The sequence below is a fragment of the Homalodisca vitripennis genome, chromosome 3, assembly GCF_021130785.1.
Source record: "Homalodisca vitripennis isolate AUS2020 chromosome 3, UT_GWSS_2.1, whole genome shotgun sequence".
Lineage (NCBI taxonomy): Eukaryota > Metazoa > Arthropoda > Insecta > Hemiptera > Cicadellidae > Homalodisca > Homalodisca vitripennis.
Window position 1 is genome coordinate 87124870 of NC_060209.1, and position 72089 is coordinate 87196958.

Here is a 72089-nt window from a genome sequence, read left to right on the forward strand (position 1 = left end):
CAGTGGTACTGCTTATTATATGTCAATCATTAATGCAGAGGATCGAACTAATTCAGTTCAGTAAGATGAAGAAACTCTGACCTCGTCACTCTCCAGCTAAATTCCAATTCCAGCCAGAGAGGGGAAACAAATGGCTACGCGAGGAAAAGAAAACGCCAAATGAAAGAACGGAAAGTACGGCCACTATGTGATGGAATTTTGAATATTCGCTCGCTTTATTCGACGCGGACAAATGGTTCTTCAATTTGGGGCAGGGAGATTGCCGGAGGGCTCGGATGTGTCTCTCAGAGTCACCAGTATGGGGGAATTTGTGTCGTCTGCATGAATTGTAGCCCTTTTATTGGAAACGAAGAACGGCCCCTTATATTGCCAGTATTGGCTGAGGCATTCCAATTTAGTTTCAAACAATTACTGACCTAATCGATTTACGTTTCATATGAGATGTACGCACTAAAGGTGTAGTATTTACATTTTTAGGTATATATCACTAGAAATTAGAACCGTTTTACGCTATGTGACTTATGGTGTATTCATCAATAAGATTTAGTCATGAGGAAGCCTGGAAGTTTATGGATGTTTAAAACCGTAGTTCGGTGTTTGTCTAGACTTGAAATATGGTCTATTATTCAAGTGAAAATTGAGATGTAATAACAAAAGTAAAGCGTAATGCTCCACGACGTGATAAATGTTCAAGTGATTTTGTGAAAGATCAGAGTTTCCGTTTCACAAAGTAAATACTATTTAAATATTTTGGCTGTGCCTATACAATATCCTTGTCTTGAAGAAAACTTCATGTATTTAAAGTTTAAAATTTTATATTACAATAAAATATGTATAAAGGGTGTGTAATTTGTAACCGTCCACGTATATAATAATTATTTTAAATTAGTTTTTGCTTGTAATTGTGGGTATTCGGCTCTGCAGAATTTATAAAAATGGAATCTAAATTAAAAACCCATCCAATAGACCTCTAACATCACGTAACCTTTGACGTGTTTTCACATATTAAAGCTACAACCGTATGACATTGACCCCATTTGCATGATGCCACCATTAACAAATTAAAAAAAAACAGTTTATGATCCATTATAAGTACGTTTCTGGTTTGTTCATATGCATATTATGTACAACTGCCCGAAATAATACAGAATTTAAAACGTAATCAAAAGTCTTTCGGTTCTAGTACCTCTTTATGTATAACTATGCTACAAATTGTGACACATAAATAAATAAAAAAAAACGCCTAGAAGGAGCAGAAATGTCGTTTATAATAAATGAAAATTTGAGGAACCATTAGGAAATTGTCGTAGAGGAAGATATTTTGTATTCTGTAACTTCTGAAGAATGTAGCTTATGATCCATTATAATGTCACGAGTCATTTTTCAAGTGTTTAATTTTCTGTGTTTAATTATTACGAGATATGTACTTATACATACAGTATCAGCTCACGCATCAAGGAGTTTTCACTGTCTAAATGAAAAAGCTCTTTCATATTTTAGATGAAAACCTACAATTTTTGAAAACCTCACTCTAATTTTCGCCAGGAGAGAAGATTACAAAGGGTTTACAGAGTCACATAGTATTAAGTATTGCAAGGTTTGTTGACCAATTCACTTGGCAACAGTTTATTTCCTCATATGATAAAAGAAAAAGTGGAGATGTCAGAGAGACGGATGGTGGCGTGGGCGCCGTGACCGGCTAGCGTGGATTTGTAGTACTAGGTCAGCCAGTGATACGGGTGTAAGCCACGCCGGACTGCGCAGCACATAGGTCACTAACCTCGGCTATTATAGCCATTTAATTGCTCTATGTGACTCTCACAATAAACTATAAACACACCTGCGTCATGTCAACAACTCCCAACTACAAAGCGCTATCGGTGGTTCGATAACAGCCGCGCCGTGGCTGAAGACATTCGGGAGGAGACCACTACCAACACATTTGCCTTAACTCGTGAGTATAGTAGTCATTAGGGTGTTTGTCTTTTGTATCGTCTGCTATATTTCTAGTTTTTTTTTTATAAATTTGACCCACGAGTGTATTTAAACAATGTTTCAGTGATAGACTACTTTTTCACTTGTGTTTCTTATCTAATACAAGTGGGAACGCAAATCTGAGGCTCCACTTATGACACAGAGCTAAAGTTTAAAACCAGGTCATTTTAGGAAATCAACTGCTTCACTAAAGACGCTTTGTTTTTAGTATCTTAATTCTAATGAATAGTATTAAAAATACAATTATCTGTTAGTACTAATGGCTTATAATTTATATTCATTGTTGTTCTCTTAAAGAGAAAATCTATACTGAATATCAATTATAAACCATTATTAGTAAAATGTAATCGTAATTTCTATTAGGATTAAGACACTTAAATCTTAGCTTATATAGTAAGTAATTTGTAGTTTGAGACAATTTCCTTTCATAACGCAGTTTTAAACTTTAGCGCTATATTAAACGTGGAGGAGCTTCAGATATGCGGCTAGCAGCTCGCTCGCGTTTCTCAAGTAATAGATAGTGCTCATCTATTCCTGTAACATATCCTCGCAAAGTCAAGGAGGAGAAGGTCTTAATGACTGAAGGTGAGCATTAAGGAGAGAACATGTTTGTATCTGATTCATAATTAAAATTCACTTTAAACATGTTCACCTCGGGTTGTAGGTCAGTGACATAGATAAGATAGAATATTTGAAAGAAGCCGCAGTCGCCCGTGTTATCATCTGTGCCCTGAGAGCGCTCAGCAGGTGTAGCGGCAGTGGCAAGGAAAGGGAACAGGTTTGTTGCCCAACTCGGCCAAATGTCACAGCTGATGTCACGCTCCGACTCCTCGGGAGCAAAGGTGATAAGACAATTTATAGGCCAATAACTTTACTGCAAACGTTTTGAAAAGCAATAAAAATATTATTTAAAGCCAACTGAGATGCACATAATGCGTTCTGAGTTTGAGCCAACGTTGTCACCTAACCATAAATCGATTGAACATGTTTTCACCAAACCAAGTTAGTATTTGATGTGTATGTTAATACTAGTTAAGTGTGCGATTCCGTTTTCTGTAAATCCTTAACGCCTCGGGTCAGAACCAAATCAAATCAAATCAAATCAAATTCTCAAATCAAATTCTTTATTGTTCATTGACATGAGACATGCATGGAACATGGTCAGAGATTATAAAACCGATTAATACTAAACAGAAGAATACAACATCACACATTTACATAAAACAGTTAAAAACAGTTTAAAACATAAAATATTACAACTTAAACTACAAACTATCTTATCTATATCGTCCACTAGGCTGGAGCACCGCTCAACCAGTTCGTTAATGGAGTAGAATGCTTGTCTTATTAGGTATTTTTTTAAGTTGTTTTTAAAAGACGTCTCAGTCTCGCACGCTGTGATACTAGAAGGCAAAGCATTAAAGATTTTAGGGCCCATATATGACATTTGATTTTTTAAATGTGTTATTATGGTGTTGCGGAATGATTAGAGCATCTCTGTTTCTTGTAGAATACACGTGGTTAAATGATGGGAAGGATTGAAGGTTCTTAAATGTAAATGTGGCAACCGAATATATATAAAGTGATGGCAATGTCATTATGCTTTCCCTAGGGAAAAACCTCCCGACAGCTCTCACGATGACCCAGACCACACATCAGTCGAACAGCCCTCTTCTGCAGTTTAAAAACCCTAACCGATCAACCCCCACCTGAAGCCGGTCCCCCAGAAAATCAATCCATATGTTAAAATGGGCACAAAGTAACCAAAGTACACTAGCCTAACGGTATCTCTAGACAGAAAACTTGTTAGGTACCTTAAAGAGTAAATGCTGGCACCAAGTCTTTGACAGACATGACTGATGTGATTTGACCAATCAAATCTGGAATCAATGTGGAGTCCCAGGAAGCAGACCGTTGAAGAATGCTCGATAGGTTATACTGTCAAGGAGAGTAACTAACGCACTCTCATTCTTGTGGGGTCTAAAGTGAACTATTGAGGTTTTTTTCAGGATTGAGAAATAAATAGTTAGCAGAAAAACCAAGAACTAAGACTCTTGAGTGAAAAAGCCAGCTCGGTGGAAAGAGATTGAGCTGTGTCAGCTTGAATAAGTACACTGGTGTCGTCCGCATATTGCACCAAAGTGGCCCCTCACAGATGAGTTAAGGTCATTCACGTATATATTAAATAAAAGAGGGCCAAGAATTGAGCCTTGCGGCACCCCAACCTTGACCGGTAAGAGAGCAGACCTACCCCTACCCCCTTTGTTGGTGATCTCAACAAACTGAGAGCGACCAGAAAGATAGGAACGAAACCACTCTAGAGGGATGCCTCTGACACCGTACCTTTCCATCTTGTCCAGGAGAGACGTTGATGGTTGACGGTGTCAAAGGCACGGGAAAGATCACAAAAAAATGCCCGCAGTATCACTGCCAGAGTCAACAGAAGAGAAGGCGGTATTAAGGAAATCATTTATCGCGTGAGTGGTTGATTTATCTTTAAGAAACCCGAATTGTGAAGGAGATAGTAAGGAATTTTCGTTAAGAAAATTAATCAGTCTATTGTGAATTAATCGTTCAAATATTTTGCTCAACGTGGGGAAGTATTGAGATGGGCGATATTGGTTAACTGAGGTTCTATCTCCCTTCTTAAAGACAGGAATGACCTTGGCGGATTTTAACGCAGAAGGAAAGAGTCCCTGGTCAATAGAATTATTAAACAGGACAGTTAAGGGATACGAGAGTGAATCTTGCAACCCTCCTGACAATGGATGGAGACATATCAAATACATCAGAAGAGGAGCTGGCCTTGAGACCCTTAGTCACACTCAACACTTCACTGTACGAGGCAGGAGCAAAAAAAAATGCTCGATGAATTTGGAGAGCTGGGCAACCCCGAATCAGTTGATGTTATTTTGCTCTGAAGGTCCAACTGATTTACAAGGCGTTAACGAAATGAGAAATTAAACCTTGCAGCTATCAAATTAGGTTCTGAGACCAACAAGCCATTATCAATCAAAACCATTTATGCGTTTGTTACTTTTGCACTTCCCTGAATATTCAGCCCACAATCTGCCAAACCGCTTTTCCTGTATTGTCACTATTCTCAATATGAGACCTAGCCACAAAGCTCTTCTCTGATTGGATAAGCTTTCGATACTCTGATTTTCTTTCATTATACAACTTGCGATGGAAAGCCGATGGAAAATCGCGCTGGAGCAAAATATAGATCCTTCAACGCCTCCCTCGCCCTGACGACCCCAACAGTGAGCCATTTAGGGACGTACTCTACGTTCGGCCTTGCGAGTGACAAGAGGAAATGCTAAATTAAAGATATGTACAAGAACATCCATAAAAGAAGAAAATTGGACCTCAATATCCTCCCCATCATCAGGGAAGACATGTTTGTTCCAGTTAACCTGTTGCAAAAGACTAGAAAATCTATCAACGTTTAATTGAGGAGAACCTTCTCGCTTTTACCATCTTCGGACTGGCTACCAGTCGAACTAGAGGTGTCTGAGACGGAGAACAACTGGGCTTCGTGGTCTGATAAGGCTGTAGGAAGTATTTCGGCTGAAACCTGAATCGACCTCAATGTTAGTCAAGACGTTATCAATGCACGAGCCACCAGAAGAGCAAGGTCGTGTCACTCCTCGAATAAGAATTTTCAGTGAAAAACTATTGAGAACATCTAATAGTTGAACAAATCTCCTATAAGCTTCTTCCCAAAAATGAATATTAAAATCTCCGCATATGATAATATTCCTGTTGCTTCTCATAAGTATTCCGAGAGCCTCCTCCAGTCTCTCAATGAAAACGTCACAGTCGCCATCTGGAGATCTGTAAAGTGACAGTAATGTCAAGTTCAGAACATGGACAACAACAACAGAGGACTCAAAGTGCTTCTCGTAGTTGAGGTGAGAGATAACCTGGCGGTCTGAGGCGAGATGAGGGAATCTGTTACTGACAAGTGTACACACACCACCTCTAGCGAGGTTAGGTCTACAGTAAATATCAGCAACCCAGTACCCCTGTATATTCAAACTACTCCGCTTGTCGGGGGTTAGCCAATGCTCTGTTAAACAAGCTATATCTACATCTTTACTGTGGAGAATGGCTTCAATGGGCCCAATTTTTGAGGCAACAGATTGTACATTTTGATGCAACAAGGTTATAGACTTCTTACTACAATTATTAGAAAAGGTGTCTGATTCTATAAAAAAGAGGCTGGTGAGTGATGCTCGTCAGTTCGAGAGAACTTTGTATAATGAGACAAACAGAGCATACAAATGCGTACACAACAATCTCTTACCAGATAAATTCAGGTGCTGACCGCTCCTTACGTAATGATTTTTTCTCTAGAAGATGGTTGAAAATCAAAAACGGTACTCTGGATTGAGTTGCAAGAGAAAAAATCGTGCCATTACAAGCTTTGATTTGACTTAACTTAGTTTTAGTGTGGCACCAAACAGCAACGGTATCTCAGTCAAAACAATTTTACACTTGAAGTTGTTAATTATATAAACTAGTTTTTTCATTTTACACGTGAGCAGTGGTCAGAGCTAGTGTTATTGGTTCCACCCATTACAATCACAGTGTCCTGCGCTCCCAACTCCTCACGCATCAAGACCAAGAGACTCCAAAACATACACCAATGGAGCTCCAGGGTGACATTGAACCATGACATTATACTGGAGGTAACAATGGTTGTAACAACCAAGCCAGGTCTCTTACATGGCTGTCGCCAACTACCACTACTTTGCGTCTTGAATTTTTACTTTTAGGAGTATTTGTACAATTACTATAAGACATTTTGGTCAAGTTGTGAGTTTGCTGTGTTGGTACTTTGGTTTCGACCTTTTGATTTTGACATAATTTCTTTTCTTGCTTCGTGTTTTAGTATGGCAAATTAAGTGATGTGTTTCCTGTTGAAAATGTGTGAAATTAGTGGCAACCTTACTTTTATAACAAATAATATTGTGCCTGAGACCTGGCATTTTTATCGCCAATCAAATTAACACATGGAACAGAAGGAGACATAGATATCAAGCGGAAGTCGAGGGGAGGTGGCAAAGCGTAAATCACAAATCCCCGAGTCAGTCGGGGGTTGGTGTTTATTATTTTATTGGATGTGATAGCTGACCACCCCTCGGCAGACGGACATACGGACACGAGGAATGAAGACACTCTCACACACAAGGGATGACAAATGCCATCTCTTTCATACGTTTCCCTCCTCGCACTGTCAGTCCATTTAAATCCCTCCTGAGCATCAAAAGTTCTCTCATAATTTACGTAGTTTTTTTCCATTTTTAAATTGCTTAATACACATTTGCTGCTCGTAGAACTTTAATTGTGGCAATATCAATTTACTTTTGGCATTATATACTATTCACAACATTACGTCTCTGAGTGCGTAAAAATCAATCATTATCCTTACTAATAGCCATAATATATCTACTTCGGTTTATTAGCAAAGTAAAACTTTAGGGTGTTGGCTGTATTGAGTGCTGAATTAAGTTACCAAGAATAATTTATTTTAGATCAAATTATCTTGAAGACTAAATATATGCGGAGTGAAAAAAGTAGACGACCACTTTCTTTCAAAATAATCACTAAGAGTTCAGTAGATGAACAAAATTAAGACAGCTTAGTAATATTTAGAATATGAGATGAAGGTCGTTATCGAATAATACATTTTCTTATAATTTGTTTAAAATATGTTATTGGAAATGGAATGTTTGAAAGGATAATAGGAGTTAGGATATTTGATATCGTTATATGTTACAAAAAAGTCTAACACTACGTTTCGAGGATTGAAATTTACCAACTTTTTTCAAACATTCAACATTAAAAAACTGAAAATGTTGCAATAGACTCCTACTTTAAGTAAACATAATTATTAACTGATACCTACGAACTGCATGGAGTCCAGAATAAAGAAAATGAACCCACGCTTCAGTTCCTGTGCAGTGACATGGTTTGGGTTAATTCTCTCCATTCTGGACTTCATGCAGTTCATCAGGTATACTTAATAAATATTTGAATTTTGAGTGGCCTTATTACTTTTTTACATTTTTTTAATGTCCTACGATCTTTTGAATACGTGAAGAAGAGTGTAGATTTCAATCCTCGAAACGTAGTATTACACTTTTCTGTAACATAAAGCGATGAAAAATCTCCGAAATCATATTATCCTTTTCATATTACTCGTTCAATATTTATTATGCATCTGACGAGACAGTTATGAGTTATAATAGTATATCAGATATAGCATGGAAGATGAGTTGGATATTATACGAGTTTGAATAATATAGTGAGCTTGAATGCGTGAGAAGTTAAATATGAGGCAGTGATTTAGGGATGAAGATGAATGAGATATTGCTGGAGGTATTATGAGATAGTAAGATCGAATGCTTGGTGAGTGAGATATTATAGAGCATTAAATATCATGAAGCAGTGAGTTGGGATAAAGTATGAGTGATATATTACAAGATGTTGAATGCGATATTATGAAGTCGTATGTGTGATGAAAGAGACATGGCAGAAGGTTATATTTGATGAGGCAGTGCGTTAAGTTTGAAGATAAGTGACATATTACACCAAGTTAAATGATAGTGAAGTCGAGTGTTTCATGAGTAAGATATAACAGAAGGTTATACTTGATGAAGCAGTAATGTAGGGTGCAGAATGAATGAGATATTACACGAGGTTGAATATATTGTTGTTATGAGGCTGAATGCACCGTGACTGACATATTGTAGAAGATAATTTCATGAGGTAGTGAGGTGGGTGTAAAAGAAGAGTGATATATTACAAAAAGGATGAATATAATGACGTTGTGAAGTTAAATGCGTGGCGAGTGACATACTATAGTAGGTGTCAACTCATGAGTCAGTAAGGTAGGATTGAAAATGAGTGAGGTATTACACAATTTTTAATATAATGGTGAATGAGAAGTGGTGAATGAGACATTAAAATAGGTTACATTTGCAGAATTTATGGGATATTACAAGATTTTGAAAATGTTATGAGGCTGAATGTTTGATGAAAGAGAAGGTTATATCTAATGAGTCAGTAACATAGTTGATAGGTAAGAGAGATATTACATGAGATAGCTAATTAGAATGTGTGGTGAGTGAGATATTACTGAAGGTTAGGCAGTGAGGTAGGAAGTGAGGTAGAATGCGAGGTGAGGTGAGGTCCGGTGAGAGATGGGGAGGAGGGCCATGCCAGTAGCTAGCAGGAGTAAGGCGGCCTTATTTGTATGCGGGACACAACAATTTCACGTTAGGGCCGACGGAGTGGGGCGCGGAGGGTAAAAAACTTAAGATCAATACCGGGTGTTGTAGAGACGTCTTATGGCCCACAGCAGCACTCTCGTTTAGTTTTAGTTGAATATAATATTGTAAGGTTATTATTTTATATGTTACTTCTAAAATATGAATACGAAAAATGTAAACAATTATTACAAATCAGTACACTTCAAAATATGTAATGCATTGGTTTTGGCACCCAAATATAAATGTACTGCATTAACAGTTTTTATTAATAAAAAGTATGTAAGAAACAGAACACGTTTTATCACAACTTCTTTGAAATTGGGAATAGATCGATCACTGCCTCAAACCTTAATTTTACAAATGTATATTTTTTTATGATGCAATAAGGAAAATATCTTATAAAAACATATAAGTGCATTTAATAAATGTATAGAATTTAAAAGTTTGTTGTAATTGGTTGAGGTTAGTAGTTGTTATTTCGACGAAAATATTTAAACCATATTCAATACTTTCCTAATAAATAAAAGAATGATATTAATGTAGTACAAATAAATCATATAGTTGCATAACTAATTGTATTGTTATTATCTAATAACCGCTCAAAACTTATTTTACTTTAGCTATTTGACATTCGTTAAATAAAACAAAAGCTATCTTTGTAATTCATTTTACAATTGTTTGTTTTCTCGCTGGAAGTCAATATTCTCACCATCAATGTACCAATGATAGTTGATCCTTCCAGAATATTAAACACTACCTAAGAGACATATTAAAGTAATGATGGGATTATACATGGTGCTACGAATAAATTTCTAAAAGTATAATAGACGAAATATAAACAAACACGGGCAAGTGACCTTGGAAGGGAGGGGAGCTCATCCTCGAGAGTGCGAGGAATGTTAAAACATCGAAGTGAAGAGAGAGGGGTGGTCGACTACAAGCACCGTGAACCTGAACTGCTTGCTAACATCAAAATTTGGTGATAATAAACCCGGATTGTTTTCTATTAGCAACCAATGTTGATAGCAAAGTTGTCTTGCTTCTACTTCAGAAAATTGATTATAAAATGTATACATTTTGATATTATATAAACCATTTCTGATAACAAATGTGTACCAGTTTACTTCCAATATTCTATTGATAACAAACATGTCATTCTTGCTACTACTGGATATAACACATCTGTATTACCACTTATCTCGGCAATACCAAATATGTATTGTTTCTATAAAGATTACTAATATCTATCTATAAGTCTTTATTTTTCTATCACCAATATTATTTTGATAACAACAAACACTTAATCTTCAATTATTTTAGATATTTATAATAATATGATTTAGATCCTAATATGGTCACGTTGAATGAGGAACGCCATTTCGACTTTGAAGATAAAAAACTTTATTGAAAGTAAAAACGTGACTCACTTTCAAATCGGAATTAACAGACAGAATGAGTTTTTGCATACTTCTTCCATGGAAGAAGGAGCAGGTACGCAGAGAAGTATTACTTCTTCATTCCTCTCGCCTTCCACAACCCACCACCTAGACTTAACAGCTCCGACGAAGTAACGGACTTTCTAGTGACCGATTAGTTATTGTAATTTTTTCAGTGATGCCGCTAAAAGAAAATAGTGTGATCAACTATGCAACTATCCCGGCTACCTTCCACCCCATTCCGCCACATACCAAAACGGTAATCTGACTATTCAGTTAGCTCAATCTAGCCCTACAAAAGAGATATACACTTTTTTCTTAGCTTTCCTGTGTACATATGGATACACTTTTAAATTAAACTTAATTAATTAAGCTCTATAAACAAATAAAAGGGCGATGTTTGAATTTTTATTGCAGCTTGAAACCCAAATAATGCTTTAAATTTTACGTTCATAGTGGAAGCCACTCAGTTGGAAAAAGTAGTATCAAAAAGTCGGAAACAACGCGGTAAGGGACGATAAGAAGGGTTTGTTAAACCTCATTCTATCCTCTTGTTATACACTAGATTTCAACAGTGGCGTAGGTAGGACTACCTGAAGTTGTTTAGACCCTGCAGGTCACTAATGGCCATCGTGTTCCATCCACTGAAAATCATAGTCATGATTACGCTCAAGAAATACTACCCAATGTGATCCTGCGCGACGAGAAGACGGTAGTCTAATCTTCAAATACTATTTTTCAGACAGGGACAAACGGGTTATTCACGTTAATGTTTATTTGTCTTGATAACTGGCTACTTTTGCATCACAGAAACCATTATTAAAGAATTCTCGTGCCAAATACCTGAACGATTCACAGGTAAATGATACATGATGATGAGGTAAATGGTGATGGTAAATGATATACATGTCATTCATGATCGTCATGAATACAGAAGCAATCTCTGTTCTGCACAACCGTTGCTGTTCTCCTATAACTTAATCTTAATGTTGCCTATTCCATAGTATCCATTACTTTCAATTTCGCTTCTTTCATGTTTCCCTTTTCCTGACACCATCAATACCTTTTCTCGTGTATCCTATATTAATTAAATTTTCCTCATCTTTATTTGTATCGAAATGTGTATCTTAGTCTAAACGTAAGTCCCAAAAAATAAATCGTTGTAAATGAAACCTCAGAAAACCTGCCTCAGATTAGGCAGATTAATAGAATAGTCTAAGACAGGAATAAACTAGGCGGGAACACGTTTTATTAATTTAAAAATACACACAAATAAATGTTTTAAATAATAAAAAAAAACTCAATTCAGAGGCAGCAATTAGTTAACACTTCTCTCGGGCCAAGATGTTTCGCAGGGCCGAGTGCAATATCTCTTTTGCCCATGGAATTTTGCTGATACAGTTGATAAATTCATGAAAAATAGTAATTAATGATGAAATTGTTACTATTCTAAAAGACAGTTTGACGTAATAATTATTAGAAGGGTCGTAACCCTCTAGTTAACAAATTCGCACAGAAGACCCGTAATACAAACAATTATTCGAATACTTGCAACAAAAAACAGTAATGGCCCAATGTAAATGCCTGAAAGGCGTGTTTAAAAACCGTTACCGACATTGCGACTGCATAAAGTAAGCCAAGTGAGCGGAAACAACTGGCGAACCTAATAAACCGAACGGAACAAGAGCGCAACCCTTCTAATAAACAGCGAACACAATAAAAGTCAAAACAAAACATGTTAATCCGACTGTCCCGACCCCTTGAAGAAAATTAAAAGGATTAATTTCTCACTTGTTTTAAATACTCGACAAAAAGACTTGCAAGGAGGGTGGCTTTGCACGTTCCAGACCATTAGACGTTCGCCCGGAAGGGTTGAATCGGTCCAATTAATGAATTTCCTCCCTAAGGACGAAAGAGTTGTGGATCGTTGTTAATTCCAGTGAAGATTAAGACATGTGATACAATTTCAACTCAAGCGTACAATCTTGTTGGTATGGGAAGGGTTACTATTTACTTTTATAAAAAGGTAGAAGTACACAACGTGTCGCGTCACAGATTTTACTGAGGTCGTATGTAAAATTTAATTTATTGTAGATAATATGCCCTGTGGACAGACGGTTAGATGGCCAATCAAAATGAAAATTTCTTTTCATTCAAAATGAAAAGAAAAGTTTACATTTTTAGGCAAAAGGTACATCGTGCCATTATGTTAAACGCCAATCTTCGGTCATCAAAATGCCATGAAGTGACATACATCAAACTCGGTATTGCTTATAAAGATATGAAGGTTCAAGACAAATTTTAAAGCTATGGGCGATATTGTTCTTGAGATATCGTGTTTACAGACAGACAGAGAAAAAATGCAATTTTTTCAGCCACTTGAGTGATAGGCCTTGCTAAAGCCCACACAAGTCTATAATTATGAGCGGGACAAGAAATTATGCAATTATAATAATTTCCACATCCTCATCTTTCAGTTAGACTGAATGGTGATCGGGCGTAATCTTTATAACAAGTATGAAAATCATGAAATGAGATAGAAAAGAGAAATTTCTTGAACTATACAAAGTGGATTAGTCATTAAAATAAATTAGTAAGTTTTTAATTATATAGAGGTATAATTAAAGGATTCCAATCAAATTCAATCTATCCAATAACGATCAAACTAAAAAAAATATAACCGACCAAACATAATCAATTACCTAAAATAACCAGAGTTGTCAATATTGGTTACTAACTCTGGTATAAAGGTGAATTTATACACAAAAGTAGGTGATACACAGCAGATAACAACACCTTGATACTCAGCATAAAGGAATACTAGTTCTACTTTTTTATAATAATAACAAAATGTCAAAATGTTAATTTTTACAATCGACAGTAAGTAAATTGCAAACTTTAAATATATGCAAATGTCAAACATATTTCCTACAGTTTTTTTTAGGAAAAAATATAACGATTTGATTGGTTAATCTCATAAAGAGAAGTGAATTATTTACATCACACACAAGTCTAACGCTTTAAAATGGAAGTTTCGTAGGCGAGTTTACATTTTTTATTTTATTGACTTGTGTTGTTTTTTTAAAGAGTATATGGAGTAGCTTGACACGCACTTGTGATTGTAAGTTTTCAAACTCAAGTAGCACCTCGCAGTTTGTTATGAGCACCCCCCCCCTAAATCTTACATATTTATGGTTAGAACAGATAGAAGTAAGCAATAATATTAAACAAGGATGAGTTACTCTGGAGATTTCTTTCATAAAAACCTTTACTCTAAAACAAATATTAATTTTTCAGGTTAAGCATAATGATTCATAGACACCTTTAGAATTATTGTAGGAATACTCAAACAAGCAAGAGTAACTACTCAATCTAAACAGGCAAAAGAGTGTATCTCTAGTCTCCAAATATAGCAGTATTAGTAGTATTCGCAATTTTATCACTTTTGTTTCACATAAACCCTCAAAGTGGGGACAATCAAGGAAAATCTTTAGTAATATATCAATCACTATGTGCATCAGGGGTGTCCTCACCCACACACATCCAGGAATCCCACTGGATTTTAAACATACAAAGGTCTGTCCTTGCGTCTTTCTGTTGTTTGTTACATCATTGATTGTGAAATGTTATGATTTTATTGTTATACTTTACTTCTTATATCAAGTGAAAGAGACACAAATTAGTATTATCACATCATCCTTACAACTCTTTAACACATTTTCCTCTTTGATACAATATGTTTACAAGTGCTCAGACTTGAGCATATAAAGAAAGTCAATGGCAAGATTATTAATTTAAATTTAATAATTTATATTACAGTGATTAGAAAATTATTAATTCTCTAAGGAGGATTTTAAACAGTTTCATTTAATAGGCGGCCTTCTTAAATTGCTGTCTTTCTTTGGAAATAATTCTCTCTTTGGTCCAAAATATCTGTCCAAAGTCCAACCTTCATAATTTTACAAAATATATATGGCATACTTTACGTTTTTCAAACTTTTTATTAATCCCTATTAACTTGTTATATAATTAATTGGAGTATTTTGAGGATTTTAAATATTGTAAAAATCCAAGAATTTGTAAAACTAATGATATTATTTAAAATGAAGATATAGGGATTTGAATGTATACGTTGATTTGTTTTATTACGTCACCAAACTAAAGTCAATGGTATGATCCTGAATATCAATACATCAATTTATATAAAATGTAATAGTTAAGTCTACTTTATACTAGTATAAATTAACTGTATAGGATCGTTTAAGTGGTTAGCGATTATAGCAATAAAACAAAACATATATGGAACTTTGTTAAAGTACGATTTGTTTGGTGAATTACTTAATAAACATTTTATTTAAAGAAACTTTTGAAAGTCTAAACCTAATGTAATACATTTTTTTATAACATGTATATTCTGTAGTAAATATAAAACAGTGACAAAGCAATTAAAATAAATTTGTAACAGTTTAAACACAAAACATACATTGACATATAACATGAATAACCTGTAAATAGAAGATACATATGTTTTTGTTTTCTCTTTCATTCCTTCCATTAATAAAGATCAATTTAAATGAAATATATTTGAATATGTTGCTCTTGTTTAGTTGTTATGTAATAATTATTTCTTTTGTTTACATAAACGTTTAGGACTTAAATTAATGCAATGAGCTTTAATTTCCTTCCATGGACCACAATGACATTTTTTAATAACAATTTTACTAGCCATAGCTTTGAAAGTCATACAGTACCTTTTCATTGCTAAAGGTGGTAAAACAGGCTAGCACAGTGAGGATAGGTTTATCCTAGTAATGAACGTCCAAGTAATGAAAATATCGATTAAAAATGTTGATATAAATTTAATGGTATGTAATTATTTACATTTAGAAGGTAAACTAGTGGATAAAGTTGGCCTGTAAATGATTTTGAATGAATGAATACTTTTATGAAACATAAATGACGAAATGAAGCCTATTTTAATTAACAAAACATTTTGATAAGAATTAATTATAAATGATTTCTATAAAAATTACAAAAGGCACTTTTTGGGGCTATAAAAATAAAAAATTGCGTTCCATTTACTTGAAACAGACTGTACATCCCACAAACTGACTGTACGGGACGCTTATTAGCCCTCGGAGAGGGTTGAGTGGTCCAGCGCACTTAGAGCGGATAGCTTCAAAAATATTGCATCATTTTTTAAATTAAATGAAATTGTATTCTTTTAATTTGCGAAGATATTTCACCAGCCTTCAGCGCCACTCGGCACGGATTTATGCTCGTGTAATGCTTTTCTTTCTCGGAGCCGAGGTTTAATGAATTTATCGCCTTAATAAAAGTGCTAGTTTCTTTGGGTTATGTACCTTATTGCGAGGATATTGGCGACATTTTATACCTCTTTGTCGTCTTTGTTACCCTTTCTTTACAAACAATCTTTATTCTCTCTTTGTTCAACGGCTTAATGTGGTTTAATAAAGTGCTCAATCTCTTTTCTTCCAAGCATTCAAGGTTTTGTTGTTTAAAACTTAAATGGATTAATTAAAATTCAGATAGTAAAATCCTTGATTTAAAAATGTTATAAAGTATTAAACCTCTTCAAATGTTAATCAGACTTTCGTGTATCTAATACACGTCTTAAATATTTATTAAACAATATAGTTTTACGAGACTATAGTTGACGTGTGTGCTCTGTAAGATTTGCTATATTATATAAAATTAGTTTTTCTGTAAGGAATATATTGTCAATAGTTGTCACGACGGGCGTATTACCCATTTATATCATTGTAACAAAAACTGAAAGTTTCCACATAAAACTGCATTAAAGCAAGACAAATCGAATCTTCAGTCACCCTTTCAAGTCTGTTTATGGAAATGGGTGGGAAAATCTGCAGATCCGTTCAGCTTCCATTATCTAAAAGTCCAGATACCAGCTAAACCTATTATTGATGTTCCTTAAACCCATAATTATTTAACCCCTATTTAGGGGACGATTTATAAATTTAATAGTCTATCATTAATAATTTGTAAAAAAACACGCTAAACTAAGTTTCTAGGTAGCACGCATTACCAATTATGCATTACCATCCTATATCACTAATATATTTTTCATATTTTAAAATTGTTTTAACCAAAAGTTTCTTTTTGAGAAAATAACAAAAGCATATTTAATTGCGAGTAATGGGTGGTAATATCCTTTCGATTAATAAGCCTTTATTCATCCTAAACTTTATATATAGAATTTTGAATTCAGGTTGAAAAAATGGAAATTTATATTAAAATAACATATGGGTTTTCTTTTGATGAAATTTAGCATGTACGGCCGTACATATATTTTATGTATATGAACCATAAAACGTCAAATCACATTTTTTCCATGGCCCCATAATATACAGTTTAAGAAATGGCATACAGTTCATTTTTATACACATTGTTCATTAAAACATATTAATTTAAAAATTTAAAAATATGTGTTAATTCAAACCTTACCTTCATTAAGTATTAATAATATCACTATGGTTTAGCTAGTCTCATTAACTCCCAATTTGATTTATTGTGGGTAAGGTAATGAGTACTGTATAGTAGAGAAGTTATAGCATGACCGGTGACTTCGAGATGCGCAGTAGGCAAAGACGGAACTAAAGTGGTGGGGGGTGGAGCGGGTCAGTCTGTTGCCGTATTTAGCCTTGTGAACTTCGGTTACCAGTCTTCTATACGTGCCGCCCAAAAAACATTCGCTTGTGCCAATTCACAAGTTGTAATACAATTTGTGAATTGATTGCGTTGTGCTCATTACGTTTTAAGTAAGGAGTTTGTGATGAATCGTAATGTAAAAAGTAAAATTGGAGGTAGAAAGGTTATACACGGCCAAGCAAGAGAAGTGATTGCAAATGTTTACCATTTTATGAAACGGGAAGCAGAAACCAACACACTTATAAATTTGAAGAAAGTTCAGCAGCGTGTCGTAGAGGCAACTGGAATTTCTGAAAGTACGCTGGGACGAATTTTGAAGGAGGAAGAAAAAGTCCAATTGGCAATTCTTTTAGTACGCCCAACAAAGTAAGAAAACGCAAACATATTAAAAGTTATCTGGACAATTTTGATTTGGGTGTAGTTCGAAGAACAATAAATAATTTTCATCGACAACGGGGTTTTGTTATGTTAGATTGCTGTAGATTGCGTGTAGATCGTTGGCGTTATTGTTATTTTAAGTATACATCATTAAATTAACTTGATACAACTTGAGTTTTTTTTCTTATTCTACTGTGTATATTGACAAATTAGTTTAACCAGTTTTATATTAATTTTTAATTTAGCAGCTAGGCTATGTCAGTTGAAAATTTTGTAGTGTATAATTGTATCTACTATCGTAAATCCTGAAGCTTACACGGTTAGTATATGATAAATTGAATTTTAATGGCTAACAAAGCGTAATAATTACAATTCTGAACTGTTGTCGTCGTTGGAGATGAAGAATAATATAAATTCCTACCCCTTCCCAATTTATGAGAACCCTTTCTTACCACCAGGTCTACTGCGAACTCATTAAGAAGGGTGAGCTATGAACACAATTTCGGCAGAACATAGTCATTGTTACGATCACGTACATCCGGTCCCCAATATTTCCAAGATTTCCTGTATTGAATTCCCCATCATAAAAGTCCGTCGCCGTAACTACAAAAGAGTCTATAAATGTTCAAATATTCTCAAGGTCTCCTATACTAAATTGCTCATCATAAAAGACCACCGTGGTAAGAACATAAGGGTAGAAATGTTGGCAAACACTACAATATTCGGCTCCCGCCACCACTATGAGCCGGGAGCCGAAAACTCTCAGTAGGGGTAGTAGCACCGTATTCACTTCCCTACTCTAGATTGTGCCCCCACGCGCTCACCTCCTCCACTCCTCACGCGCATCCCACCGGTCATGCTATAACTTCCCTACAATACTAAGAGCCGCAGGCAACTGCTAGTATTTAAATAAATCTTTTGGGAGCATGATACAAGGAATGAAGTAAATCCAATCACAAATAGATGCTGGAGGCCTATACTAGTTTAGGACGAGCAATATTTGTGTGGTCCTAAAAGCTAGGGGAAAGTGAAAGGTCTTCATAACTGGAGGTTAAGGTTCGCCAAGGTGCGGTGTGGTGAACATTGAAATTTCAGAGGCCAGGTGGTTCGGTGTCCGGATGATTCAATGCCGCATCTCTCATGAACTATGATGGAAATAGGTCTCAATCTTGGGGCCGGTGAGTCAAACGGACTCGTTTATTAGTGATAGTTGCTATAAAGTACTTAAATTTTACTAAAATGATAGAAAACACCATTAGATTTTATTTATAGTGGTGGGCTGCTACCCCTGTGAACTCGACTTAGGCATATCATGGCTTGTTGAGAAGTATCCCATAGAGGGACATGCAACATCATTGAATTTGATCTTGCCTGTATAGAAATGAAGTTTCTTGCAAACTGTCTAATCTTTAGCTCAATTTGCTATCGAAAATCCTAGAAACAGACAGAGAGAACTTTTCCCACCCTTCTAAATAATACGCTTTGATAGGCTCAGCCAAAATGGAGTGAACTGCTTATGGCATGAAGATAATTCTGAAAACCTGTTACTTCTACCGAAAGGGATAAACGAATGTACACGAGTGGAGTTAACTTTCCATTCAAAAAATTAAAGTTTTAAAGAGACTTAATTTACTAGCATGCATGTGACTACTGTTCGTCGATGTCATGAAGGGGGAGGTCAATGTCATCACTTCACGATAGCAAACGATTAAACAGCTGATGTTTGTGAATTTATTCCTGTTCGCTAAAGTAGACCGTGATGAAGACATTTGGGCAGAAGTTGCGGGTTTGCGGTGTCCCACGCAGCGTCAACCTCCGACCACAAATCGGCCGTCTGAGCACGAAATCCCCTGCACGCGAACCTACCCCCGGCGCGATTGAGCGATACCCACCCCTAGCCGTGGCGTCATGACATCAGCTCTCTAATCATACCACCTACAACTGTCTTGATTATATTCATTTCCTTCTCCAACTGTTGCATGTTTAATCTTCACAGTAATAAATCTTAAGTTATTGATTCTAAGAGATTAGTCTATTTTGCTGGTTTAACATGGATAAAGTTTACTATATATAATCCTTGTGCAAGAGGACATGCTAATTATAATTTTATTAAACTAATTGTATAATATTATTCTGGAATGCTTCAAATGAATTTAATTGACGTATAATAAATACAAACTATTATTCTCGAATTTACGATATGAAAGAATGATAATAGAAGTAATCTGCCTACGCCTAATAATCAAGGTGCCGAAAATTTGTATGGTGGTAGTTGAATAGGCGTCCTGGGCGTGTTAAACCATAATTTACATTTGTTTAAATGTTTGATTTTATATTACTTGCCCATTTAGTGTACCGATTATTTTGTTTCAACAATTGCTCGAGAGCTAAATTTCACACAATATTTTTAAAGCCTATGTAATAAATTGTGTAGAGATGGAAAATGTTCGGTGTTAAATCGATCGTTTAAACCTCCTCGTTGGACACCTGGTATATAAAGGTCATTTCAAGATTTAAACCTATTCGTGGGGCACCCTGTATGTCAAATTAAAATTGTGAACGTGAATATCTAGAAAATGTACAACTATTCTCCGAATATCACCAAGAATTTTAGAATATTCTTCCATTTCTAATGATGTGCATTCGGTGTACGATGTAACATGTAAAACATTTTAGAAGTGTTTTGAGGGTTATCTCAAAGTTCCTATTCCAATGATGTGGATCGTTTCTTCTTCGTCGCCTTCGTTCACATGTTTGTTTAGCTGGTATGGGAGTGTACTTTTGATTTCCTTGTTTATCGATATTTATACTTACAGAGCCATTGCATACTACAACGATACTATAATAACTAGAATAACGTAAAAATACAGCAAGATTGTGACAGTAATAAGTTGAATGGTGAGGCATACCAGGATGTCCTATCCCCTGTGTAGTGAGATTCTCATAGAACTGAATAAAATTATATATAAATAGTAACATAACATAATTAAACAGATTTTAAAATGTTTGCCAGTGTGACTTTGAACTCACGTATTGAGAGGTGTGAATGTCCCGCACTACATCCGAGTCTGACGTCTGACAGTCGCAGTCGCCTGTAGACACTCCGGAGTATGTTCGTAGGCGGCTATAGCTCCCATAAACTTGCCGGCTCCGTAACAATAATAATTACACGGTATAAAACAGTTGGCGTTCTATGGGCTTATAATTTTATTGCAGCCCCCGTAATAACACAGCTTTTACTTTTATACCCGGGTAGCAACTCTGTAATTTTCTCTGTACGCTACTTACTTATATTTCTTGCCCAAAAAATTCTCTCGAGCGAACTCTCTTCGTTTCCTCTTTTTAGCAGCGTCACTTCACACTTCCCCGTCGTACCTGGCTACTTCTCAGTCTCGTTCTGGCTTTATATTTTAGTTTAAGTATAAGCGGTTTTCCTATAGAATAGTATATTTTTTTATGTTAGTAATTAAATATTTTAGATTCTCCCCTTGTGGAAGAGGGTATATTTAATTTGAGTCGCATAAAAGCTACACTACAAAAACATAATGGGTAGAAAAAAGTATAACGAATCAAATATAAGTAAAGAAAACTTACAATTTTTAAAAGTATGCTATCTATAGCTATAGTATATCTTAATGGAATTTACTATTGTTTTTGTCAGTAACTTCTCAGTTTGTATGACTATCACGACATAATAAAGTTGTAGGATATAAGTATTAAATTACCAAATAATAAGTATTTTCATTATCATGGATATATTTGTAGGGGTTTAAAACCCCTACAGTTTTTTTTAGATAGTTAACTGAGGTGAGTGAGTTAAAATTTTCAGCGTAGTTTTCTTTTACTATACGAGGTAAACCGATCCATAGAAATATCAATTAATTAATAACCTACAGGTCAGGAAAACAGCATTGGATTTGAACCCTGTAGTTACCGACATAATTTTCGGATTGTTTCAATATTGTTCTGTTCATTATAAATATGTTTTACTGATAATATTATATTAATTAGAATTTTAGTAAAACTTGTCAGTCTGTAAGCTTTGGAGGATTTTTCTTTTTTCAATCATGAATAATCGAAACAAAGAAAAGAAAGTTAAGATATTTCGTGTCACCAATAATAGTTAACCATTTTAATTTACCCACCCACAAGTGGGAAGTGTGGACGGCCTACTCATCGTAGTAGAGTACCCGCTTCAGAAAACGTAGATCACATAAGTCTCACTGGAACAGTACCCAGCGCGCCTCCGACGGGCAGTTTAAGAACTAATGGGCATCACTAGCGAATTTTGACTTGCACCTCTAACAAGTCTGTTTTTGGATTATTTTTACTGTAGTTCGTGTAGTTCTAGTAGTCTTCGTGGTCCGTCCCAAAAATTGGTATCTGGGAGAATACTAATGGCGGCGATTCTATTAAGCAGACGGAACGTGTCATACAGTATTGTTTCCTCTAAGACGCCAAATCTATCTATAAGTGATCGTGCACGAAGGACAGTGATTATCATAGATGCACCTTCGAGGTGTCATACCACTGCCAATGACACATAGGTCATCATCTTTTTTATGTTCGTCCGTCAATTTTCAGTATCTAGGAAATGTCCAATCAGCATCGGTAAAAGCCGCCGCCTCCAGGATTTTCAACAGCATCAAGATGCTTAATCCACTTTGAGGCAGCTTTTTTTTAGATGCCTTCGATATATTGACATCATTGCACTTCACATCTAGATCTCATAACTTATTCTTGTAGGGAGGAAGTTGCTTTGAACTGGACGACGTGGAGATCTGTTCATTGGATTCCAAGTGGAGCAAAGTCCACACAAAGTGTTGTCTCAGTAATTTGGTCTCTTTCATCGAACTGAGAAATACTCTGGCCCGCAAAGTCTTCCACAGTCCTTGGTTCATAGTTTTTACAATCTCAAGTAAGAGCATTCGGTGCACAAGTGACTCAATAGGAGCTAGTAAAGTTACTGGAACGTGATTTAGTTTATTCAATGTCAGTATCACGGATAATATTGTTTACAATAAATGAACACTGTCTCTACCGTATTTAAAACTCAAGTACAAACGGAAGGTATTTTTATACCCTAAAATAGCACGGTGTAAAGACTTCATGAACAATATCTCTTCAAGTTCCAAAATGATATTTACTAGTTGATATTCCACGAGTGCAGCCTTCTTACAGAAAAGCTTGAACCTCCAGAGGGACTACACCTCAGATGGACTCACCTTGGTGATATCACCTCTGACGTCATCCAGGTTGCCTCTAGTGACTGAAGGGAGAGGCTAGGAGTTGCTGGCATGCCACTGGAGTGTCCTCACGGGCATGTCGCCAGCTGGATGTGAGAGCCGCCTAGAAAGGTCACCTAGGACAGTTTTTAACTTTGCTGACCTGATAATACAATTTCGGCTCAGATATACTTGATTTTATTTTATGTGTACACTTCTGATTTTGTTTCTATTAGAAATATGTCCGACTCGATAACTGTATAGCCTAGCTTACTCTCTATTATATTTGTATCTATTACAAGTTAATTAGCATTATAATGTATGTTACATCAATAGGACTTAAAATGCTACTTAATTTTATGTCTAATTACAGAATTTAAAGAGTTGTAAAATTTAGAAAATTATTAATTATAAAAATAAAAATTGATTTATATTTTTTAAATAAATAAATATATTGTAAGACGTGAGTTAAGTTAACTAACAAATTAATAATAATTAATCTACAACACGTGGACTATAGCAAGAGGATTTTTTGGTGTATCAATTTGTACTGTTTCCCAGTAATATACCAAAACCTAAAGTTAAGACATTCAGTCATCGGAATTACTGAAGAAGATATAGAAAGTAATCCATTTTGAACGGTTCCGTTAGTAAATTTTATTGTAATGTATTCTGTACTGGTCCGTAATTTATCAATGTACAAGTACTAACTTAAGTGACATTTAATTAACCTATTAGGGCCTCCTGTATTGTTGAATCAAAATAATATAAAGATTAAAGGCATAAATGAATAATATAGTAATTAAATATAAATAAAATATATAAATTATCTACCCAACAGAGTTTAGGCTGCTAAATACCTTTAGGGACTGCAATTTTTATGAGTCGGTGTTTATAATTTTCCATGGTTTTATATGCAGTAGAAAAGTTTCGTTTCAATTCGCAAACGAGAAAGAAACAGTGCTTTTTTAATTTCTCGCCGAAACAACAAACCCTATTTCTTGTTAGAATTTATTCTCACAAAAAGATCTAAAATATCATTTTTAGAGACCTTTAAAACCAGTACAGGTTGTACACAGTTAATGTATTTTCTTAAGTTTGCCGCCAAAAACACGCACAAATAGCTGTTAAATACTCAAATGTGTCTGTAAAGTTGGCAATGTTCCTAAAATTGATAAGTTTGGCTACTGTAATAGAGCACTTGTGTCGAAAATTACGTACGCAAAAGACTGGCACCTACTTTGGTGAAAACTGCTAAAAACTAATGATAACTGCTAGTATGATGAAGGTGCTCTTGAAAACCACGTAATATTACGTTACTTAATTAATTTCCACCAAAACCGTACAAAAACGGTTGACAACGCCTAATACTTAATAGTGAAAAGTTCGTTGGAAGATGGTTCCTAAAATTCATAAGTTTAGCTCCTGCAATGAAGCACTGGTATTGGAAATGTATGTGCCTCAGAAGAAGGGGACATGTTTTTGTGAAAACTCTGAAGCACTGTTCGTATGGTGTTGAAGGTGCTTTTTGAAAAATTACGTTTTATTCCACAATTAATAATAAAACAAAACAAAACAAAAAAACTGAGGCAAAAGCACGAGTGGAATATTATTTCACTATACAAATTGTGAAGATCCTCTGCGAAGTTCGTACACACTGAAACGGTCTGCCGCAGAGCCCTTCTGACTGGACTTCAAACAATCGGTGCGGCGGACATTGCCCAATGCTGGCCCTCGAGCTCCGTGATTCACCGGCCGCTTGACGAGGAGTGGTCACATCCTCGAGAGGATTCTCAAATTTCTGACGCAAATTGATTAAACTGTAGCTGCAGTGGTTTAATTGCTGTCCAAACAGATGTAATTGTTGGCTGTCGGGGGAGGAATCTGCTGCATCACGTCGCGGTGTGGGGCCTTGTGTGCCTTACTCTCAACCTTGGCATTTATCTTGGCCAGTATTGTCTGCTCACACGCCACACGCCACGCCGTCACCGTAGCTCACTAGCTCTCATCTCTCCTCTACAACCCTCGCTACCGGCAGCGTTGGTGTAGGTTGTCTTCGTATTGGAGTGGTAGATTACGCTACATACATCGATAAACAGTGCAATGTTGAACAATGGAGATCAATCGCCCCCCTCCCCTCTCCACAACCTCTTTGTTATACGCCTGGTTAGAGTTGATTGAGACCATTATAAAACCAATATTAACTCACATTACTAAAAAAATTAATACACAGAGTCTTAAACAAGTGGGCTCGAATGAGCTTACTAACTTTTAAATTATTTTAACTAATGAAAGTGAACTTCTGCACTCAAGTTAGTGAATCCTTTTTATACTAGTGTAAGAGTCGTGTGCAACAACACAATCTTATTTTTCTTGAAATCAATAGAAAAATCTCAAATGTAACGGAAATCGAATGCCAATCAGGCTAATTTTAATTTTCGCCAAAACTAGTTGAAATGTGAGAGGGTCGAATTGGTTCAAGATGTGAAACGATGATTTTTACCCTTATTATATCACCTTTAGGGAATCAGATAAACAGTCTGTAAATGGTTATCTGACGTCGATGTAACTGTTTATAGATTTTAAGTGTATCAAGATAAGAAACATATTATCTGATAAAAATACCATTTTGAATTTGTAACCCTTTTTATATGTTGACTGGCTATTCTTAGGACAAATTTCTCTATACATTTTAATAAAACCTAGGTTGTGTGCTTATTCAATGCCTCTTGATTATATATATATATATATATATATATATATATATATATATATATATATAATTCCAGAAGAGAACTTACCGTAAAGATTTTGTGGAATATAAAAAACGGAACCAATAGTCAAGTTCAATATAATTTTAAAGGCCTTGAACAATAATAGTTAAAAACTTATTTCGTCAGTCGTAATAATGTGGCTTTTGAGTTTTGCACACTCTTTGTATAGCAAGATTTCAAGTCTCTTAATATTTCGCAAACAAGGCTTATTCCAAAAATACTCAAAACATTATTTTAGAATATTAGGGCTGGACAGATGTCTTTAATAAGATAACTATAACCACACCCAGTTAAGAAATTAAAGTTTTTCTAAGAGTGGCTATTTTAATTATGTATAATGCTTAATACGGAGTGGCCTGTATGATATTTAATTTAGAAATAAATCTACTTAGTCACTATTATTTAGCATTTTAAATTTTCTTATTTTTGCATACTAAAGATTATTCTCAAAATCATGCAATCTTCCACTAAGAAGGAAAGTAAAGGAGTCAGCGGTTAAATCAAAACTTATAGCGTTTTGACGCAAGTCGAAGCACAGAGTTATGAGTTAAACCTTAAAAAAACTGTTGCGGCTTCTAAGGACAATATTAACAACCTACAAACAATGACAACATCGTCTGAGTAAAATTGACCTAGGAAATTCATCAATAACGCACCTCTCAACTGCAGCTTGGCTATTTTATACTGTATGTAAATGAACATGTAGACAGGCTGCTTAAAGGTCAGGATCCCTGGAAGGTCACCCATTCTGGACATTTACACCCTTGTTATTGCTCTGAAGAAAGTAAAAGTTAAGGAGGTATTATTTTATCACAAGGGTTAGGGCTGAGAAGGGCCCTCTAACTCTTATCGAGTGTATACAGATTTATTTCTGCATTACCTCTAATAGGCAAGTATACAACCTAGTTTAAAGGCTCACATGATCCATCAAAGGTGAAAATGTTACACTTGTGATAGGTTTAAAAAATCTAAAGTTGGAGACAGCATTGGTACACAACACGAGGTTAAGGCTAAAAAATAGTTTCTAACATTTAACCAGAGTCTACGGCATACAGATGATTTCCTAATCATCATTAATGGAAAATACAGGATCCCCATCCAAGGATCAGCCACCCTCACGTAGTTTCATTCGGTTTTCTTGTGGTAGTCGGTATGGTTTGTACCAAAGAAATGAACAGAGCTACCGTAGTTCTGTATGAAACCATTGCAGATGACATTAAAAGTGAAACAACAAATATAACCAACTGCAATCGTTTAATATTTCTGCGTCGAATTTATACTACAAGACTAGGCCTACAATAAAATACCTAAATACATTTAATTGTCTTCCACGTAAATAACAATAAACAAACATTTATTACTGGCTGAGCTTCAACGAAACCTATCAATCGAAATGCTGGGAAGTTTTCTTTTCTGTGAGTCTGTCTGTCGGCACGATATCTCGAAAACGAAATTTCAATAAACCTGGCATTGTGCATGAAACGTTTCAAAATTTGGAACACTGAGTTCCAATATGGTGCATGCCTCCGTGAGATTTAGCTGAATGTTATCGAATATTTTCAAACTGGTCTTATAAGTAAACAAGACAATAGCAATGAGAAAATAGTAAAATAAATAAAACTGTGTACATTCATATGTGGGTTAAGCGTGTGACATTTTTATTCATTGAGTAAAACAGAAAAATAATAAGGTGAAAGCCAATGTTAAATGTTAGTATATGGCAAGATTTGATTTCGTAGCAATCTTATGTTGTAGTGCTTCCCCTTGCATGCGGGAACTATTATTATTTGAACGCTGATTTTAAACTAAATTTAATGACCAAAAATGTTAATGTACCATGTGGCAAGATATTTCAAAAAATATTTTATCCGTAGACTTTAAATTTTGCGTAAATCTTCATTTCTACACAGACATGAATGTATTTTCTGACGGTGTGTGTCTAAATATGATATTTGGTTAATCGAAATCTTCTAATAAATTTCTTTTCTGTAGAGGCGTCTGCCTATCTGTCCGCAGGACATCTCGAGAATTAAATAAGTTATATATTAAAAATTTGCATGCAAACCGCGTACCTTTGACAAGAAAAATTACATTATTTGTATCATAGTGTAGAAAATGGAGAATTTAGGACCATAAGGCTCTGTCTTACAATTAACCTGATACAATAGTAATTCTTAAATCAAGTATAACTTCTACATAACAAATAATTCAAATAACGGTTTCTTTAAAAATATAGTACGTATGACTCATTCATACACACACCCATTAGCATTCCATCCGTCCTTTTAAGACCTACCCCAACTAACCCATCGCTGACGTCTTTTCTAGTAATTGAGCTTTCAGACAGCTGAGGGTGACACCTGCGAGTACTTTGCATAGTTACAATAGATTTTTCTGGACCAGCAAATCTTTTATCGCGATTGACAATTTGGGCACCACCGCGTTACCCAATGTAGGAGGCGTTGAGGCATCGAATATCGAAATACGTTGGCGGGTGCGAACGCACAACGCTCAGCTTCCGGCGAGAGGGTACATTGTATCTCGAGGGTGAGGGGGTGTGGTGGGGGCGGGGGGTCACACCTGGATCCTGCAAGGTGTCCGGGATTAGGCAACCATTACGTCACGGGAACCCTCCTTCTCCTCGGTACTGGACAAAGATAGGATGCAGACTATGTAATTTGTTTCTTATTTAAGTCACTGTATGATTTGGGTCCTTATGGAGGTAATGGGACTGCTTACTTCCGCTGATCATCCGGTCCCTCTCCACTCAGGGTGTCGGGTGGCGGAATAACCAAATGTGGTTAATAAAATAGGCTAAGTTATAGAATGCAGACATATATAACGTCAGTTTACATTGAAATCACTAAATCTCTGACCAAAATAATTCCAGTTTAAATAAATTTCCAAACAATTTACATTTTGAATGTTTACTCTAATTTAATATCTCCATGAATGCCTCTTTATTTTAATCCATTTAAATAAAAAACTGAAATTATGAATATAACATAATATTTTTTATAATGTTTCGGTCTTACAAATTAAATCAATTCCTATTAAATTTTCGCTGCCAACTAAATAAGTGTAATTAATTTAATTGGATTTTTTTTAAATATAGCCGCCAAACTATTTATTTGAGAAGTCATCATACGCAATGTAATGAAATTCAAGGCACAAAAGTTCTGATATATTTCAATTCAGACTAAACAATACTTCATTTTGAATTTTCATTTCGCTATGTAAACTTTGTACTTTAACTTGTTTTCTACGTTTTTCAATCATTTTAATTTTGCATAAGATTCTTTCCTCTGGCAGTTTTTGGTTACAACTGGTATTAATTTCATTTAAATTAATAATAATACTTTTGTAAAACCAATAGTTATTATAATAAAAATAGCTATAGTGGGCAGGGTTGATTCAATATGAATGTTGAGTAAAGCTCAAGTTCAACTTCTTCTTAGTGCAGCGTCTGGGATCTGATGCTGGTACAGACTTAACTCCTGAAATCTGGAAAGAGATCCAAAAGAGTCAGCGACGGAAACTCGGTAGTGTAGGAGCAAACATGTTTTCTACAAATACCGTAACTAAAATAGTACAAAGTTGGTTGCTCCACCGTGCTTAGAGATCATGTCTATCACATCGTAGTGCACTCAAATGTACACCTAGTGAGACAATGAGAATACCTCTTTACTTAGATTTTTATAAATTTGAGGTCTAGGTGTTTCTAATGTCTAAACGATGTAACGAGTTTATTTTGAGCTTCTTCCTCGCCGACTTTATGGGTCTAGACGGATATGACTGCAGATTCCAGGAGGTAACTCTGTAAGAGCGTTAGATCCCGGACGCTGCATTAGGAGGAAGGTGATCTGGAGCTTAACTCAGCATTCACAGTTATGGTATTAAAGCTTGTACTTTAAGTACAGTTGCATATTTTAAACCAAACATTTGTTCTCTCAATAGTTCCGAACTAGTTTTTAAATTCTCCCTCATTCTTTGATGTATTACGACAGAGAATTCCTTCCCTATTTCAAGTGAACAGTGAGCGTACGAACTATAGTACCTCATAAATCAATTAATGTTTGTATTGAAATCCAATCTTTAAAAAACCTGCTGTAGATATTACAGTTCGATTGCAGGAAATCATATTATGGCATAAGCGGTCTTATAAGGGTTCATTTCAATAAGGGTCAACTAACTTCCCGAACTACCTATACAAAGTGACCATATCGGTTTACAGGATATATATTATTATATCCTTAATATTTTGCAGTAAAACAGTTCTTTTAATTGGATAGTGTTGAACTTCAAGTGGCCAATGACGCTTAACCGATATAAAGATTATAGGGTTGCAATTATTGGAATAGGAAATTATACTAAATTCCTAAAATAAAATATATTTCTAAACATGTCGAGGTTTCACACCTTCAGAATTACAACATATTTTGAAAAACCCGTTGTGATATATATGAAAAAATATTAAACAACTAATTTTCTTGTTGATTACAATAAAGGTGGACCAGCAGGGACGATGTAGCTGGACGGTACGGTGTTGTGGACAAGGGATAACCCGCCATGTGTCACTAGGTACGTGGGCAATACACCGTACACCTGTGTCATAGCCCTTACGTATACGTGACACATCACCTAGTAGCCCCACTAGAGGAGAACTACGATAATAACGTGTGTCATCTGTATAACTTGTCAGTTGTTACCCTCGGCGTCGTTCTCTTCGACCCTCATTGTAAATTGAGTTACAGTAAACGTAAGATTTCTTAGAAAGGAATATGAGCAATGTACTTCGACAGCTCATCCCTTTACTAACCCTAAGGTGAGTAATAGTCAATGAAAGATTTTCAGGTTTGGATTATGAGCTTGTAACCTCCGAATGGACGTAAGCCAAAATTTGCCTTAGCAACATGTTCCGCATTATCCTTGAAATTAGAGACAAACAGTTAAACATATATCTGATTTTGTTACTCACAGAGATCTTAGCCATAAAAACTTTATCAGGATAGCTAAATATCACTACCTATACCTGGAATGAATGACCTCATTCAAAGAAACCTCATCTTCACGTCTCCACATTGCCGTCCCAGATTCCAAAGCTCGTAACCCCTGAAAGGCACTTACCTTAATGACCAAAACCTGTTCTCACACTTTCTTCAGATTAGTTTTAAACCTTGGTAAATTTCTCATCTCATAAGTCAAATTTTTTATCAAAATAGATCCAGGAGTTTCTTAATTAGACTTATCTCAACAGCGATATACCTTTAACGATATAATGCCAGTGGTTTTCATAGGAGAAATAAACTCAATTTCGCCTCTTTGCATCTGCTCGTAAACATTTATCAGGATTGTCAGCGGGTGTCAAAAAGAGCGTCACCAGGAATGTCGCGAGGAGTGTCGCTAGGAGTGTCACGATAAGCGTCAACAGGAACGCCAACAGAAACGTCACTAGGAGTGTCATCAGGAGCGCCACCAGGAGAGTCATCAAGAGTGTGAACAGGAGTGTCAACAAGAACGTCACCAGGAATGTCGCGAGGAGAATCGCCAGGATTTACACCAATAGTGTCACCAGGAATGTGACCAGGAGTATCAACAGGAGTGACACTAGGAGTGACACAAGGAGTGTCACCAGGAGAGTTAACAAAGTCATCATCAGGAATGTAACGAGGAGTACCACCAGGAGTGACACTAGGAGTGAGACAAGGAGTGACACTAGGAGTGACACAAGAAGTGTCACCAGGAGCGTCACTAGGAGGATTTTATGATAATAGTGATATTAATTTAAAGCATACCTGATTATAACAATTCTCTCTGGTAAATTAAATAAGTTAGACGGTCTGCTTATAATTGTCTGTAAGGTTATTTTACTGGGTTCTCTTCGAGTATTGCGGTTCAATTTAAGCTTTAATCCCTTCCTTCAGTACAGAAACTTAACAAAACAGTGTTTTTTATCTATATTTGTTACTGATAAGTAACTTGTAATAGGTTTCCAGCCGTCAAAATGTTGAATAATCTCAAAATACGATTCAGTTTTATCTGAGATTGAGTTTTCTTGGCGTACTCAGTTCTATCCAAATCTCCTTACTTATTGCTTAGTTATATGCTGAAATCGAAGCCTATAATCGTAAGTTGTAATGGAGGCTTATTTTTGTTTGGTTTTAACACTTTTAAAGAAATTTGCCTATTTGTCTTAACAAACCATAGCAACCATAAATACGACTGTAGCAAACATTTGTGTATTTGTAAATGACCAACAGTCGTCTTTGTGCAAACCCTTTACACTTTTTTGTAAATAGAGTAGAGATTGCAATGATAAAACCAGACCGATGTTTATGACTTGATCAGGAATTGCGTCAATTATAACAATCATCAATGGTACAAAGAGCTCATTAGTGTTTAGCGTAGGAATCGCCGCTAGATTTGACAAAGAGTTGAACGTCAAAGTTCTGGGAGGTGACCGAGAACATGCCTGGCTGTTTGTCTGCTGTCGTATTATGCCCTCTATTACAACAACAGCCATGTAATTGTGGCTGTTTATTTCAATCCAGTCATGTTTACGCCAAGCTCCACTCTTAATTACTGTCAGTGTCAGACTGTCCGTGTCGCAGCGCCGCTCGCTGCCAGACCTCTTTGTGACTTCCTCGTCAAGTGGGTTATGAAACGCAACCAACAAAAATGTCAGCTCTTGTTTAACTTGAAAAGTTCAAGGCTAACGGAAATAATGCAATCGTGTAGGCCAAGCAGATATAACCGAGTATATTTAAAAAAACTCTGTTAGTTTGAAATATCCAGACCGAAATGTGAAACTTCATTTTTTGCGATTTTGAAATCAAATTAACACAGGATTTACGATCATTTGACATAATGGATTCTAAGTTAATATTCTTTAAATGAGTACGCATTTTTCGAAAACTGGATTAGACAATAGAGTAGGCAATGTTTATGCATTGAATGTACTTGTCTGAAGTTTTAAAGCTCCTTGATCTGAATTGACCTTTGCGTTACACTGGGTTTGCTAACAAGGCTGTCTTGAGGAAATTCCCTTTCATGGATGGTCTGAAAATTTCCAGAGTTTATTGGAGTAAGTATGCAAATGGAACTTGAACTTTCTCCTCTTTTGGCTATAACGTTTCTACAAAGTTAGGATGTATCGGTCCAAAAATAGATTTGTTTTTAACTTTTGCACCAGTGGCCCTCCGTAAACGCTGACGTTTCTAATGCGGTAATTAAACGTTAATGTCATTTCAAACACCTAACACTATCAGATTTTATGGAACGTGAAATTGCATATGGACTATGTGACTTTTGTCGTTCACACTCAGTTTGTTTAATAACTCATTGTCAGGAGCCATTGGTAGCGAAACACAATGGTGTGAAGGAGGAGTGGATCCAAATAATAATGGAAAGACATTTAGTCTCCAGGTCGAATTGCATAAACCTGATAAAAACAATGAAAAACTGTAATAAAAATATTTAAAATTGTAAAGAATGAGCTTAGTAAAATATGAATATACAAGTAATGGTTGTACTGCATGTTTTAAAATTTAATACAAATCTGTAAAAAAGAAGCTATCACACTTCCGACATAAATGAGTGACCACGTGCATTGCCAAAGCTTCTGTCGTCATTTAATTCTTAGAGATTAGTAATTAATAAAAGTGAAATGTTAGTAAGGAACAAAAAGCCGCTGAAATAAGAATTAATTAAAAAACAATCATATGAAAATTTGCTGCCGATTGTTTAAAAGGCAAAAGCTGCAATAATTGTTATCAGAACAAACATTTCATCGTTTCTTGGGTAGAAGACGATAAGGTCAGACCTGCCAAAAAAATAGAACGGATAGTTGTAGACTCCGAGGATCCGTATAAAACAGCCATTCGTGTACTCGTATATCAGAGAAATGTAGAAGAGGACGACATATGAGTTATACTTATGACGATTTTATTTAAATAGACTAATAAATAAGTTTGCTCCTCGTATTAGTAGTGTTGCATGTATGAACCGAAACATAAAGATACCACTTAAGCTTTTAATTTGTGTTATCCACAAGAGCGTTAAGCAACTATTGTACTATTCCCAGATTGCAGATCTCTTCATCCATTCACTTAAATCGATCGGAGAAGGAAAGAAGTGATCTGGAAGGCAGTACAATTCCAGAAGACATGATATGGAATGTTGCAGGGGCGGGAGTGTCAATGAATCATCTAGATCAGCTTCACGAGCCTCAGGGGATCACTGCTCCGGTCATAATTGATAAGCAGCCCCATTCCTTCAGGCATTACACAGCTTCTGTACAGTTCCATTTGTGCTTCGTACTCACTGTTTGATTGTCAATAAATGGCAACAGTATAACACTGGTGTTGACTATAATATAAAGTAGAAACCCATAGTGAAAAAATCCTACAAGAAAAAATGTACACACTCAGTTTAACTCAATTCAAGAGGACCGAAATAACAATCCATAAAACTTTCACCTGTTACAAGACAGCAGTTCCTTATAATTCTTTTAATCTTAAAATTCTTACATAAACAATACTTAATAAATATTAACCTATACACATGTTTTACCCTGTTTAGCATAAGTAACAAACAAAAATCTTTAACAAAACTACATTTTCTTTAAAGATTTTAAAATGTGTAAACTACATTTTTTTCCACACATATGCTTTTCTGAAAAAGTTTTTATTTTTCAGCTAAACTGATTCTTCTTATTATTATTTCTTAGTGCATACGGGCACATAAAACAATTCCATTCAAACTGAATTAGTTTCGTATAAATATAGTGAACCTACATAAAAAACGATTTTTTTAAACGAGCAAAGTTCAACCCATGAAAATTACTTTCATTTGGATTTCTTTCTTGTTTTTAGGAAAGCCCAGTTCCACAGTTGTCTTCTTCATTGTCTATGTCTTCTTTTAGCAGTTGTCTTGGCTTTCCTGGATCTTTTTAACTTCTTTGAATGCTATCTCCACCGTCCATAACATAGTCCAGTTGAAATTTTATTTTATAGCTTGCTGCACAGTTTTTCTAGCTTCACCTTACATGTCTTTTTAAGCAATTTCACTTTTCTTAAAACACCATCACTGAAGCACAACACTGCGGCGGAAACACCAGTTTGTGTACAGTCTGCAATGACGAAGTTGATTTCAGAGTCTAATGCAATGCTGCTCAATCAACTGCCTATTTGTCATGGTAAATCAGGTTACTAAACAAAAATATCAAACTCTTTAAATTAGAAACATTAGGGTTATTATAGATAGAAAAAACAAGTAAGGATGACTTGCTGCTCAGCTTTTCTATCTTCACCTTACATGTCTTTTTAAGCAATTTCAATTTTCCTAAAACATCATCTCTGAAGCACAACACTGCGTCGGAAACACCAGTCGGAAACACACTAGCCATAAATCGTAACAAATATTAAAATTCCTTCAAATAATTGATTTAGATGTGCTAATAAGTATTTTACTTAAATGGAAGTGGTGAAACATTCTATCAACCAATAAACTATACTGTTGAGCCAAGTGACATCGTCGACTTACCAGTAAGTAAAGTAAATATGGTGAAATCAGTTATGGTTGGGATATTTATTATTTTTAAGTCGTAGATAAATTCTTTAAAGACAGAAAGCAAACAAAAATTAAACTATTATTATTGCTTAATAATTATTGCATATAATGGCAATTTCTTAACCAGGCCTAAATAAAAACTTATGTACATAAAAAGTGAATTAGTACGGTTTGTACATGATGTATAGCTTCATAGAATGGCATGTTTTAATAAATTTACGATTCTAGAAATTAAATTTTTTAATGGGATATAACTTTTTAATAAAAATTAGTTTTAATAAAGAATGCTAACGTTTAAAAAAAATAACAATGACATTCCCTTCAGTCACCTTTACAAACATACTGTAAAATATTGTATTCTTATCTTTAATCGTTTTTATTTGGGTCTAAATATAAGATACCCCTCAATTCTGCTTGAAATTCTGCCTACAGTTCCCGTGTAATAATTTTAAAAGTTTTCATTTTCTTATCTTCAGTGGAGATATTTAAATACGAATATTCGAACCACAAATTCCTCAAGAAAATCGATTGCACCAGCGTAAGACCGTATATCTTGATTGGAATAGTATAAAAACCTTCCTGGTGTCATCGCAGCTAAGCAATGCGGAAATAAAACGGTGAACCGGTTAAAGTGAGCTGTGGCTTGTATCAGTGACTCATCGCTGGTTAAGTGCAACTGCCGCTGCCGTGGGTCCGATATACTCTGCAAGATCTATGTGGTTGACACTGATGTGGGAAGTGGAGAACAAATGCTGCAAAATATGGAGATAAACATATAAGGGGCTGACTGTGATCAGAGACATCGTCTTCTAGTCCTGCACGATCGCATAGTGCAAGATCTGCTTCTGCCCATCGTACACTATAGAATTCTTGATGAATTTGGCACTTTTTTGGAATTTCAAACTAAAAAATATTCTTACTCCCAACAATGAAAATTATGCTAAACAAACCAGCATTGGCAAAAACTCTTGAAGTTCAAAAACGCCCAAGTATGAGTGGAACAAAATTGTCAGATTTCATGAAAAAAGAAAGGTCATGGAGAACTGTTAGCGTGGGCTATATTTCAAACAATTCTAAGAAGTTAAGTATTCAAAGTTACGTTAATAAGTCCTTTCTGGATGACCAAAAGTAACATTTCCTTTCTTAATTTTTGAAAAACAAGAAAAAAGTAAAAATGGTAGTATTTCTAGGACAAGAGGAAGTAAATTTTGTCGTATTCAAAACTTGTAGCGCACGTCATCCATATTGGGTGTATTCCAACATGGGTAACCTCTCTGCTTCTCTGTAATCGTTTAATATTTAAAAAAAAAAAAAACGAACAAAGATACTCCTGAAGTCTGTTACAGCGTCAGATTTCAGACACTCCACTAAACGTAGGCAAAATCGAGATAATTCAACATTCCCAACTTATTTATAAATTTATTATAAAGCTAGTAATAGTGTCGTAGTGTTAGAACACATTGTTCATACATGTTCTTGGCTTAAAATCATCACATTGCTAGTTTTAAACCTAAAACAAAATATAATTACCGTGTTACATATTACGGTATCGCCGACCTCAGGTACAGCGTTACCACAAAAATGACTTTCTAAAAAAATAAAAAAAATGTGAATTGCTCAATATTAATTTGATCAAAACTAAATTTCAGCCGAAATTTGTCAATCTATTCTTCTTGTGTTCTGAAAAAGTAGCATTTTATGGTACACCGTCTTTAATTATTTGAAACAGAACGGTGTATTGACGCTTTGATAATGACTAAAATGCAAACGTGATTACTTCAAATATTCTATTTCACAATTTGTGTTCTTTAAACATTTAATTTATAACACAGGCAACGCTTAGTGTTGTATATACTCAAATATACGTCCGAGGAAGTCAATTATGTGACTAAAGTGCAACATTTCGGTATGGGAACAGTGCTAAAGACGATGATTATGCAGATCTTACTTGTATAGAGACTTGATGCGAGACACAATAGATGCACTGTCGTAGGTATGGGCATACAGTGACCTCCATGTCTTACATGGGCAGGCCTACAAGCCTAGTTCAGGGAGGCGAGAGAGACAGAGAGAGATAGAGAGCTACCATAAATCTGATGAACACCTGAACCGAATAGTAGAAGGACGACATAGGTAGACTATAACGGTACAGGTGACAGAACACAGCAGCTGCTTAGTCACGTATAAGGAGGTGACATTGGAGGCCTTCGTCTGGTCCTTACGTAAGAGGTCCTGCATGAACAAGAACTATTACCTTGGCGACTGAATTGTTCACGATGATAGTATTTTATACTACCAAAATCATAATACAAAATACTATATAATCTGTTATCAACTATTCATAATTTCATCACAACAATAGCTTCACAAAATGTTTATGTTAAAGAACCGAGAGAGATCAAGCTGTTGTTTTATTTATTGACATTTGGTAGATTAAAAGGTATTATAATACACACAAGACATTATAATATAAGGTAATATGTCCAAAATTAGTATAATGTATAATACGTACAAAGGAACAATTTAAAAGAGAGATAATTTAGTTTTGAACACGTATTGGATAGATTATGAAAATATTTTAAGTTGTTAGTAACGATTTGGTAAAGTTCTATCTGCAAATATCCCTTCCAAACAGCAGGAAGAAAGGTAGAATTTCATGTATGGCTTTCATCTAGAAATACTAAACTGAAGAAGCATTATTAGTTTGGAAGGTTAATTAGTACAGCACTGATAGTATGACGACCCTGGTGGTTGGCATAAACTTGTGGCAAGAAACCTTAATCATCGTGAGTTCCTACAAAATTGATTGTTATAAGCCTATGGCATAGCTTTAATATTAATTAAAATCGTGTTGAAATCAGTTAGAAATTAAATTTTAAATATATTCACCAGTAATTGACGTTGATGTAACTTGTAAAATCTTGAAACCTTACTCATCTCGTAGAGAACTTGTACAATATTGTTGTAAATGTCCTGGTAATGCTATAACATTTTTTCATTTTGTTCTGAGATGCCTAATAACTGATATATTACCTCATTTACAAATGTTTAAGAATGTGTTACTACTGCAGTTGCTTGAAATTTATAAAACGTGTCCACTTTTGGACATGCTATAAAATATTGAAATGAAAATTTTACACAAATTTATTGTGAATGGCTACCATCTCTAAGCTTTTTATTTGTTGAAACTTGTTAAGGAACTAAGTCATCCAACCGTGAATAAATCTTTGTAAACAAATATTTTGGATCAGTTAGATATTACGAGAATTTGGGGTGACCCCTTCCCCCAACAGTGACGTCAGCTCAAGCCACGAACCTCATCATCTTCCCTGTTGCCGACCGTGTCGGTGTCGCTGTCTCGGAAATGTGGGGAATGCCGGGACAGCAGGCCTCGTTTTTCACGCCTTGACTTGGAAGTCGATCGATGACAAGAAAAATAACTTGTGTTGGAGACTCAGTGAAGTGTCGTGGGGTAGGCAGAGGGTGGAGGGCGGGCGGTTGTTTGTGGAAATGTGGGCTTTCCGATCAGAAAACTGTCTCCAGTAAACCAGTAGGACACTGTAAAACACAAAGTTTTCTTTTCTTAACTGAAAAACTGTTTTAAATAAATATGACCCTCGAAATTTTAACATGATCTTAAATTGCTAAAGAAGTTTGTTGCTCCCTAATAAAAAAATCAAGAATATGATCTTTTGATCATTTCAGAAGAGAAGAAAATTCTATTTGGAACTATATTTGGAATATTTAGAACACCTGGAAATCTGTCGAAGAAATCGGACACAGCTCGTATACATAGCTATAATAGGCTGTTTTTAACTTAGATTAACCTGCGATGGTGATAACAGTAACGGTCTTATAGTCTTATGTACTGTCTTATATTTATAATGTTATGTAAATAATGGTTTAAACATGTATAATGTAGTATTGTAAAAACTATCAGGTTATAAACCAAAACTAACGTCGAAATTAACTTAAAAACCATTCATTACGGCTATCTTAACACTCGTTGCATAAACTCATATGGCATCGGCCTTAAGGGTAAATAAGTACAATTATTGCCCAATAAAAACTAAACAAAATGCGCTGACGTGTACCTCAACAGTTAACTTTGGCCAAAAAACAAAACTAAAAAATAGCAACACAAAAAACACACATTGTAGTATGTACCTGTATGAGGCAAATGTATTCAGAAGTGGTAATGTTTATTTGTAATGTTGCGCATGTTTCTGATTATTAATCTTTCTTCCATGCTGCTGGTTGAATATTCTAAATTTTTCATATGATCTTTTCTTGCATGTTTCCGGTTGCATATGGGGTATTTATTTACAATAGCGTGACCATGGAAAATGGACTTTTTTTCATGGGTTGGGCATTTATAGCCAAGTATTATTATCACAGGTGCATATAAACTGGGGGGAAAGTATTGTATTATATTGATGCCTTTCGGGCATTATTGCGTTAAGGATGGAAAATAACCGACAAAATTTTGTCGAACAACACTTCGAGGGTTAAGGAGCAGGGGCATCACGTGATCTGGGATTCGACTTTTGCAAGCTCGAGTTAATTTTTTTTTCTAAAAGAGCAAGCAGTGCGCAGCACTGCGCAGCGAGCAGGCATCGTTGACAGGATTAACGTACTAGTCAGCATCATTTCAGTAAAATTGCCAGAGGTACTGTCAAAAACAGAGTTTTCAGAGGATTTAAAAAAATCGTAACTCCTTTGATTTTCGTTGCCGACGAATTTTTTCTTCACTATCGTTTTCAGGAAAAATTTTAGTTTTCAGGAAAAAAAATGAACATACCTTTCTATGGTCACGTTATTGTAAATTGATACCGCATATGGTTGTTTGTTAAATTGTTATCGCCATGTTGTTATTTCTTTCTTATTTTACATTACAAATCTATTGCTGTTGCTCATTTTGATTTAACTATCTATTATTGTCTTTGCCATTTTACCGATTGTTTGTTAACTAATTTATATTTCTTACTTGTTCATTGTTTTGTTGATTATTTATTTTTAACACTGTTTGTTGTTTAATTATATAAGTAAATGTTTTTAATGTTTACACTATGCTTGTTAATACACCTTTTTAAAGTTATTTAATTGTCCTACTGGTGCAATTCTGTTGGAATAGTAAATAAATAAAAAACAAACAAACCACGTCAAAACGAAAAAAAACTGTAACAACAAATTACAGCAACTGGTGGTAAGGGCAGTTATGTATTAGACGGATGGAGGAGTCAGTGGAAAGTTAGAAGCAGATAAATTATATAATAGTTTCTTGTGCTCGTCTTTTATTTAGGAAATCTTTATAATTAAATACATTGGAGTGTAAAATTTTGGATAACTCCTGGAATTGTTAGTGGAAAATGAAGTGATGTAATAAAAACCATCTGCACGGCCTTGCAGTTTGTAGCACAAACATTCTCTCACATACATCATACCCACTCTCGCGTTGGCCTTAGCTTGACTACCAGACACGACGCTGCGACCTCAGGCTCAGTCTTAGCTTGACTACCAGACACGACGCTGCGACCTCAGGCTCAGCCTTAGCTTGACTACCAGACACGACGCTGCGACCTCAGGCTCAGTCTTAGCTTGACTACCAGAGACGACGCTGCGACCTCAGGCTCAGCCTTAGCTTGACTACCAGACACGACGCTGCGACCTCAGGCTCAGCCTTAGCTTGACTACCAGACACGACGCTGCGACCTCAGGTTCAGTCTTAGCTTGACTACCAGACACGACGCTGCGACCTCAGTCTCAGCATTAGCTTGACTACAGAGACGACGCTGCAACCTCAGGCTCAGCCTTAGCTTGACTACAGAGACGACGCTGCGACCTCAGGCTCAGCATTAGCTTGACTACAGAGACGACGCTGCGACCTCAGCTCAGCCTTAGCTTGACTAACCTTCAGTCTTAGCTTGACTACCAGACACGACGCTGTGACCTCAGGCTCAGCATTAGCTTGACTACAGAGACGACGCTGCAACCTCAGGCTAAGCCCTAGCTTCAACTACCAAACACGACGCTGCGACCTCAGGTTCAGTCTTAGCTTGACTACCAGACACGACGCTGCGACCTCAGTCTCAGCATTAGCTTGACTACAGAGACGACGCTGCAACCTCAGGCTCAGCCTTAGCTTGACTACAGAGACGACGACGCTGCGACCTCAGGCTCAGCATTAGCTTGACTACAGAGACGACGCTGCGACCTCAGGTTCAGTCTTAGCTTGACTACCAGACACGACGGCTGCGACCTCAGGCTCAGCTAGCTTGACTCAGCGACCTCATCAGCATTAGCTTAACCACAGAGACGACGCTGCAACCTCAGGCTCAGCCTTAGCTTGACTGCAGAGACGACGCTGCGACCTCAGGCTCAGCCTTAGCTTTACTGCCAGACACGACGCTCTACGGACTCTGGGCGAACAGGTTGTCTGCAGGTTGCGACAGGCACCGGCGAAGGCACGCACTGGCAGCGCACCAATAGCAAGTACATGTGTAGCCAATAATTCCTGGCCAATTATCACATTGGCAGTAAGGAAGTGAAGCCAAGGTCGCTGGGTCACGCAAAGTAACGTACTGGTACTGCACCTCCAGGTTCTCCCCTCTCTCGTCTCATCGGATGGTGCGTAATCAGTGTCGCAACTTGACGTGTTCCAAGTCATCATCGCAGGAAGCTTTTTGCTTGCGCTTGGAATTTAAGTCACCGAGAGGCTGTTTATTTTTATGAGGGTATTTATAGTACTAGTTCTTAAAGGCCTTAAGTAAGTTAACTATCAGAAATCCCTTTTCACCGGATTCTGACATTAAGTAGTTGCAAAATATTACAATATACATTGACACATTCAACGAAGTTTAATGATATTTCCACTAAGATTCTCGTTGCAAAGTCCATTAAAATGAGAAATAGACACATACGTTTTGGTTATTTATTTTAGTTTTTAAATATTTCGGAGCAGTGGACCCAAATTATGAACACTGGTTTAATGTGACAGTTATTTATAAATTATAAACGTTGGAATTGACTTACATACTAAAAATGGATGATTTAAAATTTAAATCATACCTCCTTGAACATTTTAAGAACATTTTAACAAGAAGCTTTTTTAAGAGCGTTTACATTTTCAAGAAATGTGATTCTATAACCTACTATTATATGTGTCAATGACATGGAGCTTTTCAATGCACAAGAAATAATTACACGCTAAAGGATTAGCGGACACCCTGTTGAGGACCACCTGCTTCAGTATCTGAAAAAAGCACGAGAATAGATGCCACAATTTGGTCATCACTGTCATTGAGACCCATCAGATTAAAGTACCAGATAGATATACCTTTGACACTCATTTTGAACGTACTGACAGGAAGTCAGAAGCTTCCAGATGAGGTTGAACATGTTACAGCACTGCAGTTATCATCACTGATCACATGTTGATAAACTTGTCAAGGTAGTAAATGTTCACATACTCATCTGAAAAGGATTGTTATTACAGAGCTACCACAGGACTCATTGGTGTCTGTAAACTCAACCCTACAAGGACTTCGGAAAGCGTGGAATTCTTATCGGCACTTTTAGGGCTTCACGTTCTGACTGTGTATGACAACCAATAAGAGGAGTAATTAAAGTCTTCACCGTAGTGTATTGACCAATTGTTCGACTCTCGGGGATGTTATAAAATTTCGTAAATAGGTTTGGGCTGTTGTCCCATAAAAACGTGAGTACAATGCATTAAAATGACCCTGTAATATAAGGAATCTCTTTAAAAACCACTACAGCATAAACTGCAATATTTACTGCAAAAAGATTACTTCCAAGGCTGTAGGATACTTCCCACATGTAAGGTTGAATAAAAACAACCTTTAGAGTATATTATAACCTTTAGTGAAACCAACAATACTTTTCCTGTAACTTTTTTGTAACACCATTTTTTGTGTTTTTTTTTATCACGGAACACAATACAGGAGCAACAGAAAAGCAAATAGGAAACACGATATATTTATTTATCACTACAATTTGACATTTTAGATCAAATGAATCATATTACAACCTTTTTCATGTCCAAGAAGAGAAAGTAATGGGGGAATAAATCTGATTTTAGGTTGATTACTTATAATTTTATTTATTTTTTATTTCACTGGTCTCAAAAAATAAAAAAGCAAATAATGTTATTGTATCAATATATATTTTGACACATTTTTAACAGTTAATTTTAATTTTCCTTAAGTTTGAAATTCAAAAATAAAAAACTTTTTCTTATAAAATAAAACAATTATTAAGTTATGGTCTTTTTAATTGAACATTTGTAGTTTAACACTATATATGTTTCTGACTGTTATTGTAATTTAATACATTTTACAATACTGTACCACCTCTTTTTTTGTTTTTTTAGTATTTATGAAGGGCAATTCTTATCTCTTACCGTTCTTAGTAACTGAGCATTGTGCGTGACTGACCTTTTATTACCTCACTGATCTGGTTCGGCCATGGCGTTTTCGCAGTCTAATAAATAATCATCTGAATGTAACCTGAAGTAATAACTTTAACGTTTCCATATACAGTAAAGGTTAGCAAATAAACTTCCATTTGCTCTTATAAAATTTAACTTCTAAACTTGTGTACACCCAATTTAACATTTACAAACAACACTGAATTATTGAAGTGAATAAATCGTAAATAAGGAATAAGTGAATGCTCACCATCAGCAGTGAAACGATTGAATGAAAATAAAAGTTATTAAAGTTGTTTGTGTTTAAGTGATGAAATATTCATTATGCAGTTTAACTACGTGTGATAAATAATAATTTGTATTGTAATACGATGTGGTGGTCGCCCATTATTTTAATGAGTGTTACTTTTCAAAACGATCGATTATACTTATTTACCTAAGGCCTACCAAACGTGGTTGTAATGGTTGTAAATATTTTAATTCTGTGTTCTTGAGTGTGTTCGGTTTTTGGGTTTTTTACTATGCCCAGTGCCGAAACATTTTAACGATTATCTTACTGCTTTGACGATAATGTTTTAACATCAAAACTCGTAAGCAAAATATTGTTTTTTGATTGATGACTAAAGGAATGTAAACACCTATTTAAATACTGAACTAATTTGCTGATGATTAGGTTTTTATCTCAACTTGCTGTGAGAGATATGGCCTTACTTAAAGCACAAGTATAGTCACCTGGAGAACGCAAGAAAATTTGAAATCCGAGTGTGGTCGGTCTTGACATAAAAGTGTTGTTTCACCTTCCCTTGGGGTATAAACTGGAAGTGTCCGATGGAAACTGGAGAGGTCACGACCAAAGATAGCATCACCGGCATGAAATCAATCAGCGGCCGCTATCTATTAGAGCGGTTGAGCGTGTCTCAGATTTATCAATTTGCCGCCCAGATACTCCAATATTTCGTTCTGCTAATTACGGTGTCTCTTACACGTAATAAACTGGGCTTGAGGCGTCGAGTTTTGCGTGACCACTTCCAGTCCCGCACTTTCCACGTCACTTTACAACTACTCCCACTAACTTACTGGAAGTGCTTTTTTTTTATCTGGAAGCTCTTTGCAGGCGAGTGACATTTTTATTGATCATACTAAATATTCTTAATGGAAAACTATACAAATGCATTTGCAAATGTGTATTGACATCCCGGAATTGAACCCGGTACCTCTCGGCTAGGGAGCCAGAGCCTTATCATAGAGCACAGTGAAGGTCTTGCTTGAATGCGTATCCAAAGCAATAAACATTTGACAAAGATCTATGAATTTAGTTAATGTGATTATATAATTAATTCCTATTCTAAATTTATAATTATGAAGAAATACCTTCTTAAATAAATTGTGAGTTTTTAATAATAAACACCAATAAGTAACTTTAAATTTACAGTATTGTAAAAGAAGATTTGACTGTATAATATTTTCTGTTTTAATTTGTAAAAGCATCACAGTCTACCAGACATCGTACTAATAAAGCCTTTGAAATATTTGAAATGTACGGCGACCCAGTGAGCTGATGTTATTAGTGAGCTGATTAATGACCAATGTGGATTAATTTCAGGTATTAAGTCTTAAACCCGTACTTGCAATAAATATATTTATACAGGCATGGTTGCAAATCTGTGCGAATTAGAAATGTTAAAAATGTTCTGAAATTGCTGCACAATTAGTATTGATTGTTTACTTCAGAGCCACCATAGACAATATTATAAGTAGATTTGTTGCCACTAACAATCTATCTTTATACAGGTCACTACGATTTTAAAATAGGCAAAGATGTCACCCAACCAATGAAACAGACAAAAGTGGCAAAAACAGTATAAAAGTGCAACAATGCAATTTAAAAGAATACTATCTTACAAGCTGAGTAATAAAACTCGATGTCACTAGATCTTAAATTGTTTTCGAGCACTTCAAAACCTTTACAACTTAGCTGTATATATTCTGTTAACAAGTTATATGATGGTGTATGTCACAGCACATGCAGCAAATTGCAGTATTTGTTCAGATGCTGCTAAAAGTTTTACGTTACTCGTTATATTTAATGTACTTCACAAATGTGTTCAATTTTAGAAGGTCCATATACTTAAGTGTGCTTTATGATTTCTCCAGTAAATATTGACGAATGTTATGTTAAATAGATAAGAACATATCTAATGTTGTGAATGCTTTGTTCCCAATTAGATCGCAGGTGTCTATGTAATATTCCTAATCAGATGTCAGATTAAAAATTAAATATAATTTTATCTTAAAAATATAAACCATTGCAACCGATAAACTTAAAAGGCGTTTTGTAACCGTATACACATACCCATTACGTCATTACCAGTTCTGTTACGTGACGAAATTGATTACGTATTTACCAGGTTGAGTTAGATCCAACTGCTCATTTATGAATATTTTGTTATAGCCTTGTGATGCCCTCTCAAATAAACAGTAGTAAGCTTTGGAAACATAAAATAATATGTATGTTACACAGCATTGGTTAATTATAACTACCTAATTAGATTAAGCACATTCAGACTTCCGGTTATAGAAAATGTATAACATTACTGTGCAAAGACAGGCCACTGCAACTGAACAGTTGATCGATTATATTCTATAACTTATGGACTATGTAGTACTGTATAATTTATAGTACTGTAATGAAGAGTATTACGTTGAGGGATAGAACGATTTAACATATATTATGGAGTTAGGTGAAACTGTTTATCTACGATTGTTTTGTTATGGAATTGTGATAAGTATTCTAGTTGTGGGGCTTTACATAGCACATGGGCTTTATTACAGACAAGCAGAAATAGTTTTACTATAAAAATCTCTTCAACCGCCTTCAATTCTACTGAACCTGCAATGTTGATGTTAGTAGAGGTCTTACAGAGCTGTACGAAGACACTTTTTGAAACGTCTTTATATATATAAAATATATATTGTGCGAAGATATGATAGTATACACAAATGTCACGTTATGCACCATAACACGACTCGATGGAATTTATGACAGAGCCTTGCTTCATGCCGTAATTCACTTTAACCTCCTGCGTTGTAGTCGCCATAATGCTGGCGTAAACTCCTATAGCTTGTTTATACATGATATATCTTGGTATTATAGAGGCTGCGTAGTATTTTAAAGAAACTTTATTTAATTTTTAAAGCGTAAACAGCTTAGCTATCTTTATAACATTGTGCCCATATTCTACTACATATATTTTATTCATGAATAAAGTTATGGTAGAGCAACCGAAACGAAGTCAAGCCCCAAAATTATCACAGTTTTTATTGGAATTTGAAAACAGGATGGATATGTACTGACGTGAAAGCTCTAAACTGTGGTTGTTTTAACTAAGAGCTATAGTCCTTTTTGTTTTATGGTTTAATTTTAAGTTGAAGATGATTTCCGAACAAACACCTATGGGTGGTGAAGCAGAAAAAGCGTGAAAGTACAAGAGTTACTGAGGTCGCTCAACAACTTTTCACAGCCAAGGTTCGTTCATACCCTTCTATAGATGGTAATTGCTATTGGGATCAAGATACATGCTGTATGATTTGTTGTTTTGGACGGTGCCTTCGGCCATACCTTGGGTTCTTCAATGAGCTCGATGGGTCAGGATATCCGAGGATGTGTGTGTAACAGACTAAAACTTGTAGTATAGTGAGTGTCTCTGACATACTCATACATCAGAGACATCATCAGCCCGTTAGTTCCACCAGTGTCCACCCGGCGCGCCCAAACTGTTTCAGATTTATAATTCCTGCTAGTAATTGTGGTAAATTGTGCGTAGCGATCGTCGAGCGATCCATCATGTTTTATAAACGAGAGGTGGATGCTATGTTATCCTTCACGTCAACTGCGAGACCTTTCGAGGTCTGTGGTCACTTCCGTGGAGTTGGATCTCCGGCAACTTCTAGACCAATAAGTGTTTCAACACTCCATTTCCGAATTGTTGACAATTGACCAAACCAATACTGTTAGAATAATTTTAGTTAGATGTTAAATAAATCTAAAATGTATTTTGTTCCGCTTTTTGTGCTAATTTAATGTCGGTTCCATAGTACGCTCAATTGATAATTTAAGGCCAAGTTTGATAAATACAATGAAGACTTCATGCCAAACTTTTCCCCTTAGCAACATACACTTTACTCTAACAAATATAATAAGACTATAATCAATTACATCACTCAGTTCTGTTGTGAAATTTACGAGCCATTATGATGAGAAAACAATGGAAAAGAATAACCCACACTCCGCTTTACCATCAAACAGCTGATCCCAAAACACCTGAACAGCTGCGATGGTTGTAGCCACTATTCTGAGTAACAAGTTGTTAGCTGTAGAAAGGAAGAGAACATTTTTGAATTGAATTGATACTTTTATATAAAATCAAAATCATTCCTTTGTTTGAAGTTTGTTTTTGACGATGGAAGGATTGTGAAGGAAACAGGATTTTCCGGACATTTACCATCGTTCAATGATACAAAAAATCAGTAACACAACTGATTGTTTTGTTACTATGTTACTTGTGCTACTGATTTTTTGTATCACTAAACGATGTCAAATGTCCATAAAAATCCTGTTTTCTTCATTCGTATCATAATTATCATTATATTCTAATCTGACCTTGCACATTCAATATAAAAGTAAATGTGCAACCAAAACATTAAACTAAAGAAAATATTACCAGGTAGATCTCATTACACAAAATGGACCAATAAGTCCACATTGAAGAAGAATATAGATGAAGTAAAAGAGAAAATATGGGTAGAGAGAAGCAGAAGTCATCCATATAGCAAAGACATGAATATTAAATAAACCTTGTGACTACGAGTGGGTCAGATTCAGTTGATGAAGTTCAATACAACTTAGAAGCCACACCAGCAAAAGAAGAGTGTTATCATATGTTACTTGCAGCGTTTCAGAGATAAAGAATTCGCCAGAAGAGTTGACACTGAGAAAAAATTTGCAAATAGCATAAGTAAACTATAAATCCGAGCTGAACAATCCCGATTAGTTGAACAAATTATGTTCACATGAAGGCTAATCGATTATCAGTCGTGCAACTGTTCCATTATGTTATGATATAGCTGCAGAAAAACTAGTGACAGCAACAAGTCTCCAGGAGTAACGCACGAGCAGACGCAATTAAGTATACTTTCTGGACAGCCTGTACATGAATGACGCAGTGGACAGGCCGTTTAAACAAGTGAATGTGGAGACCTGCCTTCCGCATCTCGCCCAGTGTTGCCGCTCGTCCACGCATCCTGCGACGTTGCCACTTCTACACGTTCTCCAAGTTGATATCAGCTGTAATTATTATATAGGAAATTGTGGTCAGCATCGATGTCGTGGTTACATAATCCGGCTATTTAGATATAAGCTACTGGATTTGTCAGAGGTTCGTATTAGAATTAGATGTTACACCGTATCATTACGGTGTTTTAACTGTACTGTATGGTCACCCTAAGATGATAGGGAGGTAAATGTGGCAATGAAAGCTGAAATTCCAGCAACTAATATAACAAAATTTGGAACTCTAGATTTGGATTACGCAAAGCCTGCAAGAGAACTTTATTTGCCTTTAGTATTTAGACCTGGAAATGTACACCTGGGAAAACCATAATTTTCGTGATATACTCAACTTGAAATAAAATGTAACCAACAAATGTTCTAATAATTTTATGACAACTCACAAAGCTGATATCTACGAAGTATAATTGCATTCACTAAATGAATTGAAGCAATTCCTGACGAAACACAACATTACTATGGGACGTTCAATTTACATTCTTTTATGTGTCTAAATACGGTCTCTTGTCTGATTTACATGAATTTCAAAACTATAAAATTTTTCGTAAAACTATAGCACTGCAGCATCCAAGCTCCAATGGACGAGAAGAGAGATATTTGAGGAAGATGTATAACACGTATGTCAGAATAACCTTGCAGGGCACAATATAAAGATTCCTAACTCCAACCTCCAAACGAGTATATCACTCACAAACCACTCACATGTTTGGAAGATCACAAATCTAAAGACCATTAAACCTAATGGTGTAAATTCAACAATTCTGATGAAACCTGAAACATTCAAGTTTGACATTACTTGTCAAAGAGTCAAAGAGAGATAGAGAACAGGAACTATAAAAAGAAATGAGGTAGATTTGGTAGTAAGTAAATCATGAGAAAGGATTATCGACAGTTATGGGCAAATAGATAACGAACAATAAATTGTACACCAACCTAATAAGAGAAGAAGATATTAACATATAGTTTGTTAAAACGTTATATTTTAATACTTTCCACATTATCATTATTTTTTCTTAGTAAATAATATGGAGTACATAGATTACCATTTGAAGCTATTTTCGTTTTATTAAGTACTTATAACCAACCTTTATCAATATTAAGCTTAGTTTCAAACAAATTATGGACACATCGAGGAATAAAATGTCGGTAATCGTCATGACGCAATAAACGGTTGGTTGAGATAATGGCCGGAACTCTACCATTAAAACCTACTGGGCGATAATTTTGGCCAGGTTTATGACCTGGAATTGCTATTAGGTAACACTTCCGCCTTTAGCTTTTCTATTTATTTTATCAATTGAGAACGCACGAACTCCTGCAGAACTTATGTAAAACTACACTTGGCTAAGAGCAAAGTTCAATTAATATAGGATTTGTTATAATTCTCACGTGCTATAAACTTTACAAATGTTAAAAGGTACAAAAACATTCATTCCTAAGGCATGACATTTTGTTAAAATCCAAGATATAAAAGTAAGAAAATTCACCAAGTTATTAAAAGTTCTAGACTCCACCACAACCATAATATTCCCATTCTGTATACTATTGGTTTAATATCATTATAACTCAAGCTTAACATTCGGATATGTGAAAAAGCGGACACCAACATAAGAGGACAAGCTAAATTAGCAGAACTTACCAAGAAGGGTTGCGAACTGCCATCCGGGAAGAGGAAGTACCAGAGAGGTATTTGCGACACCTCATATATGGCGAAAAGCTGACGGTAGAGGACGGTCCTTCACTGATAACACGCAAACAAACTGCTAAGCTACTATATTTTTCTAAAAACATGTTTCATAAAACCCAGACCAATTTATGTAACACATTCACAAAATATAAGGAATAGACTTTGATTTACCTAAGAAATTGTTACCATTCGGAATCTTTACTATAATAAATGTCCAAAACAAATGTTTTCATTCAATGTTTTGTTAAAAACTATTTCAATTCAAATACATATTTTAGAATCCAAACAGTGTAATAACTACTTACCATTCTATTTACCTCTCTTAGCGTTTTCTTATTAGTGGTCTAGTAATAGTGCTGTATAAATATAACTCAGTTAAAATATTCCATTGAGTTCCACCACGAGTATCTTTTGCTCATCTTTCTAAATTTATATGAGTATATGTATATATTATACCTATTCCATACATGAAATATTTAATAAACTGGAATCTTAATTTCTATTACTTTCTCATCAAATAAATATGGAACCTTTTCTTTATCGCAGTATGAATTATCAAAACTTAGAAAAGATAATAAACGACACATACATGTTTATTTTGCAACCTGACCTAACTACATTTAGTATGAGAGACTAAACAGTTACCCATGAAAAAGAACTATGGTAATCATTCCAAACAGATCTTACATTCAATATAATGTATAATGTAAAATATTTTTAAAAGTATATTATTTAACGGTATATAGTTTATTGAATTCTGCGAGCAGACTACTGTTATTTGTTTTTGAGCTGGAAGCATTCTTATCCAAGAACACAATAGCCCTCGCGGAGGTATGAGGTCTATATATCATCTGACCCAAGCGGATTATATAAAACACGGTTCCGCGTGCCTTCACGGGCCTCGGCTTGAGCAGTGGAAACCGGCCGGAATTTTGGGGCCATTAGACCATTTGAAGAGACGGCGGCAACTTATCGGCTTTCGATCAACGGGGCCGATCTTCTTTTGGTAGAAATGCCTGGTAAGCGTTCCCGACAGAATTGACGAGACGAGAGGGTGTTCATGAGTCTTAAGCAAAGCTTCAGGGTATATTATTTGTAATGAGGGAAGCTTTGGAATGTTAAAGCTCTAAGGACGGAAATGAGATAGTAGTTAAAGTTACGTTTATTAGGCTTTATAATACAAATTGTGAAACAATTTTAAACCGAGCTGCACTTTCTAACGTTATAGTCTAGGAGCCAAAAACCAATTTGCTTTGCATAAACTCACAACCTGGGTTTTATTAAAATAAATAGTAAATTTAGAAAAATCTATCAGCTGCATAGATTTGCTGCAGGTTGGAATGAGACAGTATTTAAGTGTTAACATGAAGCGATATTTTTTCAGATCACACTGACCGACTATTGGCTGATACCGATTATTGATATAACTATTATTTATTGTCTGACGGTCAGTTTCAAGTGTCTCAAGATATCAGAAGTACGATCTGAGAACAAATGAATGTTTATCGACCTTATCGTCAACTTGAACTCCACTAAAACTAGCGTGGCTTAAGATCGATTTCTGTCTAAGGAGATGTTCATCTATCGATTTCAATAAATCTGTTAATATAACACTATAGAATAGGAGGTATTCTTAAAATTAGAAATTGCTGACCTTATCTTGTTTGAACACAAAATCAAACACCGTTTACGAAACAATGATTGTTTCAAACAACATGAAATGTTAGCCTGACGTAGACGTCCCGAGGCCCGATCACCGTGAATGGGCAGCGAGTGCGGCGGACGGTAGCCGTCGAGTTGTTAGTCTATTAGTCAGCCGGTGCTAATGTGCCCTGCAAGTCATCCGACGGAGTGCAAACACTGCTGGCCTCTCATCCTCCTCTATCTCTGGTTCTACACTTCCAGGGAGATCGTCAAGAGCAACAGAGTTATCGTACATGCTTGTCTTCAAAACTGACACTCAATATAGTTTCTTCAGTATTATTCTACCTAATTTACGAATATCTCAAATAGTTCAAGGATATCCTGAGGGTGCCAAATAATACTTTTTCATCTCTTTTGAAGCCTTCTAACTAAACTACCAGCTGGTATATAAAAATGGATTATCCTGCACGCAACGTCAAAGACCACAATATAATTCAAGGACAACTTACAGGCCAACTTGTTCTTCCTCCATACTCCAGTTAGTTACACTATGCGTAGAAGTGAGGCACCAGGAAAAAGGCGTTTCTAAAGAGTACACTTTTCACTCTTTCAATACATCCTCTTTTTAAAACCATCATTAATAGAAAACTCGAACATCTTTAGATATGTCTATTAGTCACATGCCATATTATTCCACAGGATTCATCAAACAACAATCAAGAGGCTGTCTTATAAAATCTCTTAGATCAATCTTCTCTATAGGATATGATCGTGACTTAGGAGATCTGAATTGTATGTTGGCTACCTGTGTTTGTTGTTGACAAGATCATGGAGAAGATTCTAATTTGAAATTCAAAGTCTATCACATATGTTTGATAAGAGTTAAAACGCTTGTGTAATAATTAACTGATAGATCGTAAGGACAATAATTGATAGTCTCTTATAGGATGCTTATTGATAACACGGCGTGAGTGTGGAGATGACTGTGGATGGCGACAGGGTGTTACGCAAAGATTGGCGAGATTGCCTCACAAGGTGGACAAGACTGTCAGCAGGCAGGAGGCAGGAGTGGACGGCAGGATCTCAAGGATACAGGCTTGGCGAGGCAGAGGAGGCACTTAGCTAATGTAAAACTCTAGCCTAGATACTGGTGGAATAGTTGTTGACATATGGCGTGAGGGTTAAAAGAAAGAACTCTCTACAAGTTTCAGATTCTTAGCTAAAGTTTTCGACCTTCTATCGGTTATCTCAAAACCGAAGAGGTAACAGTTTACCAATTATCAACTTTTGGCTCCAACACATCCAAGTAGAAACTTATTTTATGGGAACTGTAAGTGAAGTCTAGTGTGTTGGTGTAATGAATGTAAGAATAATTACTAACGGCGATCAAGTTTGTAGCACAGTGTCAAATGGAGTCTGAACCGTGCTATGGCCGCAGAATTAATCCAATTTGAAATTTCAAATCTCCATAACACACCATATCATAGAAGGAGCCATAATAATAAATAGCTAAAAAATCTAAATTATTTTGAACTTATTTTTCAAATCATCAAAAAAGTAAATAATCATGGTACTCAGTAAGGAATAATGAGTAGTTGACTGTTACTTTCATTGTAATTCCATAAAACCTCGTTCATGTTTCCCTTATGCAATAGATTGCCTGGAAAGGAGTATGGTGTATCGTAATATAGGATTTCACGTACAGCGCAAGTTCGTAGAGGATTGAAGTTGGCACAAACAACTAGTATGTTCCGTGACAGAAACATTGTTTCTGCAAATTGGGCAGAACTTTATGAATTTAAAGAAAGAAGAGGAATTTAACTTTTAAGAATAAAGATGCAATTGGTACATACAAGTTAGTACAAGGTATTAGGAAGTTCAAATACAAATATACTAGATTCCGAATCCTCTTTTTGATTGGATGTTGTTAAAATGAAAGAATATACTAGGGGATAACACAGTATGTCGTAAACTTGATTTTATTTCTGTTTATTAAAAGTTTTTATCCATACACTACACAAAATTCCCTTTCGAATATAGGTTTTTATCTTTAGATTAGTTCTTGTAATAATATTAACAATAAGTGATAGGAAGAATTGATACAAGGATCAATATGTAGGCCTACAATCAATCTGCTCGGTAACTTTTATGTTTGTATAAAATTATTGTTAGGGTTGATGAAGTTAGTGGACGTTATAAAACTTTACTTGTACTCATGCAAACTAAAGTAGTTATGTCAGTGGAAAATATGAGCCTATGAAATCTGAGGAATGAAATGGACTTGCACATCTGTAATTTCTGTACAAGCTGCAACACAAGGAAATTTGCATTTGAAACCTTAACAAGGTAGTTAAACACGGTCGTACGTACAGCCATGCACATGGAAATGTACAGCCGACCCCGGTTCCATGAATCAAAAAGATAATCCAAGAAATAGAGTAGGTGACGACGCGTAGGTTCGGTACAAGTTGAACATTGTAAGAAAAAGATTGGCACAGGAGAGACCCCTGCGGATCACCCGCTACTGATTTGTTAGGTGTACAACTTGATTTATCGGCGATAATGTTGTGTCCAGAGACTTGTAGGATGCGTAGGTTTCCCGGGTGAAATAAGTTTGGCACCAGGAGAGACCCCTGCGGTATTGATTTGCTAGGTGTGGTGATAGATTTAGTACCGTTAACACTCGTGGCATGAAGGCCATCAATAAGCTTGTGCACGCAACGGGTTCGGCTGCATCCAACCTAATTATAAACGGAGATTTAATGTCCATTCGTGGCGCTTGCTAGTGGCCTTGACTACCGCTATCTCTCGATGCATGGCCGGAGCCGTAGGTCTGCTAGGACGTGGTCTCCCCTGGCCGCGGCGAGTTCGTACTGATCTTAGTGAGTGTATATACTCTGCTCAAAATAAGCGTGGTGAAGAATTAACGAGCATTCGTGCACGTAAAATGGAATAACCTATCGTTTATAATAAACAGATCGCGGTCTATTGGCCTGTCACTTTACTAATCCACGAAGGATTCCTAATCCACTAACCACCGTGCTTAGGCGTACACAGTAACCACATGCAAAATATTTAACACTTCCTTTTGTAAAGTAACCAAAGAAATTAGTTTCGGAGGAGATAAAATATTTAAAATAAACTCTCAATCTTATCTTTTATTTTCTAAGTTAATACATAGTGAAGTATACATATGTAGTGGTCGTTTAACTTCATAGTATTGCTGATATAAATGACAAAATTCATACATAAAGCTATATTTAAAATCATATTAGATACATTTGTAATTTTTTTGTTATTGTTTGTACAACATTAGTTACAGTTATTACTTCTTCTAAGGCTTGATTTGACTCCGTTAGCTATTTCCAATACAGATTGTCTCACTCAGTTCTTTGTTGGGGTTGTATCATTGGATCACATAGTTCTTACTTTCATAAATCTATCTGTATATAATGTTTGGATTTTTGTTTGTTTATACCTGAATGTGGAATTAGTATTGTTATAATTACCATTGACATTGTGGCGTTTACTTTAGAGATTGCGTGTGGAATTTTGTTAAGTTATTTTGATAAAAAAAGAGTTTTGTGATTCGCCTTCTGAGAGGTGATTAACGAGCAGTGTGATCCAACAACCACCACCAACTGTTGGATACCATTATCATATCAGTATCGTTCCTTAGCGATGTATTTTTAATGACGTTTCCTTGTAACTATAAACTAATTAAAAGTTGAGCTGTCGTGTGGTTGTGCAGGTGGTGGACTCTCATACGCACGCTCACACACCGACATGTAGGGAGCCCGGGGACACAGCTCTGCTCCGCGCCGGTCTGACCACTATTGCATAAAATACTGGACAAATCAGTTATATCGGTCCTCGCTCCGTCGAGCAGACTCTGTCACCGGTGTCGGGCTCTTCAGTCGACTAATGAGGGCACCGTACAACCTGCCACTTCATTACTTACCTTGTTCATCCTGCAACTGGATCCTGATTAGTTTCTTTCTCGCAAATTACCCGGACCCAAAATTCCAACTTAAAATTATATTCTATGTTTAAAGTCTATCATTCACGATGGGTGATTTGAAAGGATAGGACACTCGGGATGCACTTAAATCCTGAAAGTTGCTGCAATGGACTACCGCTCAAACAGTTTGTATCGTACCTGACTAGTACACCAATAGCTTGAAGTTCAGCTGGAGAATATGAACCCAAACGTTGTCACTGAACAGAAGTCAAGAGTACAGACAACACGTCACACAAGCACAAGTGAAAGTGGAACATCGACTAGAAAACCATTTATGGTGTTTCCTGTAGTATTTCGGATTTGGTTAAATTGTATTTAACTCTAGTATATATTAAAAAATATTGATTTATAAAAGATTTGTGATTTTCTTACAAAAACACACTAATATATGTTACCATATCAGTATGTTATTTTCCAACTAGCCATGTGTTGGATTTTTACGTTTTCAGACGATACACTCTTCATCAACATAAGAATATGTCCTAAAACCAGTGCTAGGAAGCCAGACATGCATACAGAGTTGCCAAAACCTAATTATTCTGATCTATTTACAACATCTAAGTCTTGCATATCTGTGACGTTTGCTTTAATACTTATTTCAGACTTATTTAATACTTAAATAGTTAAAGACAACCGGCATATTTCACAGGGTGACTTGATACATTTCGCATAGTCCTTTTGATAGGTTTTGCACTTATTTTGAAGAGAAGTCTTTTATTTGGATGGTTGTATCTATAGAATATAGTAATGTAAAAGGGCTGGCTCACTTCTCCATTTGCGATTCTACACCTACAAAATTTTATCCAAAGACATGTTCTGAAATAAGTACTATGATACTAAGATTATATAGTGTAATTCACTGCTTTTCATTGGGAAGTGTTAATTATAATTCTAAAATTAGCCGAAAACATACCATAAATACACACAACGTAGCCACTGTGGGAAGGTTTGATTTAATATGAATTTTGAGTTTAGCTCCAGTTTATCTTTCCTCTTAATGCAGCCTCCGGAATCTTATGCTGTTAAATATTTGACTCTTGGAATCTGGAGCCATGTTCGTTTGAAGATATCGAAAAAAGTCGACAATAAAGAAGCTTAATACGATAAATTTATATCATTTTTACATCAGAGATTCTTAAATTAAAAACAATTACAATATATACATGGCATTCTCATTGTCTCATCAGGTGCAGTATAAATTGTTTATTTCAGTGAGATTTCTGTTTTTATTAATTTTTCTCCGTTCTTACCTTTTTCTATAGTTCTGTTTCCCACATGATATTTTCAGTGTAGTGTGTTTAGTTTAATTGATGAAATTAACGCGGTTTTTATATAAATGTTTCTTAAAATATTCAAAATTGACTAGTTATTAAAATTTAAGATTATGTACTTTCAGATTAAACAAAACTAGAATATGTGATTACATATTAGTGATTTTTCTCTTCACGTTATGAAAATGGCATATATGTTTTTATAAGATATGGTTATTACTTTGGGTGCCCATTTCTATTTATATCTTGTATACAAACCCCCCAATGTCCTTTGTTTCTATTTTTTTATTAGAACTAATAATAAATTAGATTCTATAACATTATAATGATTGATGTTGATTTTGATCGAGTAATGTTCTATGAAAAACAAACAGTCTTTGGTTAGCACCTTGGCATTAACCCAATAGCATTTGACCTCCATAAAATCCTCATAAGAGGATGAGAATCAGGTGCTGACCAGGAAAAATGATCATCGTATACTATTATAGCTAATAAAACGTCGCTACAACAGGAAGTAAGTGATACACTATCATAACACCTTCAAGAGAGGAAAATAATAATACTTCGGCAAGAAGGAAGATCTGCAAGAAGGCGCCCAGGAAGAATGGAGAGTGGCCGGAAGAAGTTTCGAGGACCGCCTTGCATCCCCAGTCAAAGCGATTCTCGGCAATTAAAACATTTAAACACAACGCACACACATCAGGAATGAACACGGCGTTGAATAAAACATGGCGATTACGCAAACAATAGCACATATGGTAATAACTCGACGAGATAAATCAATAAAAGTTAACAGTCGCTAATCATCATCAACCGTTCAAGCGGCGCGACGTACCATCAATTATGACCACCAAGCGCCTTCTCTTCAGCAACTATTACTGCGCTAGCACATGCCTGCTATTATCCACGGGCTAACACCATTACACCTTTTTACAAATGAACATGTACTTTCAATCCCCATACCTATGATTGTGGTTCTGTTTGTTATTGTGGAAGAAAGTTTATCAAATATGAAAACAATGGTTTATCCTAATAAGTATTTTATAATAAAAGTTATCAAAATTTGTTCAAATTTTATCAAACTTATATGGGTAAGGTATAAGAAAATGAACAGTGCAAACCCTTCAAACGTTTGGTAATTATTTATAAGTTTCTAACAAACAGACATGTGGAAATAAATATTGTATCTAAAGCTCTATAATTACATTTATGATAACTAATAATTGTGCATTTGAATAGTTTTCATCTTTTTTATAAATCAGGCTCCAATAATCTTACCTTTTTTGAACCTATTTTTATGCTTTCTATATTTAAAACCATTTTTACTCAAAAACATGTTTACACTCATTAGCGTTTTTGCTAATAGATCTCGTTAAAATTCCTGTTTTAGTTTTAAAATTGTTTACAATTAAATAAAGTAGATGATACAATTTATCAGGGGCTGGGGCAGAACACATTTTTTGCACTTTGGTTTTACTTAACTACTGTCTTTACTATAATTTATTTTCCATTTAGGTACAGCAACAAATTAAATGATTAAAAAGACATTTATCAGTACTCAAAGTTTAGTTGTTAAGTTTGTAAGGATAATCGGATTTAGGACGTTGTAGTCATATCAAATTATCCATCGCCAATAGCAAGCTTTAAATAAGCGAAATCTTTTACATACAGTATCGGGGTAATTTTTTTCATTACATCGTCTTTTTCAATAACTCAGATGGGCCCATGACCTCTTTATGCTCTTCGTTTAATCTGCCACTTTACTAAATAAATACTATTGAGAACGTTTTATAAAAGTTGTATTGTGTACGTTTCGTTCAATAATAATTTTTTAAAGTTCAAATCTTCCTAGCACTATAATTGAAAATGTTTATCACTGATTGATGGTCTGCAAATATTTGAGTTTACTGACCGAATTACCAATCTTTTATTACAACTGTATTTCTTTGATTTGTTTTTTCGTTTAGTAGACTAAGCTAAAGTAATTAGATCTCAAAATAGATTTTACGTCAAACGAATCCTTGTCAACAACTTTAGTAGCAAAAATTTTAGCTTTCACCAAAAAGGAACTGGTTGTAGATGGAACGACTCTCGTGTGGAACCGTTCCTGCCTCAGTCGCCTATGAGACGCCTACTCAATGCCCCAGGCGCTCTTGGGATAGGTTGCGCCCACTGACTACATTCTTTTTGGACCCATTCCTTCAGTGCGATCAATCATGCAGGTCTCCGCCCCACTGCTGCGCACCGGAAGGAGTTGTTCATTTATTCCAGATTGGCTTAGTAACGTCTAATTTCGATGCCGCGCTGTTCGGAAACTTGTTTTATTTTCGTTCTCAATTTTCGGGTGTCGATTGTTAGTTTAATAGTTTCCTTGAGCGAGTTTGGTAATTCGAGAGGGCGCAGCGTACCTAGCAGCGCCGACGGCAACCCTCAACGTTTCAAAGGAGGGGAGAAGTCCTATTTTTTCTGGAAATATTACATTGGTCAGGACACTTGGTACAGTTTGCTCCCTGTAGATTTGCCCTTAACACTCTTAAATATTTGGTAAATCGTGCAATTCTCTAAGTTCTATGCATAGTCGAACTTCATCATTTAAAATCAAGAGCAAGCTGTAATAATACAATGTATTATCCTTTTTATTTTCCTTCCCGAATGTTGTTGTTGTCCAGGATAAAAAATAAATAAATTATACTGTATTTATCCTATGAAGTGACTATGATGAATGATAATTCATAAATGGCACTCATTACTAATAACGGTTAGAATTTACCTTTGAAAGACCGATATGTGAAAGGAACGAATTTAATTCCTTTCCCACGGCATATATACGAGGAACATCTGATTCTTACTAGGATCAAGATGAATCCTTGTGGCTATTGAGTGTTATATTGACCAGTCTCCTGTCTGCTGCCGAGGGTCGAGGACGGCGACTGTATAATTAGACTCCAGCACAGCGCAACACGCTCGCCAGTCAGTCATTCACAACTCGCGTGCGGGGAATAGCAGAGCAGCGGATGAATGAACCTGCGCCTCCTTATTTAAATGTATTCAAATCAGCGAAATTCCCTCCTTGGGAGTGAGTGAGAAGGAGGAGGGGGGTGGCTGGTCAAATCCTCTTGACGTTGTCTGCAGACCCTTCAAACTCTCAAACAATGATGGAACGTCATGTAAGTGACAGGGAGGCAAAACTGTCAGACCACCTCTTTGGCGGAAAGTCAAGTTCAAACAGAAATGTACGTGTTGCAAACTGCCGTAGCGCTGTTAGGTGTTTCTTACGTATAGACAAAAACTAGTGTTTAAAACTGAGAACACTACTATTAAAATTTTTGAATAAAAGCATAACGCAGTGTATATATATCTCTCTCTCTCTGTCTGTCTCTCTCTCTCTCTCTCTCTCTCTCTCTCTCTCTCTCTATATATATATATATATATATATATATATATATATATATATATATATATATATATAAATATATATATTTCGCTCATGGACACAGATATTGCGTGATAGAGCAAGAAGAGAAGTCTTGTAAAAATTAATTTTAAATACAGCAAACCCACTATTTAGATCTTATTTGAATTTTACTTATAGGCATAACTAGAACTTGCATTTAAATAACCTACGTTTCAAATCATTATTTAGATGGATCTCAAGTTAATATTACTTAATTGCTTGAACCAGAATCGAATTTTTTCTCGTACAACTAAAATTTTATTCTAAAAATGTGTTGTAGATAGACCATAATGTTGATTATGTCCATACGTTTACATAGTTAGGAAAAAGCTGATTATTAAAAAAATAGTATAGATTCCAATTCTTCAGACGTAATGTTCATTTCGTAACATATAACGATGGCAAATGTTCGAAATCCTTTGAAATCATCCATCGTCAATAATGAATTCTGAACAAGGAAAAACATTCATTATTGGACTTGAATTTACAACTAGATAAGCTTATGTCTAATGGACTCATGAGTTTTAGTTTATATTAATACATTATAAAACAACGAAATACAATCTGCTGTATTAATTCGAAAATTTCCGAAGAAACCGAATTAGAAGAAATGATTATATTAATTTTATTATAAAAAATGGCAAGTTGTCATTATATTGATTTCAATCCTATTGCGATAGGATACATCGGTTAATAGTCAAACAGTAAAATTAGGTTGCTTTCTCTACTCAGATGCGTTGCATGTGTAATAAGTTCGATGAAGAATCACATTTGACAACGTGTGATATTTTCTGTATTCCTTGAACTATTGGCATTTCACATGTAAATGTGATGTTAATAGGTTCGTGAAACTCGGTTATAGTCCAGTGACAGGAGGTCAACGATAAATAAAACAATACACACTCAGTGCAAGGCGTTAAGGGGCGGATGTAATTGCCTTCACTTTGGGCTCCGGGTTGGTGGACTTGTATGTCATCGTTCGCTGAAAAATAATAAATAGCAGGTTTTCCCATAAGGAACACGATTGTTGTAGAGTAAATTTATTGTAACGCATTATAATTCAACCTTATGGTGATGTAAATCAGTGTCGGCGAAAGCTACAACGACTGTTTGCGATAGTATAGGATCAGGGATTTTTAGATCACGTCACCCCACAAAAAAGTTGAAATGTAAAGAACAACGAGCACCTAAAGGTTTGGCATTGATTAATATAATTTCACTTTTCCTGTTCTTAAATATTTTGTTAAACATTCAAAATTTGTTTCAAATTAAAGTTTTAAAATTTATCCTGCTCCCCTCCCACTCCCTCATGTGATCTCTATTCTGAGGTCTATTTAGGGCAGAGGGTTTGCTAAACTGAGAAAAACGTTGGATGCTGCAGACGTCTTACGGCGCACAAGCACGTTGGGAGTTTAATATGAGTTCGGACATTGCCATCGTTCTATGTTACAAAAAGTATAACATTCGTTATATGTTACAAGAAGTTAAAGAAAGAGTATTGGGAGATTTGATCTTACTCAGTATAGAGCTGCAGAAAAATTACTAAGAGAAAATAAAATCCTGATTTGAAGATAAAACTAGTATTTATTAAATTTCATGCACTTTATTAAGTTGTTGTATACCAACTGATTCATTCTTTTGTTGTTTTATTTTAGCATTCGTTTGTAGTCGAAAGATTTATCGGATAAGAACAAACAATTTATTTGATGATTTTTTGTAACTGATTCTGGTTTGATCATGTAGAAAAATAACATTGGCTTATTGTGTGTATGAATGAATAAATCTATCAGCTGATGATTTAGTATTTTCTACGTACTGAATATTTTCTTTTAGAATCACTAAATTAAAAGTTATATAACTTTAATGCTGTAGTATCACAATAGTGAATAATTAAAACAATTCTTTTCCAAAGATTCATAATAAAATAAGAAATCCATTAGCATGCAGCAAAACCACATATTTCACAGAACAGTTTAAACTAAGAAACATCCGAACAAGTTCATAAACAAACTAAAGAGAGATCAGTTGAAATTCACTACTTAGTGAAGCAGAAACCTGTGGATCAATAACCCGGATGCAAACGACCGGATTATTCGTAGTTGGTATCGTAAAACCATTCGTCTGTCCCACCATTACTAGAAGATGCTACTTACAGTGAGTGAGAGGAGAAGTTAGTAACCGCGCCTGGCGTGTGAGGCAGAGGCAGCGCAGAGATGGTGCCAGATAGCGCGTGTACAGTAGCACATCTACATACCCTGACCCGCACAACGTGGGCGGGGGGAGAACCGAAAATCGATCTTATTTAAATAATATTCAAATGAACCAGGAGGCGGCCACGGCGAATTCCAAAACAGCGCCAACTTTAGCTTGGAGTACACGTTCCCACAGGAAAACAAACACAACTCGCCACCAGCAGGCCGAGTCGGGGGCTTTGAACTGAGTACGCGTACGCTGGGGCATATGTAAACTACAGTAACTTTCAGGACACATCTGAATAAGATTTTGAACTGAAGTAAAAGTGCTCGTGTCTATCTGGACCAAAATGTGTCTCCAAATTGTTTTTAAAAACGCTGTCACATTATTTTTTTGAAGTTTATAAATATTTCTGAACTCGCGATACGTTAATGGTATGATTTAATTCAATAACATTTATGCTAACCAGGTGTAATCGGTTTTTTATGGTGACATTTTTATTTTGAATAAAAAAATATTGCTCAAAGTTCTTTAGTACTCATTTCTGATGACAGTAAATATATCAAAGGTCTACTGTTTCATTATTTCACAAGAATTTTAGGAACCTTAAGCAAAATTTGGCAACATCTTTTTATCAGACCGAAAAAAACAATTAAACGTAAGGATATGAACTTTTTACAGTATGTACATGCAAGATATGATGTGATATGATGACGTGTTTTATTAAGTGTTAAAATAATTAAATAAAAGCATGTAATGGAAACACTTACAGGTCCTGATTACGAAAGTGCCTTATTTTCTGTACTCCGTATAATTCTCATTCCTCGTGGATTAAAAAAAAAATTTTAAAATAAAAGTTATTTTCCGTACCATAATTAAATTTTCCCATCTTAAAGTGTTATATTGGTGACGGAGTTTGTTCTCAAATGGTTACAAATGTAGTCGTTGTTTTATATTCTTTAAGAACTAGCATGAACATCATCTTATTATTTTTTTTAAAGATTAATTTTAATTCAGAGCTCGTAAATGGGGTTGTAACCATTACAACCATTGACAGATTAAAACGAAGATGGTGGGAACTATCAATTTGATTAATAATGTATTACCCCTCACAAACATTTGTTACTTCTGATTCACCCTTAGAAAGGACTGCCTGAGAATAAGTTGTAAGATCCAGAGAGCTCAAGAAAGAGAACAACCGTCAAGAGAATCAAAGTGTTGACGGAGGAAATTATCAATTGTAAGACTATTGAAATATGTACAGCACTTACTCTCTGTATTATAGTTTTTTTATATCCATTATAACTTAAGAGTGAAGCGCAGCTCTTTATCCGAGAAATCAATTCCCGGTGAAATCAATAGAAATCTTCAAATAAGTTTGGACAGTTGACATTTAAAGTCGTTTAAAGATCGAATTTTAACCTTTAAAAAGTCATTTAAATATTTTAGAATGATTCTTGTACGGATTGCCAGTGCATGAAGTCTAAGATCCAGAGAGAACGAGCTAAGGATCCAAGCCACCAACAGTCATCAAGAGAGTCAAGGTGATGATAGGAGGAACCGTCAAGTTTATGGCTAATGAATCACCCTCCGCAAACACTCGTTATCTTCCCTGTCTGATGAATCACCTTCTCTCCTCACAATCGTTCAACAAGAGGAATTAAAAATAATTGTTACCGCTGTATGATTTACGTTTGACAGCAATCCACCGGTCGTATTAGGAGCGCACGTTATTCCAAAAACAATTAGTGGCACTGAAGAGAAGATTGCATTTGTTGGGTAGGCTACGGTCTTACATACTTCTTGTTGTTATCGCTTTGTACTGTCGAGATGCAAGGTTGAAGTAACTTAGCACAAAAATTATGTTTTACGTTTTGCTTTATTTTTTATTACATTAATTCATGACAGGAGTTTCGTGTTTTCTTACTGGATTTATATTTAGCTACTTTGTTCTAATGAACAGTTGACAATGTCTTCAACTCTCAGTTATACATTTCATTTCCACTTATTTCAGGATCTCTTTGTGGCATTTTTACATATAGCTTTATTTTAAACTACATAATAACAAAATCAAATATATCATTAAATATCAAATTGTCTTCAAAAAATGAAAATTTCGAACGTATTTCTCTTAGAAAGTTCCTGTTCTAAAAATAATTTTGTACACAATTTATCCTTTTGATCAATGTATCTAGAGTTCTGAAATCCTTGGTTTCTCTTAGCTTTTACAAATCAATAATCCGCGCCAGTTAAAACATCTTAACAATGAAAACTATTTGTTTATTTGAAGTTTGTTTTTGACGATGGAAGAATAGTGAAGGAAACCTGAAAACCTGAAGGAGAGATCAGATTGCAGATCTCGAAACGAGTATTACTTATTTGTTGTATCGTTGAACGATGGCAAATGTCCGGAAAAATCCTGTTTTCTTCACAAATCTTGTTGGATATTTTTTTTACATAGTATGTCTATTGGATTTATATCCTATTATTGTTTATTTTTGGACGTGTACAAGGACGATTTGCATATGATTTACGTTTTAAAAACAAGGCAAGGAATCTCAACACTACCACCATGCCAGTACGAAAGTGTTGAACGTGTGTAGCACAATGTTAGATTCATTTTAAATCTGTAAATATGAGATTTTATCTGTATTTGGGTGAAATAGCTCTTTTTGTAATAATATCCTAAATGACACCGTATGTTTATAAACATAATATTCATAATACCATTAGTAATGAATCAGTGGCCAAGCGATAACAGCAACACAGCATTACACTATGAAGATTGGTGCTGAGTGATTGCAATGAAGCAACAACCAACGTTAATTCAAGATCGTTGCAGACTGGCGGTGGTAACACTATGAAGATTGCGACTGAGTGATTGCAGTGAGGCAGCGTTACACTCAAGGTAGATCGTTGCAGATTGATGGCAGTAACATCGTTACACCTTGAAGATTACGGCTGAGAGTAATTACAAAAAGGCAGCTTTACATCGAATAAAGGCCACGGCAGGGTAATAACTGAATAGCAGCGTTGTATAGTATATGAAGATCGCGGAAGAGTGATGATCGTAAGGCAGCGTTACATGGTATTTGAAAATCACGGTGAAGTGATGATGGTAAGGCAGCGTTAGATGGGTATAAGATCACGGCAGAGTGATGAGAGTAAGGCAGCGTTACATGTTACATGAAGATCACGGTAGAGTGATGACGGTAAGGCAGCGTTAGGTGGGTATAAGATCACGGTAGAGTGATGACAATAAGGCAGCGTTACACTGTATAGGAAGATCGCGGCTGAGTGATGGGAGTGCCAGTGCCGTTTATCGTAACAGCGGAACGGATTAGAGACAATTATATAGCGTGAAGTTGGGATCAGTGTTACATCAGAATCATGGCTGAGCATTCATTAGCGGCCTGACGTAAGGCTGACGTGACGCTCCTTCGTTCCTCGCTCCACCTCACTGCTTCTCGTCATCTCCTCGTTATACTCGTGGTCCATAACTGAGGTGTCCTGGTCAGTCTCTCAGGTTTCATCCTGATTAAGCAGCCGTATCCAACTCAGTTTTGAACCACTTAATCACCAGTTAAATGTAACTGTTTGATTCCTTTTATTGTAACAAGGAAGAGCTAGCAACTCGGTGTAACTGACTCTATTCTTAATAAAAGGTAAATATGACTAAGTGACATGTTTGCAATCATTGGTCCACACAGAAATGAAAGAAAATAACTTCATATTACGATATTGCAAAGAGTTCAACATCAAGGACACGTCGTATAAACCATATCAGAGATATGGTGTAGCGGTGATCTTCTATTAGAAGAAACAAAAGGACAACATTTGAAAATAAAGGTATTTGAAAGAGAATACTTTTTTGAAACACGTTAAGACCATGGATTATATTTCGTATATTTATGAGACATTTTAGATAAGATTTAGAGGTTATTAAGTTTGCTAATAGCTTTGGATATGTACAAACTCTGAAACAAACATTTTCAAACATTTAAAGATATAAACTTTGTACAATTTATTATTTGTTTTCATTTACCTTTTTTATTATTTCCGATATTTTTCCAAATTATGCTAACTTGAATTCCGAAGGATTATTAAGACTCATGCCACACTGAAATGTAAAAATTGTTTCAACGATTTCCAAATAACATGTCCATGAGTTTATAATGGCCATCGTGGTTGCCAGTACTGTTACTGAGCAGATCTGTAATATGGTTGGGGAAACGTATTCGAATTATGCCCCCTCCCAAAAAAATAAAAGAACACATTAGTAAACTTTTTAATTCCTATTCCAGTTAAAACGTATGAGATGAAACATGACTAAATTGGCTGGCAATAAACAATAACAGTTATTCCACACTCTTGTTAATGCCGCACTGACCTGTCAGCGTACGTGGTGGTCAAACAGACGAGCCGATGACCTAGAGCAGGCTTCATTGCGCCAGTGGCCGCTTACGATTAGGCTAAATTAGTCAATTCCGGTAGCCGGCCGAGCCGAGTAGCCGGGCAGGGCTGGGCAGTAGGCAGTCAGAGCCGAGCACGTCTTCGTCCCATCCTCGGCAAATAACAGGCTACACTGGGGCCGGAAGACAATTGGTCGCTAATTGACCGCTATACAAATTTTACCGGACTGATTCACATCAGGATTATACACGTTTTTTATTTTAATTAATCTTTTTGAATCATTTTTAAAATGCGTTAGTAATGTCCAGAACTGGTAAATAGTATTTATAACTATATGTTTTTTGGAAGTCGATATATTGGGAATTCAATTATTGCTCTCGTGTTGATAAGTGGTTTAAAAACAAAAATAATTATTATTACAATTTTGCAAAATTTACTTGTTTTTTACTGTAAGATATTACATTTCTAAAAGTGATATTGCAATTCCATAAATTTAAATATAAATCTCATAACAAGAATTAAATTTAACTTATATTATCAGAATGTCTTCTTCAAGGAATCCATTTTAAATGTTATTTTAAAATACGTTAATTATTCAACAACAAAAAAAGGATAAAGGAATGCTGCTCAGATACTGAACAGAGTAACTATGCAGTACAAGTCAAACAAATCATATCATATATCAAGAATATTGCAACGTAAAGGTCATTACATGTTCATTATACGTATTTACTTAAGCATTATTTATTACTATTCAAGTAGTTATTTCATGCTAAATATTTAAATTACGTTTAAATTGTCCTTGAAAGAGTGAATGGACTTTTTCTTTACTCTAGTTAATGTACAGTCATTCAACCATATTCCTCACCGTTGTGTTTTAATACAGATAATTCTGTATAATTATCATTACAGATTAGTCTTTTTTATTTATATTTTCTTTACAGTCGACGAATGGAAGCGCAATCCTGAGATCGTGGCGGGCAAGCCTCAGTTGATTACTTGTTACTGTAAAAAAATGTATTGTCAAGAACGTGATTTGAACTCGGGACCCAGGTTGATAAGCTGAGACACTAACCACTCAGCTACCAGTGACGGAAATTGTATTTCGCCGTCTTAGTACACAAAGTTGACTCTAATTCCAATAATTTAGAAAAGTAATGTTTTAAAGTATTGCTATTGGCTTGTATTGGGCTTATCCCGTTGGGAAGTCCGTGTCCCCTAAAGGATTTCAGGCTTAGTTGACATATTGATTAAGTTAATTCAGTTGATGAGCTGTTAAGAATTATTTTATTACATATTTACATCGACTAGAGTACGAAGTTCAGCAATTGGAATATTTACTATGAGGTTATGTTTAAAGGACGTTTATTTTATTAAAGGGTATACAATGACTTGGGCATTGACTTGGAGAAACAAGGATGTTACCTTGACCAGGAGTTATGTTAACCAAGAATGTTCATTAAAGTGTTAAATTGATCAGTGGCCTCAGCTGATCAGAGGACAAAATTAATCAGAGGACATGTTCGTGAAGGGGTTGAGCTGACAAGGTTAGGATAAAGAGGGGATTTAAGGAATAACATTTAGGACTAAGGATTTATTTCGAAAATAACTTATTTGATTTAGTTTTTAAAATAGTTTTCTGCTTTGGTAACATATACGATAAAACATTTCTAAGATCTTATTATCCTTTCAAATCGGCATTTATCGGCAACAATAATCTTCAAACAAAGAACCAGGAATGTTCCTCGCAATGTTACGTTGTCTGCGGAAAATATTAAATATAATGTATGAGGCATTGTTCAATCTTGAACCAAATTATATGAGCTGTCTTCTTGTGAAGATTGTAGAAAAATACGTTTAAAGTGTCTCCTACCAAAACAAAACCTGTCTTCCAGAATAAAGTTCGAATCAACCTTTATTTGCTACTTTGTCAATAGAGACGAAACAGCAAGAAAACTTTCAAAATTGGTTGTACAAAGACTTTTTACTAAAATATTATCACGTGCTTTATTACAATTGAACAGTGAACATTTTTATTACATCCCTGAAAACGCGCTTGGAATGCAGTGACACACTACATAACTATTGCGGAATAATGAAAGCTATGCCGCTGGTAACAACTAATACAATTTTGGCGATTGTGGGAGCAAATATTGTACTCGAACCTTACAGTGATATAAAAGTGTGCACTTTTATAAATCATTGAGAGCAATAAACTCCCAACCTGAAATGGAATCTTAAGTGTTCAATCATTTGAATTTATTCCAATTGAAAAACACCTAGCCAGATATAATTAAACCAGATTCAATTAATAACCTTCTTGGCGGTGCTTGGCCTGTAGCGTGATAGGTGCAGGCTAGCAACCTCTGTACGGACCAATTACGGAACAACAGTTTGTCAAGTGACTGCGGCAGTGATTGTAGTGTGACACGTGGTGATTGGAAAAGGGAGCGGTGACTGTGTTGATTGTGTACCTGTGACTGTGATTGTCTGAAGATGATGCAGTATTGTAACCTTTAATATTTTTGTTCATTGGCTTTTGAAGATGTGATGTAGTAACAATAATCAGGATTAAACTGTAGATTCTAATTTTAACTATGTCTGACAATTTTATAATTCACGTCACACTTTAGGAAATATCACTTCTTTTAAGCACAGCTTCCGGAACTCTGAAAAAACTTGGAAAACTTGTTTTACGGAAAGCGAAGTTACTCATGTAGCCGTATGTAAACGAAATCACTCCCTAAGGGAACATAAGAAAGTAATTGTTTGACTGGAGGGGGTGTGAAGGATACGCTGATGAGTATCTATATAAGTTCTGGATCAGTAGTGTGGAAGTCTGGTTCCTCCTTAACCCATCTCGTATTGATAGTATCATGTTCACACCAGGGTCTGGTAAATATGGACATGTAAGTGAAGCTGTGTACAATTTTAAAAATAGCCATGACATAACAACTTTGATGCCAAAAATATAAAACTTAAATGACTGTGACTATGGCGTTCTGGATGTGCATCAAAAAAGCCGATCCACACCCATTTTCAGGAGGAAAATTATTACGTTATTACAGCTAGTCATGTACGTTGTTCTTTACTCGAAAAGAGATCCTGTAAATTCTCTATATGATACACAAAAAGCGCTCAAATACTGAAATATTATATATGAAAGAGACTCCAAAGATCGGTTCTGTTAAAATTAGAAAATCAGTTGGACAAGCAATCACACCACTTTTGGTCCAATGGCATACAGGTTCATCTTAGCCTGTCTGTACGCAGTTAGCCTTTCACCATTGCCAAGGACTCATAGTCTCATGCGGCATTTTACAGCTCTAAGAACCGCTGTTGATCTATAATAGGACATTGGGGTCCACTACCCTCAACGAAAGAATCTTTCTCCTGAAGGTGACACTGGCCAGGTAGAAAAACATGGAATCAGGTAGAAGGCTATAGAAAGGCAGCGTATACCCCCAAAGCTAGCAAGATACCAAGCAAACTGATCAGCAAATGAATTTGTGTACGGACAGTTATGACCATGTTTTTCTCCGGTATTATGACAGTTATAACGTACTTTCAGTGACCTTTTCATCGCCTGCTCTCTCCTGCCTTCCTGTCTTTTTGGTAGCTCCAAGTGCTGGAGGCTACACTACAGTCCGTAGGAATTACATCTAACCTCTAAATTGCCAGTAGATGAAGTAAGAGTCGAGATTTTAAATTTTGCGTGACATCTTTGTAACTAAATTTTGACAGGCCGAGGAATAGTGAGTAGTAGTAGCCCTAGATTCTTCGCCCTACTCGCGAACATCGTGCTATAGAAGTATGACGGATTATGGCTCTTTGGTACTTAATAATAAAACTCATCTATTTGTTTAAACACTAAAATACCAGTCTCGAAATAAAGAATCTTTATTTCCTTAGTATATCACAGTATGTTTAGTACGAATCGCTAACCCAAATTTATATTACAAGAGTAAATAGATGTACACTGGATAGGCACCTCCGAGCTAGCAGGTGAGTTGAGTTCGCCATCACTATTTATTAAAAACGGATTAGCATGGTGACTCCATTACATTTACATACAATGTGGTTAATATATCAAAAGAGCAGGCCCGTAATGCATGTTCTGAAAGTTAGACGTGTAAATAGTTTTATACTTTTGAAAAATGAAAATGTACAAGTGTTTCTTGTAATTCTTATATGTAATGCCCACTATTTTAAGGAGTTTGAGTTGAGGTGTAATCTTTTGATGCTTCTTTCTTCTGACAATA

The 72089-nt window shown here is 35.5% G+C and overlaps 1 protein-coding gene across 1 annotated transcript; it reads right to left on the reverse strand.

Moving 5' to 3' along the window:
• Nucleotides 1-31132: 31132 nt before the first annotated feature.
• On the reverse strand, nucleotides 31133-52770 carry LOC124358270 (opioid growth factor receptor-like). Its single transcript, XM_046810564.1, has 3 exons — nucleotides 52680-52770; nucleotides 41657-41819; nucleotides 31133-31529 (listed from the first exon to the last, which is right to left on the reverse strand). Exons 1-3 carry the CDS (start codon nucleotides 52768-52770, stop codon nucleotides 31133-31135), a joined length of 651 nt encoding a protein of 216 aa, XP_046666520.1.
• Between the last annotated feature and the right edge of the window lie 19319 nt (nucleotides 52771-72089).

Coding starts and splice junctions, on each gene's coding strand:
- LOC124358270 (XM_046810564.1), bottom strand. CDS start 52,770: ATGTACGATAACTCTGTTGCTCTTGACGATCTCCCTGGAAGTGTAGAA. Junction 41,820..52,679: donor GCCAGCAGTGTTTGCACTCC/GTCGGATGACTT, acceptor GTGCGCTGCCAG/TGCGTGCCTTCGCCGGTGCC. Junction 31,530..41,656: donor GTTGCAGCGTCGTCTCTGTG/GTTAAGCTAATG, acceptor AAATCCTCCTAG/TGACGCTCCTGGTGACACTT.